At 41.6% G+C, this 72089-nt stretch overlaps 4 protein-coding genes and 1 pseudogene across 5 annotated transcripts; 4 read left to right on the top strand and 1 right to left on the bottom strand.

The window, feature by feature from the left end:
* Window positions 1-3099: 3099 nt before the first annotated feature.
* On the top strand, window positions 3100-8841 carry LOC308101371 (elastase-1-like; the record flags this gene model as incomplete). The annotated part of the gene is made up of 8 exons (XM_080450795.1): window positions 3100-3148; window positions 3892-4001; window positions 4379-4482; window positions 5310-5432; window positions 6239-6375; window positions 6517-6653; window positions 7009-7146; window positions 7357-8841. 8 exons carry the CDS (start codon window positions 3100-3102, stop codon window positions 7366-7368), a joined length of 810 nt encoding a protein of 269 aa, XP_080306921.1. The 3' UTR covers window positions 7369-8841.
* Window positions 8842-10451: 1610 nt separating this feature from the next.
* Window positions 10452-20199, top strand: LOC308101370 (uncharacterized protein). The gene is made up of 12 exons (XM_080450794.1): window positions 10452-10596; window positions 10847-10881; window positions 11285-11419; window positions 12519-12705; window positions 12946-13033; window positions 13371-13506; window positions 15668-15743; window positions 16725-16759; window positions 16878-17012; window positions 17131-17326; window positions 17602-17689; window positions 19560-20199. Exons 1-12 carry the CDS (start codon window positions 10524-10526, stop codon window positions 19687-19689), a joined length of 1314 nt encoding a protein of 437 aa, XP_080306920.1. The 5' UTR covers window positions 10452-10523; the 3' UTR covers window positions 19690-20199.
* Window positions 20200-27802: 7603 nt separating this feature from the next.
* On the top strand, window positions 27803-30069 carry LOC308101369 (long-chain-fatty-acid--CoA ligase ACSBG2-like; the record flags this gene model as incomplete). Its single annotated transcript, XM_080450793.1, has 1 exon — window positions 27803-30069. The coding sequence occupies one exon, from the start codon at window positions 27803-27805 to the stop codon at window positions 29873-29875; it is 2073 nt and encodes a 690-aa protein (XP_080306919.1). The 3' UTR covers window positions 29876-30069.
* A 9479-nt stretch (window positions 30070-39548) lies between these two features.
* On the bottom strand, window positions 39549-41519 carry LOC308101368 (long-chain-fatty-acid--CoA ligase ACSBG2-like; the record flags this gene model as incomplete). Its single annotated transcript, XM_080450792.1, has 1 exon — window positions 39549-41519. The coding sequence occupies one exon, from the start codon at window positions 41517-41519 to the stop codon at window positions 39549-39551; it is 1971 nt and encodes a 656-aa protein (XP_080306918.1).
* A 9200-nt stretch (window positions 41520-50719) lies between these two features.
* LOC308101367 (sphingosine kinase 1-like) lies at window positions 50720-69794 on the top strand (annotated as a pseudogene). Its single transcript has 7 exons — window positions 50720-50942; window positions 51263-51442; window positions 55542-55666; window positions 56332-56356; window positions 62848-62942; window positions 63956-64071; window positions 68899-69794. The product of its transcript is annotated as a sphingosine kinase 1-like (transcript).
* The last annotated feature ends 2295 nt before the right edge of the window (window positions 69795-72089 follow it).

The following is a 72089-nucleotide window of genomic DNA, read 5'->3' as shown; positions in this document are numbered from 1 at the left end:
CAGCCAGGCCTACATCTCCGCCATTTGAAAATAGCCGATCCACAATAGATCTGCTATTTTCAAAAGATTCTTATACATTTGGAAACTTGTGAAATGGGACATTCTGCATAATGAGTACTTTTACTTTTGGTACATTAAGTATAATTTGATACCAATACAATACTTTTGTACTTTTACTCAAGTACATATTGAATTCCGGACTTTTACTTGTAACAGAATATTTCTACATTGCAGTAATATTGATAGCCTACTTTAACTTATTAAGTAAAAAAAATAAAAAAGAGTAGCCTACTTTTTCCACTACCACTGTGTGTGACATCAGGGATCAGCAGGGATAATGTGGGTGTGGTGAGAGTAGGGCTATACCTGTGCTCTAACGTCTTTACACTGCCCTCCATCTTCACTATTTCCACCTCAGGAACTGAAGACTGAAGAGAGAGAGCGCTGCCATAGAGACTTTCTGAAGTGCGTCGATCTTGGAAGAAATTCAGAGCCAGGTGGGCTATAAATCTACTGTTCATATTTTATTAGGCTATATAGCTATATTAGATTCTAAGCCTATAAACTAAATGATTTCATTATGGGAAACCCCAAAATGTACTGTAGCCTATAGCCTAATAATAGCCTAATTAAGATTGTTGCCTATTTCAATGCTATTATTGGCCTGTGTTATTATGCTGCTACCTATTATGATAGCCTATACTTGCCTTATAGGCTACCTCTTTGCCATATGCCTAGACTGCAAATATTGGTGAGATATCTTCAAAAGTTGCAGAAATTGATATTCCAAAAATAGTCTCTACTCCCTGTGACTCAAATTGCAGGTGAAACAGCTTTCAAATTATAAAATTAAATTAAAAGAGAAACTTCATGTTGATTTTGACTATTGATTCGGTTTGTTTATGTGCTATTCTATTAATAGTCATATGTTGAAGTGTGTATATTGAAGTATCTAGGCCTATTTCGGTCTGCTTTAAGCTCTGCTGGTTTTCATTAAGTAGCCTGTATGCAAAGCTGGTTGTTTTTTTTATTGATGGAGCACTTTATTGAAAAGTAATTCAAAAGGATGTTGAAAGGTCTATTTGCGTGCAGGACCTTTACTGTACTGTGTAGACCTACAATTGATGACGTAGAACAGTGGTTTTACAACCTTTTTTCATGCCAAGGACCCCTAAATTGAAATACATTTGGCCGCGGACCCCCATCTGAAAATGTTTTGTGCCAGGGACCCCCAGAAGCGAAGATTTGATTTAAAAATGTTCGCTTTAAAAATAAATATAGGCCTACATTCAAAGATATGCACACATATTCAAGATTTTTTTCAAAAATAGCAGATCTACAAGCTCATAGAGTGCTGCCCTATGAGCTTGTAGCCAATAAAGCTAAGTGGTTAACATGATTGTGACGCTATGTTAACTAATTTGGCTGGACTGTTTTTTCCACCACTGCGCTGCGCTCCTCAGCGTTTGAACTTGTCCAGGGCATGTGCGCAATTATTCACTCAGTCAGTTCCACTATATTGCCTGTAGGGGGTGTCAGTCAGTTCTTTAGAGTTTGACAAACAATCCTCTCTGGGCTGCATGGAAGAAAAAGGCTTGTGTTTCAACTGTCCAGCCAAATGGGTTATCGGTATATAAGTGATATTACCCTAATTGTATAATAATCTGTTCATTAGGTAACTGTTTATCTCCCTAAATCATGAGGGCTGTTTGACCTTTTTAGACAAATAAATAAGTCAATGTGTCCCAAAAAATGTAGTTACTGCACATTTAGATGGAAAGTGTAAAAAAAAAAAAACTTTGTGTGACATTGCAACATGCAGCATGTTCAACATACATGATTTTAAAGAAAAACCCAGTTAATACCCTCAAAGGGTTGAATTGTGCCGATGGGTTGGTTGTCACAGTGCTTATTACAGCCAAACTAGAGGGCCCTGTTTCACCATGTTGACATCAGTCATGTAACATAACATCAGCATCATTTCTACCTGGGAATTTGTTTGAAGACATCAAAGACATTGATGTGAGATGAGATTTTGTATTTTTTAGGTGTCGGAGTAACTTTTTATGTTGGTGTTGGTTTTGTAATAATAATAGTTTGTATGATATTAGACATTTAAAAACAAATCACTTGTTGGAAAGAGGAAGTCAATAGCTTCATTTTGATGCCATGTGTCATTGGCTAGCTACAGCCATGTGACAGATAGCTTTGAAAGTGTGTCACATGGTCAGGTGGAGTTAGTTGTCTCAACTAAGTTGTCTCAACTAACCCCACGCCCTTTTCTGGGGCTGGTTGTCCCATCCTGATGTGACAACCAGCCCCATCCCATTTCAAGCCAAGACCTTAAGCTTCCTTCTAATGTAGGAGTGATTATCATCAGATGTGTTGTTGATGAGCAATTCAAGTCAGAGTAAAAAGTGTGACAACCATTCCCGGTCTCCGCTATTGAAGAGTCACATTTCTGAACATTCCATTCATGGATTAACAATGTTACATTAGGAGTTTACACGTATACTGATAACAGCATTAATAAACGCCTGCACACTGTCGCCCTCGTACTGTTTTTTTATTCTTTTATCTGTAGCGCGTCATGCTCTCTAGCCCTTCTACAAATGACAAAAGGACTCTGTGAAATCCTAAAGGTTGAGAATCAGTGATTTAACCCCTTAAAACCGGGAAAGCATCTGTGTCATTTTAGATTTTAGCTATATATATATAATATAGCACATTGGTTGGCTATTCAAAAATAGCAGATATACAAGCCCATAGCGCAACACTTTGTGCCGCGCTATGAGCTTGTAGTGCAAATCTTTGAATCTTTTTTAAAACCGAACATAATATTTAACTTAAATCTTTGCTTCTGGTGGTCCCTGGTACCAAATATTTTGAGATGGGGGGTCAGCGGCCAAATACATAATGACTTTGAGGGGTCCTTGACATGAAAAAGTTTTAGAACCACTGATATAGCAACATTAGGATTTAGAAGACATTTGTAGAATCGGCCCCATTTGTAGAATCGGTCTTAATGGGTCAATACATCTGTATTTCACCAGATCTCTGTGAGCGACTGGGATTCAAGGTCTCAAAATGTCCGTAAGCATGAATGCTGCTGACAGCAGCATTACGCTTGAACAACCCATACAGTCTGGTAAGAGATTTTACTAAACAAAAAACAACAACACACAAATCGATTTATATTTTTAGGTTCAAAGATTTTAATCTCACTTCCTTCCGTATGTGTGTGTGTGTGTGTGTGTGTGTGTGTGTGTGTGTGTGTGTGTGTGTGTGTGTGTGTGTGTGTGTGTGTGTGTGTTAGTGTGTGTGTGTGTGTGTGTGTGTGTGTGTGTGTGTGTGTGTGTGTGTGTGTAGGTCCTCGAGTCTGGTTCCGTCCTTACACTCGTAGTAAATGGACTACTTATGGTGTTCTTCTGATCATTGCTAGCCTGACTACCATCAAGCATCTTGGGTCACCAACTGGGGCAAAAGGTGAGTTTGAGAGTAATACAATTCTACTCATAAGTATGGTTTCTTATTTGATAGTAGGATGTAAGAAAATGTACATCTTAATTTTATGATAAACAGTACAGTACAGTACAGTACAGCACACACACACACACACACACACACACACACACACACACACACACACACACACACACACACACACACACACACACACACACACACACACACACACACACACAAAATCATTCAGCCACATGACAAGGGCATGTCATAATAGGCTAACAATCAGTGAAAATAGGTGAAGAGATTTCATATAGAGGGAAAAAAGGGAGGGGGTCATGTACAGACCCCCTGGGAGTCCCCTGTTTAAGAGGTTAAATAATAACAACTGGAAAACCTTTTCTCTCCCCTGTGTCTTGTTCTCAGTGCTCGGGCCTGATGGTGGCTGCGTTGGCCCCCAGTATCTGGAAGACATGTCAGTTGCAGAGAGAGTTGTAGGGGGGGAGGAGGCCCAACCCAATGCTTGGCCTTGGCAGGTAACTTTTTTGCACTTTGGCTCCATTTGTACACACTGATTAACATGCACGCACGCACGCAAGCACGCACGCATGCACATGAGCTAATCTACAAGCTCACAACGCTCCCTATTCTAACTCTATGCAGTTCACACGGTGAGCTTGTAGATCGGCTAGTATCCCTGGCACAACATATTTTCAGATGGCGGGTCCATGGCCTAATAGCTAATACATATCAATTTGGGGGTCCTTGACATGAAAATGTTTGAGATCCACTGTCATACAGCCCAGGTGGTGCCCGACAGCAAAATGTTTTGGAACTCTGCTAATGCCATGGTCATTATTTACTTAGCTTAAATGACATATCTTTTACTCAAACAATGTTGTGTTTGTGTCAGATCTCTCTTCAGCTTCTGCTCCAGGGCAGATACCGCCACTTCTGTGGAGCAACCCTGATCAACGAAAGCTGGGCCTTGACTGCGGCCCACTGTGTTGACGCCGGGTATGTCTCAACCCTTTTCATTTCAAGGACCCCCAGGCCCCATTTGATACAAATGTATTTGACATCTCTGGAACCCCAATATACTATAAAGTTCTCTGTCTCAATTTAAGTCTAATAGTTTACAAATGGAACCAAATGGACATGCAAGGGTCCATTTGGTTCCATTTGCATACCCTCAGAGTTACAGACAGAATTTAGGCCCCTGGTGGTCCCCAGACCCAACGTTGGGAAGTTGTATATTTAAAGGAGTAGTTCACCCAAAAAATTACTTATTTTCTATCAATTGCACACCCCATGAAGCCTTGAATCCATGGATTTATTTTTGTTTTGGTTGCATTCCTAAGCCAATAATTTGATTCCTGTCTCCTACCGGCTAATGTATCCGGTAGGAGACACAAAGTAGATTATTTGTGTCTCCTACCGGATACACACCCGGTCATCAAATTATTGGCTTAGGAATGCCACAAAAACAAAAATAAATCCATGAATTCAAGGCTTGATGGGGTGTGCAATTGATAGAAAATAAGTCATTTTTTGGGTGAACTCCTCCTTTAACTACCAACCTACACTTTATTGGCCTTATGAATTTGAGTTACATCTGTAAACATTCTGGAAAAGTTTGACTTAAACATGAACACGTGCATCTTCAGTCTGAGGCAGTTTAAGCATTCATGTCAGCCATCTGTCACTGCCTGGAGTATTTAATCATTTGAACTACGTGATTGCCATAATACTGTAAAATTGCCACCTTTTTGAAGGAAAAAAGTGAAAAAAAACATGGTTTGATGTTAACAATGTCTCTTTCTTTCTTTTGCAACAACACACAGGCCCTGGAAGATTCGTGCGGTTGCTGGTGAGCACCATCTCTGCAGTCTCAGCGGCAGAGAGCAGGTGGTGAACGTCAGTGATGTGCACATCCATCCCATGTGGAACGGGGATCCGTCCAAAGGGTGGGTGGACCATCACTGTTTGAGACACTTTTTTCTTTTTTTGCAACCAAGAAATGTTGATCTTCTGCAGGAACATTCTGAGTAATAATCGCAAGGTGATCTCAGTGGCTTTGCACATTGTTGCTCTTGGGTGGAAACCTTGTACTGTAGGCCTTTGTTCCAAACTGTTACTTTTCAGAAAACGGGAAAAAGAACATGTGTTCCAATGGATCCAATGTAATTATTACTCACATGCTCTTGTTAATACTTGTCAAAGGTTCAATATCTATAAAACCACAGATAGACTTATTTCACTTTCACTTAAAAAGAAAAAAATGCCAAAATAGCAGATCTGCGACACGCTGTGGGCTTGTAGATCGGGTATTTTTTCTAGTTTTGTATGACACTATATGACGAAGTAGGGCATTCATTTAGGAAAAAACAATATGGAGATACAAGGTTTCTAACCAACAGCTACGATATGCCACATCCATACGAGAAGGAAATGTTCAAAGTAAATGTTGTCACTGACGGTATATATGTGCTGGTCAGATGTGGAGGTTGCGGAAGGTGTCACAGTCTATTTGTTGCATTTTGACCATGTATTGTTTTATTTCCAACATATAATAGACAAGAAACATCTAAAGAAAGGATTGAAATGAAAGAATAGGTTCAGATTGTTAGAAATCAAAGTAAGGCTTTGTTTATATGTTTACATTTTATGTATAAATCAGGCTTAAATAGTCCAACTGGCAGCCAGTAGTCTGTTGTCTTTATCACATTCAACTAAACACCTGCTACAATGCATGCACTGTACTTGTTTTTAGAAATGACATTGCCCTAGTCCGCTTTGACTCTGACATGATCCTGAACAAGTGGGTTCAGCCTGCTGCACTGCCACCTGCTGGACAGATTCTGCCTCACACCACCACCTGCTACATGACCGGTTGGGGGGTCACTTTTGGTGAGTTGGATACAGGAGGAAAAAAAGTGTTTTATTTAAATCATATTTTATTAAAATACATAATTCGATTAAATCAATTAGTTTGAGTAACATTTGCACCCGTCGTCTATTGTCGGTGTAATACCCCTTTTCCTTTCACAGCTGATGAGAATACACTGATGCAAGCCTACCTTCCCCTCATTGACCATGAGACCTGCTCTAGCCCTGACTGGTGGGGAGAGATTGTGAAGACCAACATGATCTGTGCAGGGGGTAACGGCGCTCAGGCTGGCTGTTATGTGAGTATACTGACATAAGAAAGTCTAACTAAACTGTATCATATGATTTATGCCTTAGCAGGCTTTTCTTTTTTTTTATTATTCATCCTGCAGTCAGTTGGTTTATTTGCAAAGTGATACAGCATTCATACTAAAATCATCAGTGTCAATTTAACTAGGACATTTTGGATTACATTTTGGTTTACTTTATGGCTGCAAATTTAATCTGTGAATGATACTGGGATGCAGAAGAATATAAAATAATAAAAGTTAAGTCTTGTAATGTTTATAATCACATGCGGTTACTTATTCAGTCATTGGACCCTTGTGAATAAACAAACTTTCTCTTTCTGTCTGCCTACAAACCTACATGTAGGGAGATTCTGGCGGCCCTCTGAACTGTGAGGTGAACGGCACCTACTTCGTCCATGGTGTCACCAGCTTTGGGCCCAGGGGCTGCAATGTCCACAAGAGGCCCACTGTGTTCGCACGCGTCTCTGACTGGATTTACCAGGTAAGATCCATAACTGATAGAGTGATCTCATAAAGGAACGTTTTGAAGTGTACTCAAACCTACATGTGGACTCCAATATTCTGGGCCACTGAACATCTTTCACGCTCTCACCATTTTCTTGTAAAATGTGTTAGATTAAATTCTTATGGACTAATAAACTGGTCTATTGGATTACAGTATATAGCCTTTCTCTTGTTCTTCTGTTTCCAGACCACAAACTAAGGAGGAGAAGAATCAGCTCACAAAAACCAGCTCGACTTCTGCAACATTATTTTCAGAACTCAGTCATCACATCAACAGTCATTCAAGAACTTCAATTGGCTTCCTTCCGGGCCAAGCAAAGAATCAAAGTCAGAATACTACACCTACAAAGCCCTCAATAACCTAGCTATAACCCCCTACCTATCCCACATGCTCCTCCAGCGCGTCCCTGCCACTCACTCAGGTGCGGTGAATGCCAGCCAACCAACTGGAAATTCCAAGGACCAAACCAGAGGTGATGAGACATTTTCAGTTGCTGTTTGTGGAATGCACTCTCTAACCACATCAAAGAGGCCCCCATCCTTCAAAACTGCCCTCAAAAGCCACCTTTATTACAATTTATATTAGATGTTGCAAGAGATAAAATGAGTTTAGTATCCAGTTTAAATTTGTTTCTGTACTGCTAAGTTGCTGTTGATGTTTTGAATTGATCTGCATGACCTAATTTGTAACAGGTCATTTCAATCTTTATCTGGCAATGTCAGCTGACTTCTGGCAATGTGTAAATAACTGCCAAGCCCAATGACAATGTTTTCATTGTACAAAGATATTTAAGGCTACTTTCTCATGTAATTTGTTTCTTTATGGATAAGGATCCCATGAGTGAATTATGGTGAATGTGGCACAGTTTTAGCCGAGAGACCCTTAACTCCACCCAACACAGGTGCAAAGATCTCTTGGTACCCCACTGTACACATCGTCCACCGACCTGCCTCACTAACCACAGAACGGTCAGAAAGCTACTAGTTAGGCTCACTCTGTGACAAATTCAGTGTATTCAGTGTTATTTTCCACATGCCATTCATTCGTTCATTCGTGGTTTTGTGGCCTAACTAATATTGAACTATTCAGAGAACCCCACCATCAAGAACAATTAGGGTTATATATTAAAGGTAAATGAATACTGAAATGAAATTAATTTCCTCCCTAACATCAGTTGCCCCAACTTAATAAAAAGTATGACTAATAGGAATACCTCAGAATAAGTTGATTAGAGTCACCTACAAGCCCAACAACAACAAAGCCCCTGACTTCTGTCCCTGCCCACTCACTCAGGTCCGGTGAATGCCAGCCAACCAACTGGAAATTCACAGGACCAAGGACCAAACCTGAGGTGATAAACATTTGTTGTTGACGTTTGTGGAATGCACTCCCAAACCTCATCAAAGAGGCCCCCACCTCAAAACTGCCCTCAAAAGCCATCTTTATTACACATTCTAGCTGTTGGAAGAGTTAAATGAGTTTAGTATCCATGCACATGAACATGCTGAAGTTATGCAGACGTGCCGTGTTGTTGCAGAGCTGTGTTTTTCTGCGTTCTAATTTGTAACAGACTATTTCAATCTTTATCTGACAATGTCAGCTGACTTCGGACAGTGTGTAAATCACTGCCGACGAGTCCGAGAACCACACCATCAAGTTCAATAAGGGTTGTTGGAGGTAAATGAATAAATGAAAAATAAATGAATTTCCTCCCTTAACATCAGTTGTCAATAATGTATTTAAATTGCTTATTTTTGTTAATTGTATATTTATATATTTGTCTCCGCCAGGCCGAAAGGCATGGCGAGAGAGTATGTTTTACCCCCTGTCCGTCCGTCCGTCTGTGTGTGTGTGTGTGTCCGTCCGTCATTCTGTCATTTTGTGGACAGCTAATCTCTGGCACCGTTGGCTTGATCGCAGCGAAACTGTGCACACACACTCCCTGGATGCCAGAGCAGAACCTCTGCTCTCTCAAAAAATTGATAATAAGCCTTCAGATTTGATCCAAATTTCACGCAAAACGGTACACATGATCTCTATAGTCATGTGATCAAGACGGATCTGTTTGATTTTTCATATTCCATCCTGATTGGCTAACATTGACATGTAATGTTTGCAGGAGTGTCCCGTTTTGAACAAAATGCAGCAAATCATGAACGCAGCGTCCGATTGCGGTGAAACTTTGAATGCACATTTGCACTACGTTGAGGAACAAATGCCACCCTTTTAACATTGGCCTGTTATAGCGCCACCAGCAGGTCAAATTTAGCAAAACACATTTTTAGAACAAAATGTCTCAAATCATGCATGCAGTGTCCGATTGCCGTGCACGGCCTAGGGATAAATGGCACCCTTTTCACATTGGCCTATTATAGCGCCACCAGGAGGCCATAATAACCTACCTGACCGGGCGGAGACTTGTGCTCCGAGGAGCACTTTTTCTAGTTAAGGCTCCTCTCTCCGGACCCACGAACATCTGTTAGCTTAAATGAATTCTGTCTGAACCTTCCCTCCTCTGCCTCCCTAATGGCCTCTGTCTGGATGTTTCCTACTGACTGATTCAGTGAATAAAAATATATGAATTTATGGGAATGTAATAACCTTTCCTCAAACATATATAATTGATTTGTTGCCTAATAATGATGACTACATGAACGAGGCCCATCTCTGGACTGTATGTACCTGTATAGTATATATAGTCAGGTATTCCAGTCCCATGACTACCTCAAGCTCACATGACAGTGATGTCACTCTCGGTGCAATGTGATCCTCTCCAGTCAGCCAAAACTCCAGAACCGGTTTTCCAAGCCTCCTTCCTTCCTGTGAGGACAACAGCATTACCTCTGACCCAGTGTTGGAGAACTCCCAAGAACGGCCTGCTTAACTTGCACATAATAATTCAGAGGTCAGGTTTATATACAATAAACAAACTGTATGTCCATTATTCAAACCAAATAAGCTGATGCATGGTTTAATAACTGGAATCAGGCCTTTATTCTTTTGTAATAGCAAAATGATTTAAACCGATCATATAGAGGATTACTTATTATTTTTTATGTCATCTTACCAGCCTGTGTGCTGGGATAAAGTACATGATATTATCTAGAATATGATCTGTTAAAGTCACATGCTTTCTTATTGCCTCTTATCACTGTGGTTACAAAAGAAGGCCTGGGCTCTCAGAAAGCTGTTGGAAAGAAACTCTGGAAGTTGATCCAGAACTGGAGCCGTCTGTGTCTTGTTTATAAGGAAGTGGCTCCCTCTGGCAACAGCCATTAAGCAGTCAGTGTACTGTACTGTGTGTATGTGTGTGTGTTGCTCACTACTTGTGTGTGAGCAAGCAGTAGAAAAGCATGAGGAACTTGGTTTTGTTGTTGTTGAGCCTGCTGGCACCCATCTGTCTGGCACAGAAGCCCTATCCATGCTGTAAGTAAAATAACATTGAATGGAGGGATGGACGACTACTGTTGCTGTTACTGTTTCTACTGTTTACATTGTAAGAGTGGATGTGTTTCTTTGCATTCTTCTCATTTCACTTATCTTATCTTGGATATATTTATAAGAAGCTATTTTCACCTGGTTGGTCTTATTTATCTGGAAGCATGTTCCACAACAAATGCACAGTATGGGTCACCTTGTTGTAATAAAAAACACCATATTTCCCTGCTTCTCACAGCAAGTCCAGCTCTTCTGACTGGAGCCCTCACTGTGGTGAGTGTTACTTATGTGCAAAATGAGCAAAACTGAAACAAATTGAACACATTATTATAGATATATAACATTTCTCAGTTGAAAATAAAACTGACTCAAATAGGCTTGCAACTATTGATAATCTTAGCAATCTATCAATTACTTTTTTGATTAATTAATAACAAGAAGTTTTGGGGATAATAATAATTTATTTATCACGAATCAACACGATTTTAATTTTTTCATTTGTTATATTCTGTTATACTTTGTCATACAACAATGTAGCCCAAAAAAGAAAGAAATACCCAATGCTATTTTTTGTATTTTGATAATTGATTATTATTATTTTCTTACAAGTGATTAAATCTATTAGTTTGATTAACTGTTGCACCCCTGGACTCAAATCAAACTGTTCTTCTCCCAGACCACCCAGGATGAGAAGATGCAGTATTACGCACGATACTGGTACGATGCTCTGGGCAAGCGGATCCGCATCAAGGAGATGGGGATGTATGAGAACAAGACTTTCTCCGTCGATGCTCTCCTGCTGTACAGAGAGGTAACCACAATGATAGTGGAGCACGTGTCTCTGACAATCCCCTGTGTGTGTGTGTGTGTGTGTGTGTGTGTGTGTGTGTGTGTGTGTGTGTGTGTGTGTGTGTGTGTGTGTGTGTGTGTGTGTGTGTGTGTGTGTGTGTGTGTGTGTGTGTGTGTGTGTGTGTGTGTGTGTCTGCACTTTATAAGTAATGTAATGGAGGAATTAACTGCTTAAGTATCTATAAACGTAGCCTAGTTGATTGGAGTCCCCCAAGGCTCTATACTAGGCCCCCTCCTGTTTTCACCCTACACTTTGCCAGAAATAGCAGATCTAAAAGCTGACGTTGTGAGGTTATTTTTTATGGAATGTTCACCCCAGTATAGGGACGCTATAGGGTTCATGTGGTTCAATGTTCTTCATAAACACCCCAGTCACTAATATCCACGCAGTGTGTCGTGTGATATTGTCTGGCCACGCGAGGCTAACTGCATGTACCAAGGACTAATGTTATGACTAAATTACCCAGTACGTAACAGCAATCTAATGGTTTGGGCAGTTAATTATTAACTAATAAACAAAATATTAATCTTAATGACAGTGTAACACCTCAGTCATTCATATTGGGTTATCATGTGTGGGAGAGTTATATTCAGCTTCGGCCTTATGATCTGATAAGGCCGAAGACGCTATGATCTGAGTCATAGAGTCAAGATGCCACAGCAAGATGCCCCCTCCTATCTTTGTATATAGCTATGATCTTTTGCAAGAGAACTACTTGGCCACTGACCTGTGTATTTATCTATTTAACCACTTAAACCCCTGTAGTCTTTGAGAACTGGACTTGGGTTACAACTGTCCATATTCCCCCCAGAATATGGACACTGGGGTTCAAGTGGTTAATGTAATTCTCCCTTCATATAATGATTAAACTTCTATGTTGGAAATACGTGTCTCTGACTCCATTTGCTTCAACAAATTACGGACTCATCCAGAATTCTATACAACGTGCTACCATGACTGAAGTAGAATCGTGTATGGTGCAAATGAATGTTGCATAACTGGGAGCGTGGCCCCAAATGATCCAAATAACTGTTTGCTTCTTGTAAATCTCATCCCCCAGCATTCCGCGTTTCTGATTGATGAGCCAAACCACAAATGCACCAAAACAATACTGAAGACAGACTTCGAGCCCCTGACGGTGCCAAAGGACGCGTCTCTCATGGGCCAGGCCATAGTGGGCAGCTCCTCGGGGCCTGGCCAGGGTCTCCTAGTCAACAGCTGGTGGGGAACGCTGCCTGATAACACAGGTCAGAGTGGAAGACGTGCAATGTGTTTTCAAATGTGGCCCTGATAACGTGTGTGGTGTCAATTAGGCATAGCAGAAAAATAGAAGCCGCACGCTGGAATATGTTCCGAAGGTAATGGGTTTATTACAACCAAAAAAGTGACGTTTCAACCTGCATGTAGATCTGTCCACTGTGTGCATCTCTATGTTAGGCTAACTAACTAATATTGATCATGTTGGTTTCCCATATCTGTCCCTCCAGGCAAGTACATGATGACTGTTACAGAGTTTGGATGCATTCCAGTCTATACTGCGTATCAAACTGCCGAATATGGCTGGCTCGCAGTAAGGTACGTCTAGCACAGACATTTTGTTAAGGCCGGCATATACACTGTAGGATTCCAGAGCGCACACAACAATTCTCAATGTCTCATGTGTTATTCAGTGATTATTACATTTATTGAACCACTTGAACCCTATTTTATTTTACTGGTGTCCCCCAGAGGTCTATACTTTGTCTACAAGCTCACAAAGCGTTGCAACACGTTGTGAGCTTGTAGATCTGCTATTGTTGATTAATGTTCAACTATTTTCACCAGATGTTTGCTTATTATGGACATGCCCAAAATCTGGACGCTAGGGGGTTCATATGGTTAAATCAACACCTCTGTCGCTCTGTTCCTCTAGCTTTTTCGATAACGTCATTGGAATTACGGACCCCGGGGAGCTCAACCGTCCAGACTTCTGCCCAAAAGAGATGAGTGTCGAGGATGGAGACCAACCACCACCAGCTGACTTCTTGAGTTTGTTCCTAAAGAGGAACTGAGTGGTCAAATTGTCTGCCTTTTAGTATCCGTGCTTGTTGCTTTGGAGCTGGTATAATTGTTAAAAGCATTTTGTGATTTGGAGAACACTGCAGCTACTACTATAAATATGTGTAATGCATTGTATCGCAGCTGTGCAAAATCCACTTTTGCATCAGTAGTGTTAGACAGAGTTAGACTCTTTGATTTAACTGAAAAATGCTAAACTAAAGCAATACTCTACTTCCTAAACAGCAATTAGCCACTTGAAATGTATTAATACAAATGTGCACTGATCCATATTTACATGTACGTATGTGTGTTTGGTATTGTGAAATAAATGAATAAAAGGGAAGCTGCTGTACAGGAAGTAACACCTGACATTTTTTCCCATCATACTCTGCTGCCGGTAACATTCATGTTGTAGCTTTTAATCAAATGCTTTAATATAACAGACTGTGCTCAATTTTGAGTTGAGCTCAATTTAAATTGTCAATACCATGCTTCACTTAAAAGGATCCCTGGCTAATAAGCCAATTATGCCTAAATGCATTAAATTACCCTCTATAACTAAGATGTAAAATTAAAAACACCTTTAATATTTCATTTATTTTAGGAATAGTTCATCTTTTACTCAAGGGGTTCAAGTCCCGTCTCAAGTTGATGATGTCATTGTCCATGTGTGGTCCAGCCCTATGGAATGTTATTAGCATGTCCTAATAAAAAACAACTTAATGCTTCCTACGGTTAATATGAACATCAGAACATTTTAAATACGTTTTATTAGCACATGCATTCCACCACTCAACAAAATACTTAATTGACAGAGTTCCCCCTGGGGTCTATAACCCCCAATTGTCAAATAATATAAGAAAGAGGCAAAAAGTTTGAAAATAGCCGATCTGCTTTCACAATATCTATCAGTGGGAACTGAGTCAAACTAAATATTATGCCTCAACTCCTACAATTCCAATTCCAAGGGTCCCCAAATGATTATTTTGGGGGGTCCCCAGTTCAAACATGGAGGGGGGGGGGTCCCAAATTCAAATATGATTATTTTGGGGCGTTGCGGCCTGAAAAGGTTGAGAACCACTGCTTCCCGGAAGTGATACATTCTTAGGGGTTAGTCGGCAGGGGTGCATAAAATGACAAAACACCCCAGCAAAATGTGTTAATAAATCACAATCATTTTAACCACTTTATCCATATTTTATACTTTGGCTATTCAAAAATAGCAGATATACAAGCTCATAGCGCGGCGCTGAGTGCCGCGCTATGAGCTTGTAGATCTGCTATTTTTGAAAAATCTCGACTGTGTGCAAATCTTTTCATTTATTTATTAAAAGGCAAACATTTTGAACTCAAATCTTTGCTTCTGGGGGTCCCTGGCACAACATATTTTCAGGTGGGGGTCCGCAGCTAAATACATATCAATTTGGGGTTCAATGGCACGGAAAAGTTTGAGGAACCACTGACCTAGATTTTAAACCAAAGGGTTGTGAGTGAGATGAGGAAGTCGCATGTTCCTGTATGCTTGAACCATGGGAAGATGACTGACTCTACTTGTTGGCCTTGAAATTCCAGATGCCAGTTCTAGTCTTGTACAGGTAGAGTCTGCAAATCCCCAACAGATCACATGACAGCGCACGCACAGAGAATTCCCTTGAATCCAGCACAGGCTTTTGTTGTCTCCTTTCGACACCACAGCAGATGCTGTAGAATAGATTCTGTTCACCTTTCATTGGTTTGGGTCATAATGTATAATGTATGTAATGTATGTGTAATGTATGTAATGTATAAGGCCAAGACCAACCAGGGGTCCAAATGGACACTTAAGGGGTCTGTAACTCTGAAAGTGTACGAATGGAACTAAATTCAGTTCCATTCATACACTTTCAGAGTTAAATTAACACGGGCTATTACAGTAGATTAGGGTCCCACTCCCAGAGATAACAAATGGTATCAAATGGGAGTCTGTGGCCTAATGCATTCAAACTGGGGGTCCTTGAAATTATAATGGTTGAGAACCACTGATATATAGAAGAAAAAAGGGAAAATGTAATAGCAATGTACCATTCATCCGCTGTAGGTCACATGGCATCAAACAGGACTCTTGTATTGTCACGTAAAATCATTGCATTCTCCGTAGTGTCCTTTAACATGCCTTTTCTGTTATTTCAGTGTGAAGGGAAAGGGTTTTTTGGCTGCCGTAAAAACATGGAAGTAGATGTGAAACTGGAACCTTGTTTACGAGGAAGTAAGAAAGCTCTACAAGACTAATGCCACAGTGTGTGTGTTCATTCCTCTGCATGTGAGAGGGAGCGAGAGAAGCCATGAGAAGCCTGCTCCTGTTCTTATGCCTGGCAGTGGGCTGCATGGCCCGCACACCCCACCGATGCAGTAAGTAAACAAATGGGAGACATTACATGAGTATAATGAATGTTTAAAATCAGTGGTGGAAAAAGTACTCAAATGTTTTACTAAAGTAAAAGTATCAATCTGCAATGTAGAAATACTCTGTTATAGCATAAAGTATATAGTATAAAGTCCGGAATTCAAAATGTATTTGAGTAAAAGTACAGAAGTATTGGCATCAAAATGTACTTAAAGTACCAAAAGTAAAAGTACTCATTATGCAGAATGTCCCATTTCAAGTTTTCAAATGTGTTAAAATCTTTTGAAGATAGCAGATCTACAAGCTCACAATGTGTCGCATTGCGACGCATTGTGAGCTTGTAGATCGGCTATTTTCAAATGGACGAAATGTACATAGGGCCGAAGTGGTTAATCTATGTTTCAAAATCTACAAAGTAACTAGCAACTAAGGTTTTCAAATAACTGTAGTGGAGTAAAAGTACAACATTTGCCTCTGAGATGTAATGGAGTAGGAGTAAAAGTACTGGAAATTGGAAATACTCAAGTAAAGTACAAATACCTCAAAATTGTACTTACTGTATACAGTACTTGTTTGCATGTACTTAGTTACTTTACACCACTGAAAATCAGGATGAATTCCCTCTCAGCAGCTGAACAGTCTTGTGTCTCTGACTTCATCTGTTCATCCGCATGAAGCCAGCTATAAACATGTTAATGTTTTACTAACTGCTGTTCTGTTCATTGCTTGTATGATTACATTTGTATCCTCGTAAAGATTTGCAATACAGAACCCCTTGACAATTGAGTGGTTAACTGAGTGTTTTATTTAGAGTAAAACAACAAAATGTTTCTGTTATCACAGGATCGCCGCCTCTGATGACTGGAAGCCTTTCCGTGGTACGTTTTTAAATTCTTTAGATGTGTTGTTAAGCAGACATTGAAAGAATGTATTGTCCCTAATTTTGACAACATAGCTCTAACCCCGATTTCTTTTTTTTTATTGTCTTTCTCACAGTCCGTCCAGAGTGGGAAGTTCACAGCCTACGCCAAATACATTTATGATGCTTTGTTTAAGCGTATTCGCCTCAGAGAGATTGGATCTCATGAGAACAAGACATTCCGGGCTGATGTACTTCTACTCTATCAAGAGGTGGGGACAATTGTGCTAATCGCATGATCAATGACATACAGTACATCCAAGCAGGAAATCTAAGGAAATTGTTCCAAATAAATATACCAAAATCAATGTCACCCTCTATGTCTTCCAGGGTGTTATGTATAAGATCGACCACCATAACCACTCGTGTAGCAAGATGCGACTGAAGGCAGACTTCCATCCCTTGGCCATCCCAAAGGATGCATCTCTTCTGGGCCAGGCTGTGCTGGGTAGCTCCTCTGGACCCAGGCAGGGTCTCCTGGTCAATACCTGGTGGGGGGAACTGACGAGGAAAAGGGGGGGGAAGGGTAAGCTAAAAGTAGAAAGAAAGTCATCTTTCATACTTCTGTCTTCTTATGGCAGAAGATTTGAAAAGACCAAATAGTTCCTCTCTGCGGCTGACCACACTGCTGACTATGGAACAGTAAAATCCTGTTAATCTCAACTGTTATGTACAAATGGAAAGGTCATCCATTGTGTATACTATGTGCACTTCCTCATTCCGTTCGCACATTTCTTGTTTTGAGCGAGGTGCTACCCCAAGTTCCCATGGGAGTTACTGTACTTCTCTCTCTCTTTACAGCTAAATACATGAGCACTGTCACCGAGTTTGGATGTGTCCCCGTCAGCACTCTGTTCCACACCGATAAAAATGGATGGATGGTGACCAGGTCAGTTGTGTAAACTCCGGGCCTGTTCATATGACAGGAAATAAGTAGGGATGTCCAACATTATCGGCCTCTCGATATTATCGGCCGATATTAGCATAACAATGTAATATCGGAAAATATCGGTATCGGTTTTTGAAAAAGTGCTAGTGAAAGTTACTGGAGTTCTTACTGTATGGTGTGTGTGATATGAAATGTGAGTTTACCACAATCAAAGTAATGCTTAATCATATTCCATCATAAATTCAAGGGCTTTTGGAGAAATGAGACAGACCAGTCACTTTCAGTTTAGAGCACTGCAGAGGGTAACTGTTTGTGTCTGTGTCCAGCTGACGCTCGTTGACGCTCGTTAATGTTGCGTGCATCAAGGCAATTATACTTCTGCACTGTCAAATAGGCCTACATCTAATCTAAGATTAGTGGGACTCATTCAATTAGATTTATTATATATTTATTATATATTATATTGATATTATAGCCATTTTATTGTATTAGATGTGATGTTGTTACCTGACAATTAGTTGACTTTTGGTGAAAAAGAGCATATCGGTATCGGTTGATATCGGTATCGGAAATTAAGAGTTGGACAATATCGGAATATCAGATATCGGTAAAAAAAAGCCAATATCGGACATCCCTGGAAATAAGGCTTGCCCAAATACATTTTGAACCGATTTGAACTGATGTTATCTTTATGATTTATCATTTAATAGTGCACCATGTGTGTGGTCCAAACCAAACAACTAAACTCAAATGAGAAGAGGACAAAGTTGTTATGATAGCCTTAACTGGCACACTGAAAAATAATAACAATTGAGGCATAAGCACTGAGCAGTTGGGGTGGATCATGTCCTCAAATTAACGGCAGGTGCCATGCCCTTGATTGCCTTATACTGTAGGTTATCACCACTATTTTTAGAAGGATGCAAGCAGCATCCGAAAGCCAGTGAAGGGAGCACAGATAGAAGGGGGAGCCATTATGAAGATTTTGGGAGGTTGAACTAGCCCTAGATCAGTTGAAGGGGTTTCAGTGAGCAGCAAAGAGCGAGTTGTCAAGCACGTTCTGTCACAGTTCAGGCTTCGCCTCTCCTCCGGCCCCGTCCCCCCCCCCCCCCCCTTCTCGTCACTAACTTTGTGCCTGGTGTGAGCCTGGACCCGCAGCACGCCCGGCTGCAAGCCCTATGGGCTGATTACCTGTGTTCTCTATTTAAGTTGTTCCAGCCGGTGCTTCTGTGCTTGGTGATAATTGTGTCTTGGTGCGTTTCTGCCTGTCGAGTCGTCAGACTCCTCTGTTCTAACATTCCCTCCTGTGTGAGGTTCTCCTTTGTTTGTTGCTCGTATTAAGTAAAGTACTCATTATCACCCCCATTACCTGTGTTGTGTCCTGCTCTTGGATCCTACCAACTTGTCCGTTCGAGGGCGCATTGTGACACGTTCATAGTAATAGGGACACTTTACTGCACTGTTTCCCAAACAGTGGGTTGGGACCAATTTTTATGGGTCGCGAGGAAAATACCCCTTTATTTTTGGTTTAATACAACTTTTTGTTTTTTATTATTATTATTTTCAAAAGATTTAAAAACAAGAAGTAAAAGTTATTTTTTCAAAATAATTCCATATAAAATGGAGGAGACATAAAATTTCTCTTTTGGGTCTCAAGCTAAAAGGTTTGGGAACCACTGCTTTACTGTAAAGGGACTGTCCTCTTATTGGAAACGTACAATGTTTCAGGGCACATTTATACTTCACCGTACACACCGTGTCACTCAACAAACATCTGATATTTTCTCTGAGCAACATGTACGTGCGACAAAATAGACATTAGCCTTCAAAACGCTTGGTTTTCTGATTGCAATCGTTTTTCTGCCACCAGCTTCTTCAACAACGTCCGCGGGATCATGGATCCTCAGATGTTAATCCCTCCACCATTCTGTAAGGACGCTCAGCTTCAAGACGACGATGGAGAAGAACCAGAGGACTTTTATAGCTTGTTTTCTGAGTAAAGGTCCTTGCACACTGGGGGCTTTAGCTGTTATTTATGGCATCAGTACATCCACACCGAACATGCATAATGCAGCAATAAAGCAATGCCATTTTTGTTGAACTGCAATAAAGACAGCAACCTGTATGAATGAGGCATCCCCTATTTTGAAGCATAATACAATTTTTGTATTGTTTATTTGCCAAGCCTCCGGTAGGCAGGCTAAAGACCGTAACACAGATGATTCCTGTCACATTGAATCTTAGCCCCAGACAGTACTTTCCCTTTATTACAACAATGTGGTAATTGGGGATGTTGTGCCAAGATGATGAGTATAGTGTACAAGTTTTTTCCACTGTTATAGTGAACTTGCTCTAATGGTACTGAGTGGCATCATGCCGTGCGGAGGCATTCGTGTGATTCCATGTGAATGCATTTTATTGTTACTCCATGTTTCGGTTTAGCAATGATAACATGATGCAATATCTCTTCAATAAAATTATATTTCTGTTTTAAGAATGGATCAGAGCTACAGTGTGTAATATAACAACTTTATTTCAAATGTGTCACCAGTAAAGTATTTCATTGCTTAAAGTGAAATGGAGCTTTGGTAGTCAAACAGGGTTTTGATACCGTTAAATATTTGTGGGTGGGGCCCTATTTCTAACAATAAAAAGGCATATATCATTAACGAAAGATCCAATCATACCCAAATTGGTATCACATGTTGAGGGGCCCCTGTAAAAATCACTTAAGTTAAGATTTAAATCATAATTTTGGGCTCTAAGAAATTGAGCTGAAAATAAAGCTGCACTATGTAACTTTCCTCTTCTACCCCGGATTTGAACCCGGTTTCCTGTGCAAGTGCAGTCATTTTTACCATTGGAGCAGTCTAATTCATCATTAACCTTATTTCTAGAGGAACAGGATACTTTGTATATCATAATATATCATTTTGTTATAAATATCCACAGGTTGACAAAGTAGACATAGCTAATGTTCTGGACACTTTATTTTATATTGTAAAAACATCCATAGACATTTTACTCGGAAATACCTGTTTCTTTACAAACATTCAAACATTCTGATCTGGTCTATTATGTGACGCTATTAATTAGCTCTTCAACTACAGAAATAATTTCATAAATCTGAGATGGTGGGCGCTTGATTTGCCATCAAAGAACTCTGTGTATCGCTGTCTTTTATACCTGTGTGACTGGTACATGGTCCAATGCCTTCAAAGAGGAAGGAACCTGCACAATCATTTTATATTATTAATATTCTTTAAAGCAGGGGTCTTCAACGTTTTTCAGGCCAAGGACCCCCTAGCTGAGAGAGAGATGAAACAGGGAGCCCCTCTATATTGTATAAAATTGTGTTCCAGATTAAACTTTTTTTTTGTATTGTCTGCTCTTTTTTTCCTCTACACCAAACCTCTTTGCCAAAAATAGCCGATCTACAAGCTCTTGGCTAAAGTTCTCCTCAGAAAAGGGATGCTATGGGGTTCAAGTGGTTAAAATCATATTACACAAAGATTTGGCGGCCCCCCTGTAGTAACTCTGAGGACCCCCTAGGGGTCCCGGGCCCCTTAAGACCCCTGCTTTAAAGGTTTTCGTCATTATAAATATTGAGGCTGTTTGGGATTATTTGTAAGCGGGAACATACACTGAAGTTAATTGCTGATTTAATTCCCTCAGTGCTTATAGTCTTCACCTGTTGCTTTTGCTTTTGTGTTATTATTTACATAATTCATGAGTGCCAAATCTGGAATCTCCAAAGCAGAAGTGAAAAAGCGAAAACACTCAAAAAAAGTGTTTTCACGAAAACACTCAAAAAAATGCATTGATGTGGAGAAGTTGACCAGGAGAAGCCAAATGTCAATGTGATATTCATACATATATAATATGTATGAAGTTGTTTCAGCATTTTGGCATGTCATACCAGCAGTGCAGGGCTGCCAACCCATTCTGCAGTCTCCTTGATTTCAACCACATCTCCTTGAGGACTCCTTGATTGTCATTTTTCCTGGATTTCTACTTGATTTGGTATTAACAGAACACAGGAAATTACATGTTCAAAAGTTTCTAGGGGAGGACCCCAAGACCCCCGCTTGGGGGGTGTGGTCAGTGCATGCAATCATACAGAGATATTCACTTTTAAGTAATGAATGGTTATTATTAAAGATGGATCTTACATTGCTTCAGTCATCAAATACATTTCTGTAGGCCTACTTTTTTGCGTTTTAATCGATGAAATTGTACCCATCATTTTCCAAAGCTATAGCAAGCCTATTACAAAAGTATCACACTTACAAAATTCCCCAGAACACAGGAAATTAAATCTACTCCGTTAAAAGGTTTCGGGGGGAGGACCCCCAGAACCCCCGCTTGGGGAGTCCCCCCCCCCCCAAAAAAAAACCAAAACCCTCCTTGATTCACACAGTCGGATGTTGGCAGGCTCATCCGCTGTAGGTCACATAGCATCTAATCTCTCAAGAACAGATTCAGAGCTGCAGGTAAAAAACAGCAGAGGGCGCTGTTTTTCCTTTTTTTTGACGATGGGTTCCCAGATTGCATAGCATCAAACAGTACTCTTATATTGTCATGTAAAATCATTACATTCCCCATAGTGTCCTTTAACATGCCTTTTCTGTTATTTCAGTGTGAAGGGAAAGTTTTTTTTTTGGCTGCTGTAAAAACATGGAAGTAGATGTGAAACTGGAACCTTGTTTACGAGAAAGTAAGAAAGCTCTAATGCCACAGTGTGTGTGTTCATTCCTCTGCATGTGAGAGGGAGCGAGGAGGTTTCATGACAGGCCGCTGACAGCAGAGTCATGCTCCGTTGAATAACAGTGGCTCTCAAACTTTCTAATTTCAAGGACCCCCCATAACTCTGAGGCCCCTTTTCCAGCCGGTTCGGCTCTTTTTTCCCACCTAATTTTGAACCAGTTCAGAGTGTTTCCACTGAAAATGAATTGGTTCAGAACCCTAAAAGTTGCTTCGGAACTGGAACCAAAATTGGTAGGCTACTTCTACAGGTTGGAAGATGCAGATGCGATATATACAATAAAGCAAGCGAAAAATCATCATCATTTAAAAAACGGAAAACTGTAACTGCCATTGTATTTGCCCCGAAATGGAACCTGGGGCAATTGTGGACTCCTGCTCCACAGGCGGGCTCTCTAACCATTCAACTATGTCGCCTAAAACTGGTGCCAGTAGCTGCCCGCAGCCCTCCTCTTCCAGTGGTGCACCTATGTTTTCATTCCCACTAACAATATTTCTCCACGGAACATGGTTATAAGCCCACTTGTTTCTATGATGGAAGAACAAGTTAAAATGTTACAAACTTTTCGTGGTTTTGTCGGCTCCGAGGACGCTGTTGTTAAATGAGTTTGGGTTTGTTTCTAGGGTATCAAGAAGACTCACTCCAAAACCAACTCACCCCATTGCTAGGAAAACTCACTCCGGAAAACTCACCCCACAGGGTAGGAAAACTCACCCCCAAGATTTTCGGGGGTAGGAAAACTCACCCCAGGACCTGAGAAAACTCACTCCGGAAAACTCACCCCAATGGTTTTTAACTTTGTGAGCTTTCCATTTTCACAGAATGCTTGGGGTAAAACTTTTTCAGTCATCCGCGGACTTCTTTATTTCGCCGATAAAGTATAGTTTTGGACCATGACGGAGGCGCGCCGACTCAGCAGACCTTGAGGCTGAGGAGTTGCGCCCGAGCGCCTCCAGGCGCGAGTGCCCGCAACGACCAGCCGATGGTCTGCTAGTCGAATCAGCGCCGTCCGAGTTATGTACCGATAGGGACAGAATAGTAAATATTTTTGGTGGGGACTGCGTTTGCCCCACTGACTGCGTTTGCCCCACTGACTGCGTTTGCCCCAACTGCCACTCAAAGTGACTACTGGCCAATCACAGTGCGTCTCCCCCGGGGTGAGTTTTCCTACCCCCGGGGTGAGTTTTCCTACCCCCGGGGTGAGTGTTCCGGAGTGAGTTTTCTCAGGTCCTGGGGTGAGTTTACCCACCCCCCGGGGTGAGTGTTCCTAGCTCCGGGGTGAGTTTTCCTTTTTGAGTTGGTTTTGGAGTGAGTCTTCTTGTATTCGTTTCTAGTGGGAAGCGAACACACAGATGTAAATCCCACCCACTACATTTGATTGGGTAAAGCGCGGCCTGCTTTCTGATCTGAAGGCACGCCCACTACGCTAATGTTGACACGTTCGGAACGGGGCTACCGACAGATTCAGTAGCGCAGCTCTGAATCTGTTCTTGAGAGATTAAGCTGAGCTTGGTTCAGTAAGGCTGTGAAGTCTATTTGTATTATCTATAAGCCAAAATGGCTAATAGTAATTAAACATTTGGCACTTACTATCTCTTTGTAGTCACTCGCGGTAATGTATTCCATTACCTTGCCACCCCATTCACGTTAATATTTCCGTCATTTTCGTGCCATGTACATCCCAAAGAAAACATTATTAACTACGTTATCGTCTTTATAAACAACAGTTCCATGTGACCAAAAGAAAACAGCTGAGATTTATTTTGTTAAGCATGCGTCGGTCTGGGCAGAAACACAGTGCACTAAAAAGTAGTTCCGCCCCAATGTAGCAGGTGTAAGAACCAAACTTTTAAGCGTGCGTCTGTAATAAACGTCCAGGCACAGATTACAGCAGCCTACAATGAATGTCTGAATGATAGAACAACATCATCTGGCCAAATGAATCAAAATATAAGCTACTCACTGGTATGTCATATGGTGACATAATTATATGTCGGGATCGAGCGTGTCCATGCATCTGTTATGCAACTTTGGGAAAGTTGAATAAGCTTTAGTGGTGATCATGTAAGTCTCCATCTCCTCATAAAGAACTTCAATTCAAGTGATAATGTTTGTTTACGGGTTGGGACTGTGCGTGGATTCCATAATTCCTGGCTTAACCTGCACACTACGCGACCTTACGCTGAAATGGACAGCTGTTGTTTCTGATGCTTCATCTTCAAATGCGTGTGCATTGTTCTTGATTTGTGGTTAGACAACTTTGTGTATTCATGTAATTTTCATATATATATATATATATATATATATATATATATATATATATATATATATATATATATATATATATATATATATACATACATACATACACACACACACACACACACACACACACACACACACACACACACACACACACACACACACACACACACACACACACACACACACACCAGGTCAACTAAAATAGTTCACCAAAAATGTTCTTCCTACAGGTTTCTCTCCATGGTTTATTCCATTACATAGTTCCCTTGAGAATCCCCGCATTCTGCCCAGACCCTACTTCGTCAACTTGAAGGGTATATAGGTAATTGCGCAGATTTTTTTTTTATCACCAGATGACATGTTTACCATAAATAAATAAACTGTCCTTTGGATGTCATACATTATAATATATGTGTCTGCTACCCAACTGAAAGATTTCATTGCATAGCTGGTAGAGCATGGCACTAACATGGTAAGCGTTAGGGTTGTAAATTCCTACTGAACCCGCCTATGCTACAGTATACATGCAGTTATGGTACTTTATGCTTTGGCTAAATTGTTCAAAAGTGACAATTGGCATATTTATGTCAATTTTCAGCCAACATTTTTTGTCATAGTTTTAGTCGACAAAATGAACACCAATGACACCAATCTTATGCGTCATACACGCATAAGGTTGGTGTCTTCAAACAGGCTGACCAGGTCTCATGTAGAGCAGGGCCACGCATAGTCATTTGGGAGGCCAGGTGCTCAACTGTGTAAAAATAAATAGAATAACCAAATCTAAAAAATGAATTACAGACTGAATAAAATGAGAATTTTGCCTAGGTGCCCGGGCCAAAAAGGTCTGATCACCCTAGTAAACAAGTGTTTACAATTGACATCTTACAATAAATGTGTGAAATCTCTGTCGGTGGTTGTCCAGAAGTAATTTGCCCAAAACTGCTGATAGGAGAGAAGATTAAGCACAGGCCAAACTAAGGAAGTTGTTTGCATAAAATGGAAAAGTCAGGACAAACCTGCACAATTTTTGTGTTATGTGTGACATCAGATCACTGCTATATAAGGGTTTCACATTCTACTCACAATAGAAATGCATGATAAGAAAGAGAGATAAAACATAGTGTTGTATAGAGAAGAGATACCTGCAAGCAGAAAATAACCAAAGTACCAAGAAGTGTAGTAGATTGAAATATTATTGATTTATGCAAAACGGTCTTATTTGTGGTCAAAAGTATTTTTATTTAAATGTCTTTATTTTGGTCCAGCTATTTTGAGTGATTTCCTTATTTTGAGTAACATGGTGGGTTCGTGTTGTACACGTTTAACACGATTATATTGCTTTACAGCATTATATTGATCTATCATTCTGTGATTGACTAGTGTGTGTTGGTGAGTCTGCAATCAATTGCTTTGGTTTCTGCCACAGTGGATTGGGCGCGCTGTGCCTTCCTGCTCAATCTGGAAAACCAAAGGAAAAACAGCGCCCTCTGCTGTTTTTTTTTACCTTTGATTTAGCAGCTCTGAATCTGTTCTTGAGAGATTACTCTGTGCTTGAGAAGAGAGAGACAGCGTCGAAATTCGAAAATCTTCCATATCGTGTGCACCTTCCACAGGTAAAAACTGTCTCTAGCCAAACAAAGGGTGAATAATATATATTGGGAAATGTGCATCATAATGTGAACTGTGATACCGTTTTGTAAACTTACTTTTAAGAGGTTAATTTAGACCAAATAATAGTAACTAGTGGATTGTGGTTTTAGAACCAGCAGCCTGCAGCAACACTGGTTTACAGTGCTGCGCGTCGTAGCCTATTATTGCTGTTTGCTCTTTGTGAGACATGATTAGTTTGTGTAACAGCAAATTCTTTGGTAACAGTTAAAAACATGATGTATTGATGATGCATTTGTTACAGTTAAAACCAGGGATAATTCATGAAGGTAATTACATAAAGATAATAACTTAAGGTTAAAAAGAGTTAAAGAGAGTTTGATGTCAAGCAATTCATTTATATAATTTTGGTTAAAAATGGGACAAATGTGAATGTATATGTTTAACTTTTGATGCACTTGTGCTGGGCTAGTATGGTAACATTTATATGCTTACCAGGTGCCTTTTCTATTAATGTGATATTGTGCATTAATTTTGATGAATGTCCTTTTGGAGGAATTCATGGTCAAACATGTTTATTGCAGTAGTGTTTTTGATTGATTGATTGATGTAGTTTATTTAGAAAGACATGAGAATAGTACATGACAGTACATAACAGTACATGGAAGTACAAATTCACAATACAAGGTCTACTAAACTGGAAACCCTCATTAAGCATTACGCTTGTTTAAGATGAGGACCCCATGCACACAAATCATGATGAAATAAGTCGTGGGCAAATAAGTCGTGGTCGTGGGCATACTGTAATGCTGCTACATATATATGAATATTCTGAAAGAATGCCATTGTATATAATTGTTTTGCACTGCTGAACCTTTGATATAAATATAATAGACAGGACAAAAGCTACAACCTGATTAAAGGGTGTATCAAACTTTTCTCAATTGATCCTTATGTCCTTTTTTTTACGTAGAATCCATTTCTGCTTGGGACATTTTTGTATTGCGCATGGTTAATGAGACAATTTGCATATTTGATTAAACTAGCATAAATAACGAGTAGAGGTCATCCAACTTGTGTTTTGGTGGTTTATCTCATTCAGGTGTAAGGACCTTTACAGTGTAACTATTGGGCATGTTTATGGTAGCTAATTAGCATATATGATGCATATGTAACGACTCAACGCAAACGCATGGTCATTTTCTGTTCAGTCTTATTCCAAGTAGTTTAATCAAATATACAAATTATCTCATTAACTATATGCAATACAAAAATGTCCCAAGCAGAAATGGATTCTACGTAAAAAAATACATAAGGATCAACTGAGAAAAGTTTGATACACCTTTTAATCAGGTTGTTATAGCTTTTGCCCTGATCTATAACACTGTGCTTGAGAAGAGAGACACAGCGTTGTGTGATTAATTCATACACACTTTTCCTCTTTCACAGGGGCGTTGCAGAAGCAGTCAAAGATGCGGAAAGCTCTCATTCAAATGTGTGCCAGTTTGAGCCCAGTGCCCATGACTAAACAGGCACTACCACCCTTACCTACACGGAATATCAAACGCCCAGTCTACATGTCAATAATAGCAGATAAACCTTGTCTATGGACATCCAAGGGCAATGAGGAAGTGACACTGAGAATGGCGAAGTCTGGCGTGGCCGCTAAACCCCCACTAACGGTCCATCAGATGTTTACCTCAGCTGTGGAGCGATTCGGCACTTTCACTGCTCTCGGCTGGAAGGAGGGCCAGCAGCAGAAGGTTCTCAACTACAGAGACTACTACCAGGACTGTCGGACGGCAGCCAAGAGCTTCCTCAAGCTTGGCCTGGAGCGGTACCATGGTGTGGGTATCCTGGGCTTCAACTCCCCTGAGTGGGTAATTTCAGACATTGCTGCCATCTTGGCAGGCGGGTTCTCCGTAGGCATCCACACCACCAATTCTCCTGAGGAGTGCCAGTATGTAGCACATAACTGCAAGGCCAATGTGATTGTTGTGGAGAACCACAAACAGCTTCAGAAGATCCTTCAGGTTCAAGACCAGCTGCCCTACTTGAAAGCCATTATACAGTATAAAGATACTATAAAAGAGGAGAGACCAAATCTTTACACATGGGCAAAGTTTATGGAGCTGGGCCGAGCCGAGCCAGATGCTCCCCTTGATGACATCATTGCCAGTCAGAAGCCCAATCAATGCTGCACGCTCATCTACACCTCAGGGACCACAGGTCCGCCAAAAGGAGTCATGTTAAGCCACGACAATCTGACATGGTCAGCTTTGGCTCAGAAATGCCACCTGCCTCTGCCAGACGCCACCGAGGCCCAGGTGATAGTGGTCAGTTACCTACCCCTCAGCCACATTGCCGCTCAGATGGTTGACATCTGGGTTACCATGAACATTGGAGGGGCCACCCACTTTGCACAGCCAGATGCCCTCCAGGGCTCCCTGGGAATCACTCTAAAGGAGGTGCGTCCAACATTCTTTATGGGCGTACCCCGTGTGTGGGAGAAGATGCAGGAAAAGATGAAATCTGCCGGTGCCCAGTCGTCCACCCTTCGCAGGAAGGTGGCCATATGGGCCAAGAACGTGGGGCTACACACCAACCTCAACAAAATTAACCAAAATGGAGCAGTTGGTCGTGAGTCGCTCAACTACCGCATTGCCAAGATGCTGGTGTTCAAGAAGGTGCGCAAGGCACTGGGCCTGGACCACTGTTACAAGTGCTTCACAGGTGCTGCCCCCATCACGAAAGACACCCTGGAGTTCTTCCTCAGCCTGGACATACCCTTGTACGGCGTGTATGGTATGAGTGAGGTCACAGGACCTCACTCCTTCTCCACTCCCAATGCCTTCAGACTCACCAGCTGTGGGAAGGTGATGCCAGGGTGCAAGACAAAGATTCACCACCCAGATGAGGAGGGCATCGGTGACATATGCTTCTGGGGTCGACACGTCTTCATGGGCTACCTTAACATGCCTGAAATGACGAAGGAGGCCATTGATGCAGAAGGCTGGCTACACTCTGGTGACCTTGGTAAACACGATGAGGACGGATACCTTTTCATAACCGGACGCATCAAAGAGCTGATCATCACAGCAGGCGGAGAGAACATAGCTCCTGTTCCCATCGAGGACGCTGTAAAGAAGGCCATACCGCTCATCAGTAACGCCATGTTGATCGGAGACTACAGGAAGTTCCTGTCCATGCTGCTCACCATCAAGTGCCAGGTGAACGGTGAGACGGGCACCCCAGAGGATGACTTGACACCCGAGGCCGTAGAGCTGTGCAAGAAGCTGGGCAGCGAATCCATGCGTGTCTCTGAGATTGCTGGTGGCAGGGACTGCGCTGTTCATGCTGCCATCCAGGAGGGAATCCACCAGGTCAACGAGAATGCCACCTCCAACGCCCAGCGCATTCAGAAGTGGATCGTCCTGGACCATGACTTCTCCATCATCGGGGGAGAGCTTGGTCCTACCATGAAGCTGAAGAGATCGGTGGTTATGAATATGTACGAGGATCAGATTGAGAACTTTTACAAATAGGTGGCCACTCCCAACAACCACCTTGCCTCCCAAGTAGAACTGTGTACTAGGGATGTAACAATATTGTTGTTATAATGATATCGCAATAACAAAATCTATCAATATTATTGTGGCAATGCAGGTTCGACTCCCGATCCCGACGACCTTGCTGTGTGTCAATCCCCCATCTCCCTCCCTGTTTCCTGTCAGCCTACTGTCCTGTCAAATAAAGCCCCAAAAGACATCTTTAAAAAAAAAATCTCAATGTTATCGTAGGCCTCAATATTATTGACAGTTACACCAACATTGTTTACGTATCGAGGCCAGTTTCTCTGCGGAATTTCAGACAAAGTTTGCCACAACTTCCATCATACATGTAGGCTTTGTTCTGTCTACTTTTAATTGTTCACTGTATATTTGGCTCGTTGAGCCATATTTATTTTCTTTCAGCAATATCGGCTCAGTACGAACCACACCGGAAGGGGACGGCGTTAGCGAGAGTTAGCCAGAATGGCTAATAGTAATTAAACATTTGACATTGCAGTGACTTTGCAGTCACTGCAATGTCGGCAATGTCCACCAGTCACGTTAATATTTCTGAAATTTTCGTGTCATGTACATCCCAAAGAAAACATTATTAACCACGTTATCATCTTTATAAACAACAGTTCCGTTCAGTTCCGTTTTTCTTTTTTTAAGTGTGCGGAAACACAGTGCACCAAAAAGTAGTTCCGCCCCAATGTTGCAGCAGCTGGGTATAAACTGTGCCCACAGCTATGAGCCCAGTGTCGGAAAAGTACTCAAATGTGTTACTTAAGTAAAATTATCAATACTGCAATGTAGAAATACTCTGTTACAAGTAAAAGTCCGGAATTCTAAATTTACTTGAGTAGAAGCACAAAAGTATTGGTATCAAAATGTACCAAAAGTAAAAGTACTACAATGTTTGAAAATAGTAGATCTACAAGCTCTCAACGCGTCGCGATTGTGAGCTTGTAGATTGGCTATTTTCAAATAGCCTAGGTATAAAATAGGGCTAATGTGTTTAATGTATGTTTTATCATGTAATTTATATCTGCAAAGGAACTAGTAACTAAAGTTTTCAAATAATTGTAGTGGAGTAAAAGTACAATATCTGCCTCTGAGATGTAGTGGAGTAGAAGTAAAAGTATAGACAATTGGAAATACTCCAGTAAAGTAAAAGTACCTCAAAATTGTACTTAAGTACAGTACTTGAGTAAATGTACTTAGTTACTTTACACCGTGGGTCTCAAACCTTTCCATGTCAAGGACCCCCAAAATGATGGCTTTTTTTGTCTGCGGATCCCCTGTCTCAAAAAATATTTTTGTGCCAGGACTTTTCAAAAATAGCTGATCAACAAGCTCATAGCGTGGCACTCGATGCCGCGCTATGAGCTTGTAGATCTGCTATTTTTGAATAGCCAAAGTATAAAATATGGTTAAAGCGGTTAAAATGATTGTGACGCCATATTAACTAGTTTTGCTGGGGACCCCCTGGTACCCCCCCAAGGACCCCTGGGGGGGTACCAGGACCCCACTTTGAGAACCAATGCTTTACACCTCTGTATGAGCCATTGTACAATTGTGCTGTAGTCTACTGTACTAAACTAGTTTACAAAAGGAACTATAGGTTCAATAGATTGTTAGAGAGAAGTCCTCATTTAGGCATAGATATGCAGTTTGCTATAGTATATCAACATTTGTTTGACCTTTTGTGTGTACATCATTCACACCCTATTAAGCAGCAAAATGGTTCTCAATTAAGGTAATCTGGACAGCAGTTCCATTTGCAGTGGCACTAGGGTGGTCCTCCTGGTCATCTTCTCTGTCGTCATGGGGACCCTCTTCAGCCTCTTCTGGCAGCTCATCTCCATATCTCTTCCCAAAGTTGTACAACACTGCCACTGCAACAATGACTGTCATTGTTGTCTCTAACTTTGTTCGAAGCCCATCCTTCAAGCAGGGAAACCTCCATTTCCAAACTCCAAACGCTCTCTCCACAAGACCTCTTGCTGCAATGTGGCTGGTATTGTACCGTCGCTCTCCGTTTGATCCACCAGGGTTTTGAATGGGGATGTGAGTACAGTCAATTTCTCCTAGCACTCCTGGAAAACCAGATCTTCTGTAAAAACCAGCAGATGTTTCTCTTGTTGGAGCAAATCTTACATACTGTTTTTTCAAAGACGCAATTGCTTGTGATACCCTTGCAACAATCATACTCACTGTTGAATTATGTACTCCAAAAAGGTCCCCATCCACCAGCTGGAAACATCCGGTTGCATAAAAGCGCAAGGCTATGCAGTAGCTGGAGCAAGGGTGGTATAGCTGCATTCCTGTCACTGCCATGTTCAATTGCAGGCCCGATTTTATCAAGTATTTTCATTACAGACTCTTTGCTGAATCTGTACCGCCTTATAAATTCATCTTAATCATAAAATTCGACTGGGTTTAGACGGTCCCTTATTTTTCATTGAGGTACTCTTTCTTTTTCATGAAGCCTGATGAGGGTTCTCATCTTAAACAAGCTTAGTGCTTAATGAGGGTTTCCAGTTTAGTAGACCTTGTATTGTGAATTTGTACTTCCATGTACTGTTATGTACTGCCATGTACTATTCTCATGTCTTTCTAAATAAACTACATCAATCAATCAAAGCCATCTGATATATGCTGCCATGTTTACATTTAAACCACCTCTACTGCTAGTTTAAAATGAATCCCTTACTGATATTTAAATTGAAGTTTAAAGTAGTGGTGCAACAGGATTACCATTAATCCAGGTTTACAGTGAAAATGAAAACCAAGATTAAAAGGATGGTTTAAAACTAAACCTGATTAGTGGAAACTAGGTTTAAAGTTTGGTGCAACTGGATTGATAGATAAACCTTGATTTAAAAGGTTAAAGCTTAATCCCTCTTGGTGCAACCGGCCCCGAATGTCTGAATGATAGAACAGCAGCATAAAAACAAATAGATTATCTATCTATCTGTAGGTAAATGTAGAGGTCGCGCTAGGATTTAAACTCCCGGTCACAGTGTCCGGAATTAATAACATTTACCGGACACCTGATAAAAATAACGTACATAATAATTCTTTATGCATGAATGACAAGCAGGTGCACAAACCTAGCCAATAACAACAATTAAAGCATTATATTTGGGCCTGAAAGCTAATTGAATGTAAAGGAGTGGTAGGCTATACAAAAATGTACAGCTTCATCTTGCTTAAGGGAATTAATTATTGGGCTACCATCGCGCAGGTTGTGTCCATGGCTGGCTGTGTGCGTAATGATTTCTCAACATTGCTTCATTAGTTTCATGCCAACACATGTTCTTCAGAATAACGAGCAACAGTCTAAAAGTTGCGTCTGCGCAAATGTTTCATAAGGTTGATAGATTCATCTGGCCAAATTAATCAAAATATAAGCTACTCACTGGTATGGTCATATGGTGACATAATTATGTCAGGATCGAGTGTGTCCATGCAGCTGTTATGCAACTTTGGGAAAGTTGAATAAGCTTTAGTGGTGATCATGTGCAGTCTCCATCTCCTCATAAAGAACTTCAATTCAAGTGGTAATGTTTGTTTACGGGTTGGGACCGTGCATGCATTCCATCATTCCTGGCTTAACCTGCACGCTACGGGACCTGACGCTGAAATGGACAGCTGTTGTTTCTGATGCTTCATCTTCAAACGTGTGTGCATTGTTCTTGATTTGTGGTTAGACAACTTCATATATTCATTAACTTTTCCGTTATATATATATATATATATATATATATATATATATATATATATATATATATATATATATATATATATATATATATATACATATACGTATACATATACATATACATATACATATACATATACATATACATATACATATACACATACGTGTATGTGTATGTGTATAGTGTATAGCGTATAGTTCGTGATTCTGCCTCCAAAAAATCATGATATGATATTTTTGCCATATTGCCCACCCCTATGAATAGTCATATCAGCATGCCCATATATGGGCAATTGTCATATACTGATGACATCAGGGATCTTCATATATGGGAATAAAAGGGACAAGCAGTGACAAATACAGAGATCTCCATATATGGCCATAAGAGGGACATATCAGTCACATCGGCGGTGGCACGTAGGTGCCGAACTCTAGACGTGACAGCCGCATAGCGGCCCGAACTTCTAGTAGACATACAGTGTCAGGCTAAAATACAAAAGATTAGGACTCAGTAGCTTCAATAAAAAAATTAAGTTACGCACTGATCAGATTAGCTTCGGACATACAGACACATAGACACCAACCCTCTTATTGACACTCCTGCAGAGTCACACCGTAAAAAGTGTCATCATGGTTGAATACAAATTTAAAGAGTTAATTTTCCTCAGAAAGAATAGCTGTTTTTAAAAAGGCTTCTGCATTAGGCTCAAAACTGAGTTTCCTGTCAATGACTGAGACAAGATATTTGTAACTGCCCTCCAATATGTCAGAACCCTTTACTACAATCAAAGTGGGACTGGGAATTGCCAGTCTAAAATCAACCATCATATCCTTACTAGCCACATTCAGGTGAAGGAATGACTGATTGCCCCACCACCACACAAAGTCATCAAACTCGGGGTCTATGATCTTGTTCCTGCCCATGAAGAAGGCTGTCAATCACAGAATCAACAGCAAATGTCAGGGTGTGCCCATTTTCATGAGTGATCTGACATTTGTTGGTATACAAAATATACAGCTGATGCGAGATTGTGGACTAGCCAACACCAACTCTGGACTCCTGAATCGCTGCCCTCCACACCCTCCTGTCTAGCATCAAAGTTATTATTATCAGGGTCTTGAGCTCTGCAGTGTTGTTAGCACCGCTGTCGCGCCACAGTGTGTCTACAGTACGTGACCTAAAACACAGTTTCGTCCCCATAGGAAAGAAAATTATTGTGTTCAGCAGAAAGCCAATATACTAGAATAACACTGGCTCCACTTTAGTTTTCTCACCCCAAAACCCTTATCTTTGTTCGCAATACAACACAGCTCATGGCCATTTTGCAGCGTGATTGTATTACTGGGAGTCATAATTTAGTCTAACGGTTACCCATGGGGAAGCCAAATGGCACTGGTGAAAAAGGACCAGATTCTTCTCCTAAATCATTATCATTAATGTTTTAAATGAAAGTGGGCAGCCAGCAGACTAGGAGAATTGACAGATCGACCATCGAAATCCAGTATTTTATCAGCATGTTGGGGGTTGTTGTGGAATATCGAGCACTGTTCAAGTTGCAGAAGTTTGACAATATTATGGAGCCATTATGATTGTGGTCTCCTCAGCAATGCATATCAGTGGCTAGTAAACGTTTCAGCTAAAGATACATTTGGTGTCACCCTGGGACCAGAACTCTTTATGAATTAACCACTTAACAAATAGTTAAAATAGCCGATCTACAAGCCTACAATATGTCGCAATGCGATGCATTGTGAGGTTGTAGATCTGCTATGTTCACTATTTCTTACAAAAAAAAAATGGAATAGTTTAGATTTTTCCCCCTGAAATTCTTTTGAAAATTGATGTTTAATGTTTGCATTTTTGAAAATATTTTGAAATTAATTATAATAATTACGGGGCCAGAGCTCAGCTCTGGACCTGTTTTAAGATTGGCAGTATTCTTCTGTTTCTGCCACTTTTCGCAGTTCTGGCTGAACCGTGCTGTCGCTTTTTACGAAACTCGGCCATATGGTAGATGGTCATGAAAAACTATCAATAAATAAATCTCACAATCTTTCGTCAAAAGGTGGCGCTATAGCACTCAATTGAAAATGCCAACTTTGAACAGGTACAACTCATGCCCTGTTTGACCTACATCCATAAAACTTCAATACACACATGCGTCTTCTCATGATGAACAACTTTTACCCTCTGACTTTTGACCTCTGACCTTTAGATCTCCCACCATTTTGAATTATATAAAAAATCTCCTCCTGGGATTTTTGAGTAATCTGCACGAAACGTTTTACACATGAACTTTGGACCTATGCCGACAAACAAGCAGCAAAGATTTTCCATAAGTGAAAAAATGAAGCTTTAATGAGCCAATGAATATTGCAGTTTTATGACAATTATTCATCTGCCCCTAACACATACATGCAGACTCACATTTCTTTGAAACTTTGCGGTAATGTTGAGGGTCATTCCAAATATCACTGAAACCAATCTTACTCCAATTGGTCAAAGGGGGGCGCTATAGCGATTTTTGGAAAATGCAAACTTTAAACAGGCAAAAGTCATGCCTCGTTTGGCCGACAGCCATTAAACCTGCTTACACAGTGCCTTGACTCATGAGGAACACATGTATCATGTTGACCAGTAAGCTCCGCCCTTAGATTGTCCGCAATTTTGAGCAGTTTGTAAAACACTTAAACCCAGGATTTTTCAGCTATTTGTTTGAAACTGTATCATCTGTGTGATCTCCTTTTTCACAGGTTCTTGTCTGTTGGTCCAATGGCTTCTCCCTTAAGCGAGTGCCTCACGACCGCAAGGTTGCCGGTTCATTTAAGTTGAATTGCAAAAAACATGACTGTATCAATGAATACATGTGCAAACGGTAAAGATAACATGAAATGCTTATTTGAGAGTATGTTTTTTCAATGTATGACGTACTTCATTGTGAAAATAGCCGATCTACAATCTCACAACTTTTCAGATAGCAACGTTTTGTGAGCTTGTAGATCGGCTGCTTTCACTGGTTTCGGTTTCGAGGAGACATACAATTTCTCTATTGGTAAATGGTTTGTGAACGAGTGATCTTAGTGTTAGTGTTAGTGTGAATTCTTTTTTCACTGGTTCTGGTCTGTTGGTCCAATGGCGTCTCGCTTCAGCATCAACCTCTGGATCCAAGGTCGCCAGTTCAAGCCTCAACTCTTGCTGGCTACTTTTCAATTGTATCGCACAAAACATGACTGTATCAATTAATGCATGCGCAACTGTTAAAGGTAACATGAAATGCTTCTTGGAGAGATTATTTTTTGCAATATATGACAAAATTGTGAAAATAGCCGATCTACAATCTCACAACTTTTCAGATAGCAACGTGTTTCTGAGCTTGTAGATCGGCTGCAGTGTTATCTCTTTTTTCACAGGTCTTGTCTGTTGGTCCAATGGCTTCTCCCTTAAGTGAGTGCCTCATGACTGCAAGGTTGCCGGTTCAAGCCTCACTTTATGCAGACTCATTTAAGTTGAATTGCAAAAAACATGAATGTATCAATGAATACATGTGCAAAGGGTAAAGATAACATGAAATGCTTATTTGAGAGGGTATGTTTTTGCAATGTATGACATACTTCATTCTGAAAATAGCCGATCTACAATCTCAAAACTTTTCAGATAGCAACGTGTTTCTGAGCTTGTAGATCGGCTGCTTTCACTGGTTCACTTTTATCTTCAACAGACAACCACAGCCTGGACAAAGCTATAGCACTATAGGTAGTGTTGCAGCCTGTCAATCCGAAGGTTGAGGGTTTGATTCCTGTTAATGGCAATAGGTTGAGACGTCCAATCAATCCATTCTGCTTCCATCTCTCTCTCTCTTCAATCTATTCCGTTTCCATGTCTCTCTCTCTCTCTCTCTCTCATTCACTGGCCCCGTATTATCGCTGCTTGCAGCTATATTTATTATTGTTTTTGTAGGGAACATTAAAAAAAAACATTGTTTGGGAACAACTGATCTATACTTGTACTGCCAGAGGCTCTATGAGCCAAATACTAATAGATGGACTTCCTATATACACATATTATTCAATATATTTGGACATTCTTCATTCTTCTGTCCTGGTCTATATTTCCAACTACAGATGTAACAAAGATCTAGTAGTAGTGTTTATTAAATCTACTTGAGAGTAAATGGTCTCAAATGTGTCCAAGTGCTTACTGCACAGGTTAACAGGCAGCATAGCATCACACTCTGTCCCTGGACACATTACGACTGCAACTATTGATTATTTTCTTTTTTCATTTGTTCCTATTTTTTTTTATCCCACGATTTTGTAACACATTTTTCACCCAGTGCCAATTGTCTAAGTAATCCTGGGCGCTACACTCCCTCTGCCAGCCTAGGGAGAGCCTAGCCCATGTGTCCTTCAATGCATGAGAGCTAGCAAGCCACTACTTATCACCTGACAGGGGGGAGGTTACCTGGTTAGACGTAGCGCGTGGCAAGGAAATTAGAAAAGAAGGTAGGGTCAGCCTAGGGGGCGGGCAGACACCATTGCTTGCATGGCAGACGCCATTGATGCGCATGGGAGCCAAAACTGGAACCGGATGTTTGGCGAAATACATTGAAGTGATGGTAGCCAGCTGGACCAGCTTGTGAACAAACATTATTTCTAAACATATATTGTATAATTATGTATACAATTGTGTTTCATAAACATACATGTTATTGTCCATCAATACTAAGCTATTAAAAATAAGACAGATTAATATATCCATGCTTTTATTTTAAACATACATGTAAAAGGTACAGTGAGTAGGGTGGCCGTACTGCCATTTATAAACATACCTTATTAACTATTAAACTATGGCTCTGCATAAACTCAGGTTTATGGCATTATTACATAATATTTTATTAGCTTTGAAATAAGGCTAAACATTAACATGTCCGACGTTGTATGAATGATCTAGATGATTAAGGTTATTTAAAAGAAACGCACTCTCCTCCTGGGTTCCCCCACCGTTCCCCCGTCTTGGAGAACTCAGCCCTTCCCCTCTGGAGGGAACGTCAGAAACCCTTTTCTCAATAATGTTGCATATTTCTGTGAATTTAGAAAAGCCTAGTAAGCATTTTATAATGAATCCTGTATGTTTTAACTTAATTCTTGTCAGTCTGCTGGTTGAGGGAGCAGCTGTCTTACCGTCAACAGGCACTCTTGCATAATATTAGAATGGGCTCCGTGGGAACAAAGAGCTCGGCCGGGTGCAGTGTTTAGATTCACACCTATAACAATAGACGAGATACTTAGAAGTGTTATCTTGATTAACTCCACTGTAGCAGACAACCACAGCTGAAATCCCCCAAATAGCAACCTTTTGTGTCTTATTACATGAAACATTTGAACAGTTCCTGGGTTTATAATGTATTAATATAATATTTACTGCGGCCTTCAGTCTTGAATACACCACATGCAAAAGAAAAAAAAAATGTCATCGCAACCTCCCGTTCGCTTTTATACGCCTTTGAAAATAGCATGTCTCAGCCAAAAATACATAGTAAAAAAAAGTACACAGGAGATACAGAATTTTTAAGTAATAAGTTAACCAAGAAGTGAATGGAGCAGCAAATCTTCGGACCACAATATCTTGGGTTCTGTGTGAGAAAAACGAATAACGCCCTGGAGGGCATCTGGCTGTGCAAAGTGGGTGGCCCCTTCAACCTTCATGGCAACCCAGATGTCAACCATCTGAGCAGCGATGTGGCTGGGGGGTAGGTAACTGACCACTATCTCCTTTGGCGTCTGGGAGATGCAGATGGCATTTCTGAGCCAAAGCTGACCATGTCAGATTGTCGCGGCTTAACATGACTCCTTTGGGCGGCCCTGTGGTCCCTGAGGTGTAGATGAGCGTGCAGCACTGATTGGGCATCATCAAGGGGAGCGGTTGTTGGGAGTGGCCACCTATTTGTAAAAGTTCTCAATCTGATCCTTGTACATCTTCATGACCACCGATCTCTTCAGCTTCATGGTAGGACCAAGCTCTCCCCCGATGATCGAGAAGTCATGGTCCAGGACGATCCACTTCTGGATGCGCTGGGTGTTGGAGGTGGCATTCTTGTTGACCTGGTTGATTCCCTCCTGGATGGCAGAATGAACAACGCAGTCCCTGCCACCAGCAATCTCAGAGACACGAATGGATTCGCTACCCAGCTTCTTGCACAGCTCTACGGCCTCGGGTGTCAAGTCATCCTCTGGGGTGCCCGTCTCACCATTCACCTGGCACTTGATGGTGAGCAGCATGGACAGGAACTTCCTGTAGTCTCCGATCAACATGGCATTACTGATGAGCGGTATGGCCTTCTTTACAGCGTCCTCGATGGGAACAGGAGGTATGTTCTCTCCGCCTGCTGTGATGATCAGCTCTTTGACGCGTCCGGTTATGAAAAGGTATCCGTCCTCATCGTGTTTACCAAGGTCACCAGAGTGTAGCCAGCCCTCTGCATCAATGGCCTCCTTCGTCATTTCAGGCATGTTAAGGTAGCCCATGAAGATGTGTCGACCCCAGAAGCAGATGTCACCGATGCCCTCCTCATCTGGTAAGTGAATCTTTGTCTTGCACCCTGGCATCACCTTCCCACAGCTGGTGAGTCTGAAGGCGTTGGGAGTGGAGAAGGAGTGAGGTCCTGTGACCTCACTCATACCATACACGCCGTACAAGGGTATGTCCAGGCTGAGGAAGAACTCCAGGGTGTCTTTCGTGATGGGGGCAGCACCTGTGAAGCACTTGTAACAGTGGTCCAGGCCCAGTGCCTTGCGCACCTTCTTGAACACCAGCGTCTTGGCAATGCGGTAGTTGAGCGACTCACGACCAACTGCTCCATTTTGGTTAATTTTGTTGAGGTTGGTGTATAGCCCCACGTTCTTGGCCCATATGGCCACCTTCCTGCGAACGGTGGACGACTGGGCACTGGCAGATTTCATCTTTTCCTGCATCTTCTCCCACACACGGGGTACGCCCATAAAGAATGTTGGACGCACCTCCTTTAGAGTGATTCCCAGGGAGCCCTGGAGGGCATCTGGCTGTGCAAAGTGGGTGGCCCCTCCAATATTCATGATAACCCAGATGTCAACCATCTGAGCTGCGATGTGGCTGAGGGGTAGGTAACTGACCACTATCTCCTGGGCCTCGGTGGCGTCTGGCAGATGCAGGTGGCGTTTTTGAGCCAAAGCTGACCATGTCAGATTGTCGTGGCTTAACATGACTCCTTTTGGCGGACCTGTGGTCCCTGAGGTGTAGATGAGCGTGCAGCATTGATTGGGCTTCTGACTGGCAATGATGTCATCAAGGGGAGCATCTGGCTCGGCTCGGCCCAGCTCCATAAATTTTGCCCATGTGTAAAGATTTGGTCTCTCCTCTTTTATATTATCTTTATACTGTATAATGGCTTTCAAGTAGGGCAGCTGGTCTTGGACTTGGAGGATCTTCTGAAGCTGTTTGTGGTTCTCCACAACAATCACATTGGCCTTGCAGTTATCTGCTACATACTGGCACGCCTCAGGAGAATTGGTGGCGTAGATGCCTACGGAGAACCCTCCTGCCAAGATGGCAGCAATGTCTGAAATTACCCACTCAGGGGAGTTGAAGCCCAGGATACCCACACCATGGTACCGCTCCAGGCCAAGCTTGAGGAAGCTCTTGGCTGCCGTCCGACAGTCCTGGTAGTAGTCTCTGTAGTTGAGAAGCTTCTGCTGCTCGCCCTCCTTCCAGCCGAGAGCAGTGAAAGTGCCGAATCGCTCCACAGCTGAGGTGAACATCTGGTGGACCGTTAGTGGGGGTTCAGCGGCCACGCCAGACTTCGCCATTCTCAGTGTCACTTCCTCATTGCCCTTGGATGTCCATAGAAGAGGTTTATCTGCTATTGGTATTGACATGTAGACTGGGCGATCAGTAACAATGGGCACTGGGATCAAATTGGCACACTTCTTGGACTGCTTCTTGGTACTTTGGCTATTTTCTGCTTGCATTTGCTTGCATTTATCTCTTCCCTTATCACACTTTTCTAACGTGTTGCTATCGTGATCAGAATGTGAAAGTCACCAAAGTCAACCCTTATATAGCAGTGGTCTGATGTCACACATAACACAAAACATTGCGTAACAATGCCGATTTGTGCAAGTTTGTCCTGAATTTTCAATGTTATGCCTACAACTTCCTTAGTTTGGCCTGGGCTTAATCTTCTCTCCTATCAGCAGTTTTGGGCAAATTCCGGGCACATACTCCCTTGAATGACCATGGGCATAGTGGTCGGATTGGCAGACAACCGGATCTCCGTATATGACTACGGGCGTATCGGTTGGATCTTGACAACCGCCTATCCGACCGACTTACGCCAGGCAAGGCATTCTGTTGGGTCGTCAGCGACGAGTTTGAAGTCGGTCGGTTGAACGGTTCTCGATACATGTGAACTACAGACGGATGGACAGAGATTTCACGCATTTATTGTTAGATATCAAATGTAAGCACTTGTTTACTTGGGTGATCAGACCTTTGTGGCCCGGGCACCTAGGCAAAAGTCTTCTTTTATTCAGTCTGTAATTCTTTTTTTTAGGTTTGGTTTTTCTAGTCTTTATTTTTTTTGTTACACAGTTGAGCACCTGCCCTGAAATGTCTATGCATGGCCCTACTCTCCAGGAGAGCTGGTCTGCCTGTTTGAAGACACCAACCTTATGCATCACACACGCCAAGAGTCAGTGTTAATTTCGTCGACTAAAACTATGACAAAAAATGTTGGGCTGAAAGTTGACATATGCCAATTGTCACTTTTGAACAATTTAGCCAAAGCATCAAGTACCATAACATGTACAGCATGCATGTAGCATGGGCTGGTTCAGTAGGGATTTACAACCCTGATGCTTCATTCACACCAAACAAAGCTGAAAAATGTATCACCTTTTAGTTTCAATGTTATCTCTATGCAAATCAGCTTTATCATTTTTTAATGAGATTTTAAAAGCTCAAATAGAAACGCATGCTTTTTTTCTCCCTGACCTCATTCTTGAAGCTGCTTTTTTTCGAGCCGTCAGCTTTTTCAAAATCAATTCTAGCCAATCAGAGCACAGCATGATCTGAATAGGCGGGGACTAGCTCATTCAGCCAAGAAATATGTCAACCCCGCAGCAGACACGGAGATGGGGTTTCTGGGGATTTTTTTTTTTTTTTTTTAATAATGGCTGTTATGTAATATTAATGGTGAAAAAGGATATACAACCAACAAGTCGTGGAAGCGGTGAAAACTGGTTGTGTTCCGTGACGGCCTCTCACCGCAACTCTGCTGGGGGAGAGGAGAGCGGGCTGGGGGAGGACTGCACGGTCCGCCGTGCCTGGTTCTCATCGGGCGGAGCGGGGCATTGCAGCATATGTGACCATTGAACGCTAGCCTGGTTCCAAACCATAGACCCCGCCCACTCTCTGAGTGGACTGCTCCTCTTGGTCTGGTGTTCAAATGTGAGCCTATGGATCCTCACGGTAGAAAAAAAAACGTACAATCAGAGTCGGAGGTGGGGGTGGGTCTAACGACTATCTGCTAAAACAAGCTGCGCGATGACGTCAGATGTAGGCGGATCCGTGGATCTCTTGTGATTGGTTTAGGGAAATATAAATCCCCTCCCCCTCGTAATCACCCGACACTACAGCCAATGTCAGACTGAAGCTTCACGCAGCTTCAGGCTGATAATCAGGCTAATTGAACGCCGGAGGCCGAACACACTCCCACAAAAACGAATATTAAAGTTACATAATACCAGGGCCGGCTGGTATCAATGGGCTAGTGGGGCTAAGCCCCCCCTATCTTATGGAATAAAGATGAGACATTATTATTAAGATGTTTTAGAAGAGATTATTTTATATGCTGGTGGAACCTGGAGCAGCAACAGCATCAAATAGTTACAAGAACAACACACAATTCAGCTTCCATTGGCTTTCATTGAGTTGAGTGATTGACAGCTGACATGACACGCCTGCTTGATTTACTCACCATTGGGGCTAATATATTTTAGCCCCCAAGCTCCGCCCTCACTGGCTTTTGACCAATGACATTTCCTTTCTGTGCTTTGTTCTGGGAAAGTGAAGGAGGATTAACAGGCAGGTGCCAGTATTCAAATGGATTGTAGATTATTTACTTTCTAATCAGTTTTCAGAAAGGTATTGTGGATTTGCTTCATTTATCTGTTAAGAAACATGATTGCTGCTCTAATCACATTGGAAGTGGCTCAAGCTGTTTGGGGAAAGTTAACATCGCTAGCTGTGTGTGTGTGTGTGTGTGTGTGTGTGTGTGTGTGTGTGTGTGTGTGTGTGTGTGTGTGTGTGTGTGTGTGTGTGTGTGACTGTGTCACAGTCAGGGGTCATCACCATGGCAGCTTGTGATGGACATTTTCATTAATATTTCATTTTTGCCACAGACATGCAAAATAATCATCTTATCACAAGTAAGACGCGCGAACGCGGTAAGCGAACGCAAAAAAAGAATGAAAAAAAATATTTAAAAAAAAGTAACCAATAAAAAAATTTTATTTAAAAAAAAAAAAAATCTGCGTTAAAAGGAGCATCTTAGAAAAATACAAATTCACAAAAAAAAAACTTGGAATGTTTTTGAACAATTCAACAAAGTGTTTGAAGTGCCTGTTTCACCCACTTCCGGGGGGCGGAGCCAAAATCCGAGCCCGATGTATTTGTTCGTAGACCCCCACTTAGGGGGGGTAGAAAAAGTTTGGGAGCGATTCGGGCACTTTTCATTTAACATGGGGTTTCAATGGGGAGTTTTTAGGAGCCTTCTCCGGGGCGTGGCTTCCGGGGGAAGGGGCGGGCTTAAACGCAACCTTGACAGGTGTGTTCAGTTTTCAAAGACCTTTCATTTGATGTATGGTACGTCTAAATTGGACATTTACTTATCTCAGAGGAGCTGCACACAGGCAGTGCACACAGGCAGTGCACACGGAGACACAGAGACACAGAGACACAACCCAAGCAGGGTTACATAGTAAGCTCCACTTGGTCGCCGCGCCTCCTCCCGCGTTCGCAAAAAACACAGTGGCCTAGCCCTAAATGTATACTAATGGACTCCTAATGTGTCATAGGGTCTATTCCAATGTGCTGCACATTTTAAAACAATAGTATGTCTGCATTAACTACTGAGCCACTTAACGACCAACAAATTCAATCCTAATTATTTTGGATAATAATAATTGAGTCTCATCAGTACAGACAGTGCTTCAACCTCAAAAGGGCCACTTTAGCTGCAAAGGTGAGTGGGTGCCTAATATTATATACATATGGCTAATATAGAGATTGCTGGCTTTTCAAAAGACAGAGTTACTTGAGGACAGAAGGAGATCAAGTTCTACCAGCTAAACCACTTGGTTTGGTTTGGCAAAGTATGGTAGCTAGTGGATTCCATTAACGTGATCAGGTATTCTCTGTTGATGAGAAAGTTTAAGGCATGCACATGTAACAACGGAAAAAGACACACCCTACACGCTACACTTGATTTGTTTTTGATTTATTAGACATAATAATTACATGTTAAATGCTTCTCACGGAAGGATAAAATGCCAATGGAACAAGGAAACTTGAGAGAAACTTGAGAGACAAAAAAGATAATGTACATGATGAGTGATTAATGAAGGGCATGCCAGGATTTTAATTGATTGCAGTGTCACAATAGTTTAATGTGAAGGCACCTAACTTTGATCAGTGAGTTAACTTTTAGGTTGGAGGAGATCCTGACCTAGGCTGTGGATGGAGGGTTTCCATGGATTATGATTGTGGAGTGTTATTATAGTTGTCAATTATTGAAATCCCAAACATGGAATATACTTGGACCATTTAATGCCTGTCTCAGGACTGCCACCTGCCAGTATACAGTGGATAACTTCCCAGTCTCCAGGTTTTCGAAAGTATAGCTACCACTTTAAAGGTTCTATGACATTCATTTTTGCTTTTTTTATTTTTTATGTTTTTTGGGGGGTTTTATGACCTCAATTACACCCAACTTTGAACATTCAGTGGATTTTCTGTGGTCTGGGGTTTTCTGAATAATTAGGCTGAAAAGTTATCTGTGATTGGCCCTTGGACAGTCAAGTCACAGGCCATTAATCCCGCCCACTCTCCTCCTCGCCCCTCCCCTCCCCTATCCTTTCCTTTGGAGGGGGGGGGGGGGGGCCCAAAGGTGATGATTGACAGGCAAAATCCCTCAACAGCGACACCTGCAGGCAAATATTTCTTTTTTCATTGCAGTTGAAAAGGCTTTAGAAATGTGAGAGAAAAACACCTGCAATGGCTCACTTTTTATACACGTTTGAAGGACCATGACAAAGACTTTTAATGTGTTGTAAAACTGAATGTCATGAAAGCTTTAACCCTGACATCCTAATTTTGGGCATGTCATTATAGGCTAAAAATATAAGAAAATTACTGATCTACAAGCTCACACATGCTGTGATGTGTTGTGATTGATTGATTTGGATAATAATAATCCAGCTTTTCCCTTCCAAATAATATTTGTATTTATTTGATAAGTGGCTTGTTTTAAAATGTGTAGCGCTGTGGAATAGAGTAGACCATATGGCACATCAGGAGTCCATTATTATATATTTAGGGCTAGGCCTATGTGATTCTGGTAATATTACCTTTTTTTTAAAGCACATTTTGCTATTTTCACAGAATTGAGGCAGTTATTAGCAATCTTTTCGTTTAGCTTAGTCTTGTTGTCTTCACCTGATGCAATTGTGTGTACAGGTACCATGTGCACTAGGCCTACTAAAAATCTCCTGCAACTCATGAAATGAGCATGTTACTTTACGAGTCACCAAAGTTATTCAAGGCATTTCTATAAGTTTCTACATTATAATGAAGAAAATATATAGGCTATATCTAGATTTTGACACAGACATGTTTGTCTGTGTACGGACATGTTGATGACCCCTGGTCACACTGTGTGTGAGAGAGAGAGACTAGTCTCTCACCCTCGAAAATCGGCAAAAGTGGCCGTTTTCAAGATGTTTTGGCCATTATCTCTGGAACGGAAGGTCAAATCTGCTCAGTTCAAAGCTTGTTAGATGCGTGACTTTGAAAGGCACCTTTATGGGGTTTTCGGGTTTTTGGGCCTAAATATATGGTAATTGTTCGGGCCGGCCCAGTAGGGCCCAGTTAGGGCCGGGCCTTAATTTTCAGGCCTGTTTAGAACTCTTAGACAGACAGACTGTGTGTGTGTGTGTGTGTGTGTGTGTGTGTGTGTGTGTGTGTGTGTGTGTGTGTGTGTGTGTGTGTGTGTGTGTGTGTGTGTGTGTGTGTGTGTGTGAGAGAGACAGACAGACAGGGAGAGGCTGTGTGTGTGTGTGTGTGTGTGTGTGTGTGTGTGTGTGTGTGTGTGTAGCTTTAAAAGCAGTGATAAGGACCATGGGAAGAGGTCTACTGTAGGAGGAGATGAGTTTCAGTTTATACATACCACTTTCTAATCTAACCTTGTAATTAATTGTCTGGTTCTGGTCTTATTTTGTTTATAAAGTGTGCTATTCTTGTGTGACCCTCAACACAGGATTTGATCATTCCAGGCTCAAATTATTAGTATTGCCACCACCACCAATAATCATGATATAAGAGCAGCTATCTGCACATACAAACAACGTTCACTGGAGCAGTGGAAGCTCTGCTTTGTTGTGGGTACTTGTGTTGTTGTGGAGCATTTCCTATAACAAAGTATAGATAGCCTACAGTAGTGTCATTGCTGTAACTTGCGATCTGGAATGTGATGCTGTTGCTGCAGGGTGAACTATGAGTAGCATTATAGTATAATGGATGTCTTATAGCCCCCCACCCAAAATCACCACCAGCCGCTACATACTGTCATTAAATTAATGATTAATTAATTATAACCTTTATCACCGACACACCAGTGTGTGATGATGATCACTCTGGCCTGCACTGAAACGACATGTGTCTCTCTCCCCGCAGTAGCACGTCTTCTGTGTGTGTGTGGCGGGTGTGTGTGTGTCAGTGGTGGGAAGAGTACTCACATGTTCTACTTAAGTAAAAGTATCAAAACTGCAATGTAGATATGCTCTGTTACAGGTATAAATCCCGTATTAAAAATGTACTTAAAAAGTACAAAAGTATCTGCATCAAAATATATTTAAAGTACCAAAAGTAGAAAATACTCATTATGCAGAAAGTCCCATTTCACAAGTTTTCAAATGTGTAAAATGAATACAAATCTTTTGAAAATAGCAGATCTACAAGCTCACAATGCGTCGCATCGCCAGGCATTGTCAGCTTGTAGATCTGCTATTTTTTCGAACGGCCAAAATATATATACTGTTGACTATGGCTGTAGTGTTAATTAGTGTTTTGTAATAATGATCAAAACCGACAAAGTAATAGTAACTAAAGTTTTCATATAATTGTAGTGGAGTAAAAGTAGGCTACAATATTATTTTCTGAGATATAGTGGAGTAGAAGTAAAAGTATTGAAAATTGTAAATACTGAGAAAGTAAAAATACCTCAAGCACTTATAAGTTACTTTACACCACTGCTGAGCACAGAGGACTAAAATAAATCGGTGGGAATGCACATTGTCTCACATTGTATTGTTTGCACGTATATATAGACCTAGATTGTTATTATTATTATTATTATCATTACCCTTATTATTATTATTATTATTATTATTGTTGTTGTTGTTGCGAACTGGTGGTCGCGATGCGGTCGTGAGGAGATGCCTGTTTCCCTCAGTGGTGTAAAGTAACTAAGTACATTTACTCAAGTACTGTACTTAAGTACAATGTTGAGGTACTGTTGAGGAAGTGACACTTTACTACAATTATTTGACAACTTTAGTTACTTTGTAGATTTTGATTATTATTACAAAACATACATTAACCACTTCAGCCCTATATACATTTCAGCCATTTGAAAATAGCAGATCTACAAGCTCACAACGCGTTGCATAGCGAGTTGTGAGCTTGTAGATCTGCAATTTTCAACAACTTGTGAAATAGGACATTCTGCATAATTTGTACTTTCTACTTTTGGTACTTTAAATACATTTTGATACCAATACTTTTGTACTTTTACTAGGGCAAATTCCGGACTTTTACTTGTAACAGAGTATTTCTACATTGCGGTATTAATACTTTTGCTTAAGTAAAAACATTTGAATACTTTTTCCACCACTGGTGGTGACTTGTGAGGTGACCGTGATGAGAAGCCTGGTTCCCTGGTGCTTTTTCCACACAGCATTCGCAAATGTATATGAATGTTTTTAATTTGCAGCTGTGCATGTTAAAGTATTGAAGATTGTGAAACTTGGGCAATTATATACTTTAATTAATTAATGAATAACCTTTAACACACACCGAGTGTGTGTGATCACTCTAGTCTGGGAGCTCTAAAACCGGCATGTAGATGCCGGTCCTACGACCCCTATCAGAGGACCTCAGAGGACCACAGCACCGACAGGAGGTCTCGGTGCTGCGTGTGTGTGTGTGTGTGTGTGTGTGTGTGTGTGTGTGTGTGTGTGTGTGTGTGTGTGTGTGTGTGTGTGTGTCTTTTTACTAAATAATCAGTGTATATATAATAATGTCGCTTTAATAGCGAAGCATCAAACCATGAAATAAACTATCTGTCTGTTTACAGGCTCCGGCCGTAGACAGACAGACACGCCCAGTTTGATAAAAAAAAAAAAAGCTAATCCAAATGGATTTCTGCTTTTTTTTGTGTTCAGCTTAATTTGGTGTGAACAAAGCTTGTCTCTTACCATGTTAGAGCCATGCTCTACCAGCTACCTGCAAATGACACTTTCAGGTAGCTGGTACCCGTAAGGGTCCATTTGGTTCCATTTGTACCAGTTCCAGTTGCACACCCGTAAGGGGCCATTTGGAAACCCCTGAAGGAACCATGAGGGTCCCTGGACCCAAATTTTAGACCCACTGGTGTGGCCTCTTTCAGTTTGGTAGCAGACACATATAGTATAATGTATGACATCCAACGGACAGTTTATTTAGGGTAAACATAATGTCATCTGGTGATAAAAATTCAGTGCAATTACCTATACCCTTCAAGTTGTCGAAGGTAGGGTCAGGGTAGAGGTTTAGTCAAGCGATGCAGTAGCTCACGAAGAACAAGCTTCAAAAAGGTTCAGCTGGGCGGAATGGAGTTCTCAAGGGAACTATGTAATGGAATAAACCATGGAGAGAAACCTGTCGGAAGAAGATTGTTGGTGAACTATTTTAGTTGACCTGGTAGTTGGTTAACAGACCAGCTCAATGGTGATGCTATTATTTTAGTTTTTGTAAGGAAATAAACACTGGGATCGATACCGGGTCTCCCACATGGGAAACCAAACACCCACTGCTCATCCAAAGCAGGGACTCTGTCAGTCCTTGGCCCAGTATATGCCCAGAATGTTAATTCTGCATTTGTTATGTTTCTCCACTCACTCAGGTTTATCCTTTAATTTGTCACCTGTATATAAATAGCACATGTCACAAAAGTATTAATTTTATCTTTATTTTTAAAAGTATTTTAATGTGTTTTGATCTTTGTCTCTCTACACATACCGACCCACTGATTGGTGAGAAGGGAGGAGTAGTTATCATGAAGTGATTCAAATCAGGTGAGCATGGGAGATGGGAGGAGTTATCATCAATGACCATGACAGACAGGTCAATTAGGGGAGGAGTTATCAGGTGTGATTGATAGAGGAGAAAGGAGGTTAGTCATGCCAAATTGTTGCTATCAAGTGATATAGAATCAGGTGAGTAAGGGAATAGAGTGTCAGCATGGATGTTATTCCATTTGATTGTTCCTCCTGTCTATCCGACTATAAATCAAAATCATTTAAGTATATTTAGCTTGCTGCTTAGCAGAAATGGAAATTAAAAAAGAAAATGTAAAGATATTTTAAAATATATTTTCGTGAACGGAAGTGCCAGTTTCCTCAATCGGATTTCGGGAGTTGTCGTCCCAGACTCTATATAGCATTCGGAGATTGTGGAATAATTGTCTGGCTATGTGAGACTATACACTCGCAGTCTGGCACCTGCGAAGAGTTTGCTCTCGTCCTGTGCACGGTTCAATATGGATCCAGAGAAAGCCGAACAGGACTCGTCCTGCCGCAACGGCTCTAGCACCCAGGTCGTGTTATACGGAGAATTCACAGGCATGCCCCGAAAAGTCAGATATGCATTAACCTTGAGCGAAACACATCTCAGTGTTCAAAGATCCGAGAAAAAGGTGGTCTTCAGCCTAATGGACTGTGTGGGTTGTCGGGCGCACGGCGGGGATGACACCGCAGACACAGGTATACTGTCACGATTACAAATTTAAGTTGACGATTAATTGTCACACAAATAATTGTGTTTTTTTTAATTGAACAAATAATTATGAATAAAAACGGCATTTCCGTTTGCCTTTTAGGCTTCGTAATCACAAATTGCACAGGGCAGAAATACTGACATAATTAATCATTTTAAACTATTAAAAATAGTGGTAATAGCTGATCTACAAGCTTACTTATAAGCTTGAGATTATCTCAAATAATTGCGATTTGACGATTATGTAATAATTGTGATAGGCCTACACACAGGAGCGTACTTCTCAGCCTACTTCTACCCACTGAAGAAACGATGGATGATGAGCTCCAGAGAGTGGAGCTGTGCTACCGGGTCTCAGGGGTCCGCGGGCCCTCGGCCTCAGGGGTCCAGGAGGACCAGGAGGATCCGTGCGCTAATCTTGCGGAAGCAGAGAAGTGGGCTCTTGTGATCCGAGAGCACGCCGCCCGCCAGCAGCACCCGAGAAAAGGTGAGAAATTATCATTTTATCTATAGGCAAACTTCCTTTAATGGTTGTAAATTGTAGGCCTTGTTGCGCTGGTGCCCACTATCAAATCAAACTTGTATTATCTGCAATCTTTGATCAGTGTCTTTATATTGGATTATTAGTCTGGGAAAATGTGTTTGCATCCTGTCTGTGTCACGGATGCAGAGTGATTTGAACCCAAATGCAGAGCCACAACAAACAAGAGTAGATTTCAAAGTATTTAATGAATTAGGCAAACCTTACAGCATAGAAGCAGGCAGGAAACAAACAGAAGACAATGGCGGTTGGCAACACAGTCCAATGGAACGAACAGCAATACGTAACACCAAGGCATGAACATCAAGACAACAAACTATGATCTGACAATGGCTGCATGCAATGAGTCCATTTTTATAGGGAGCAGGGTGATTGGGGAAGTGTCAGGTGTGTAATGGGCATGGCACTGCTGAGCTGATGAGGGAGTGGGGACAGGTGTGTAACTGCGACTGAAGTGTGGTGGAATAGAATGTGGGCGTGGCCAGGGCAGAGAGACAGAAGAACAGAAAGAGAGAAATAGACAGGCAGAGAGCCAGACCGTGACAGTCTGTCCTACCAGTCTCCCAGTCCCTGTCCCTGGACTGGTGTCTGGGTCTAGGTGATGAGACTGAGAAATCAGTAGCCTACTAGTTAATCACAAGGAAAAACGAAAGTTTTTTTTTTAGCCTTCAGCAGTAACCTATACCTACAGTGGTCTAGGCCATTGGTTCTCAAAGTGGGGTCCGGGGACCCCCAGGGGTCCTTGGGGGGGTACCAGGGGGTCCCCAGCAAAATGTGTTAATATAGCGTCACAATAATTTTAACCTTTTATACTTTGGCTATTCAAAAATAGCAGATCTACAAGCTCATAGCGCGGCACTCGTAGATCAGCTATTTTTTTTAAATCTTGAACATTAATTTTGTGCAAACCTTTGAATATATATATTTATAAGCGAACATTCGTAACTCAAATCTTTGCTTCCGGGGGTCCCTGGAACAAAATATTTGAGATGGGGGTCCGTGGCCAAATACATATCATTGTGGGGGTCCTTGACATGAAAAAGTTTGAGAACCACTGGTCTAGGCTAATCAATAGGCTAATTGTAAAAAAAAAAAAGTTGATTGTGATTGTGACGGATGCTAAGATTTTGGCAAAAGTAATAGTGTCTCCTGTTACCACTTGCCACAGTCCAAAACTATGGAGTGTAACCATGGCAACCATTACTAATTGGGAGTCTTTTGAGGAGCAGAATCCTTAATTTCGTGTCACCTATTATTGTCTCTGCAAGGCTGGACGGCTGTGTGTGTGTGTGTGTGTGTGTGTGTGTGTGTGTGTGTGTGTGTGTGTGTGTGTGTGTGTGTGTGTGTGTGTGTGTCCGGCACGGTTGGCCCGATCGGCGCAAAACTAGCACGCACACTCCCATTGAGCCACATTTTTTTGAATAAGCCTCATGATGGCACTATAATAGCCCACTTCACGTTTTAGCCTTTAACTCTTGAACCAGGCATAGGTCATACAATCGGAATTCTTCCCCCCTGCATTCCTTGGATCATGATGCAACTCCACATACAGGCCCCAGCCAATAGGCTCTATGCACAGCAGCTATAGTATCACTTCAACAGGTGTTACCAATGATACTAATGAAGGCTCTGTTACATTTAGTGTAGCACTGTGGTTCTCAGATTTTTCAATTTCCACGACCCCCATAACTCTGAGAGTGTACGGGTCCATTTGGTTCCATTTGTACCAGTTCCAGTTGCACACCCGTAAGGGGCCATTTGGAAACCCCTGAAGGAACCATGAGGGTCCCTGGACCCAAATTTTAGACCCACTGGTGTGGCCTGTAAAAATAATTATGGTAACCAACTGCCATCTTTACAGCCAAGAAAGCGGGGTGGCAGTGGCTCAGGGATAGAGTGGCCGGTAGAGTGGCCGGATGGAAGCCAAGAGGTTTCCAGTTCGATCCCGGGCTCCCCCAGAAGAGTTAGTGTCGAAGTGTCCTTGAGCAAGATGCTGAACCCCTAATTGCTCCCGATGAGCAGGTTGGTGCCTTGCATGGTTTCCGCCGCCATCGGTGTGTGAATGTGTGTGAATGGGTGAATGTAATGCACAATCTATGTAAAGCGCCTTGGATAAAAGCTATATAAAATGCACCATTTACCAAGAAAGCACCAGCATGGCACCATTTTCACTCCGTGGATACAGTTTTCTACCAAACTCTACCAGGTTCCATGTTTACAATTTGACCTGACCTGATGCTAAACTAGATCACGTCGTTACGTCACCAGTGCAGTCTGGGCTGCAGCAATGAAACATTGTGAAACACTGTGATTTCCTGATTAGTAAGTGTGTGCGATGAAATAGCGTTCATGAATTTACTTTTTTTTTGACTAATGTAGCCTACTTTTTTCAGTTCTTCTTTTACCATTCCGGCGTGAGTTCAAGGAAAGTAAGAAGAGACACAATTTGTCATTTGCCATTACTAATCTATTAGCAATGGCACCTTTAAGACCGTAGCACTGTGAGGCCCCTACTGTAGTTACTCTATTTCTCACTTTGGTTTTTTTAGACAAAGAACTCTTTCTTTGTCCACATTCTTGTATTAAGTTATAATTATTTTTATTACTTTTGTATTGCATGTGTTATTTAGTAACAATGAATTCTGACTACAGACTGTTTGTGCCTTTTTCACCGCGGCCAAGGCCACCTGATGATTCAGACTCAGGAAGATGATAAGAGAAAGCTCTCCTGAAAACATGCCCCCTCCCTTTTGATTCTCGAGTTTGACTTTCCAACCTCTCCTCCCTAATTTGAACCGACGGTCTAAAATATCCATATGGGACACATACCATTCCAGAAAAAGAGAGCTCATGAACCTTCACAACAAATACGGTAGATGCTGGTGAATCCGTGCACTGTCAAACGGCTAGGACAACACCTCAATGCAACACCTCAACTTTAACTACTTAAGCCCCATAGGCTACACTTAGTTGTCGAATGACGAATAGCAAAAATAGCAGGTCTACACACTCACAATGTGTTGCGATGCAACCCGTCATGAGCTTGTAGAGCTGTTATTTTTTGGGTCCTTTTTTTAGAAAATGCCCAACATGCCAAAAATAGAAATGTCAGAAGTGGGTGCAAGTGAAATATATTTATTTATAACTAAACTAAACATCATGTTTTCTTAAATGCTCTTTAAAACTGCATCCTCCCACATCCACTCTATAAAGACCGCTTTCTAATTTTTGCAAATTATTATACAGTACCTAGTTTTACGAGATTTACATGAATTCTACAAGGGTATTTTTAGTATAACTTGTCCCAGGAGGACTTGAACCTTAAAGGACGACTTCACCCATTTTTAAACTATAGTATCTTCCTATAATTGGTCCTCACTAATACTCATGATTATATGGTAGAATTGTTTTCTACGTGGTCTGTCTCTCGGAGGAGGGCTGTGGACAGTTCAGAAACCTGCCTGCCAGTGACATCATCATTTGAAAAACCCAAAGCGCCTCCTTTTTCAGCACAGTATATCTTAGAATAACACTGCAGGTGCATGATATCTGAGCAAGGCTGACCACAGCACTGTGTGACAAAACTCAGCAAAGTCTCAGCTACAATTTCACAGATTAACCCATTAAGACCTGGAACGCATCTGTGTCATTTTTTTATTTGGGCTAAAAAGCATTATTTTACACTTTGGCTATTCAATAATAGCAGATCTACAAGCTCATAGCGCAGCACCGAGTGCCGCGCTACGAGCTTGTAGATCTGCTATTTTTGAAAAATCGTGAAAATGTGTGGCAAATCTTTGAATATACATATTATTTTAAAGCGAACATTTTTAACTCAAATCTTTGCTGCTTGGGGTCCTGGAACAAATTATTTTGGGGGTCCTTAACATGAAAAGGTTTGAGCACCACTGATATAGAAACATACGTTTTTCAGAATACTTTTGGGATTTAGAAGACATTTGTAGAATGGGCTTCAGTTTAAAGGGAGAATGGTGTGTACCAATTTCAGCACCACAAAACAGTGTTTGCTCTTGTTTCTTTGCAGGGCCGACGTCCAGCGAGCTGCGGCGGCCCTGCAGGGTGATGGTGCTGGTCAACCCAAAGAGTGGCAAAGGGCAGGCACTAACTCTTTACAACAGCCATGTGCAGCGGATGCTTCATGAGGCGGGGGTCCCTTAGCCTGGTAAACCCTCCCTCCGGAAATCTAATTTCTATTTGATTCCTGGAGTGAGTCTGGCATGAACCGCCTCTCTGCAATATTGGCTGTGTATGCCAAACGGACGCGCCTATCAGCGTCGTCGCACATCGTTCTGTGATTGACAGCGACAGTTGGCCAATCAGGTGGCGAGTTCGAGTGAGCCCAAAACACGAACGGCAGCCATCTTTTTCTGTGGGCAGTTTTCTCCGCTATTTTTTTACTTCAAAAAGCTCTCTAACTTCTATTTTGAGGCACGGAATTTACTTATAAGATATCGTTTGGATAGAATTGAGTTGTTTAACTTCATATATGTGGTCAATTAATCATGACAAAGCCTATTTAAAAAAAAATAATTAGAGAACCGGTAGGGGCGGGCAGTGACACCATTGTACCCGAAAAAGGCAACCCATTTTGGGTATGGCTGTCTCAAAAGTCCCGTCGCGTCACATTAAGACTGGTGAACTGCTGATTGGCTGAAGGGGAAAAATTATCATTGGCTGAAGGGGTTGTCAGTCAACGGTATTACTCCCGCCCAACTCCAGCACAGCCAATATTGCAGACAGGCGGATCAGGCCAGACTCACTCCTGAAATGAAATGGAATTGAGATTTCCGGAGGGAGGGTTTACCAGGCTAGGGGTCCCTCACACATTGGTCATCACTGGTGAGTAGCAGCACACACAAATAGGGGTGCTGCAGCTATCCATTGATCGACTTTAATAACGAATCAATCATTTAATACAACAATAATCAATCCCCATTTTGGGGCATGTTTTTATAGGCAAAATGTTTCCAAAAATGTCAAAAAATAGTGAGTGAAAGTTTATTTTTTTTATTAAAAAAAAAAAAAAAATGTTAATCAATGTGGTGATATATAAAATATAAATTAAAGATGTATTAAAAACAGTTTTTTTTTTAACTCTTTGAAAAAGTGATCGATATAATGATTGCTACAAATATTATGGGTAGTTGCAGCCCTATGCAAGCACATGCATGCCCCCCCACACACACACACACACACACACACACACACACACACACACACACACACACACACACACACACACACACACACACACACACACACACACACACACATAAACACAGACATTACACACACACACACACACACACACACACACACACACACACACACACACACACACACACACACACACACACACACACACTGTTTTGTACTATGGTTTTATCCCTAATAATAATATAATTACATCTATCTACTACATATTATCTAATCCCTGCCCATAGTATCAACACACACACAAACGCATACAAACACATGCACGCACACGCGCGCGCACGCACACACGCACACACACACACACACACACACACACACACACACACACACACACACACACACACACACACACACACACACACACACACACACACACACAAACCATAGCATTTGGCTAACATGACCGATCTGGGGTCATGTTGGAGTATGCTCAACGGTTCCTTTCTCTGCCTCTTTTTCAACTCATTTTCTCTCTCCCTCCCTCCTCCATCCTCAACATGGTGTTTGCTGCTGTCACAGTTATACACACCCATCAATTGCAGTTGACCCGCATGCATGCAGAGCTCTTCTTATGCAATATATTGCAAGTGTACAAAGACACACTCATAATACGCAAATTGCTTGCCGTGCAAATAAGTACACACAAGTGCATCGTCACTCACACTGACACGCATGTGTGCGTGCACACACATGCACATAAATAAATCCTTTGTCCATGATTTGATTTGATGTAATCATATTGATGTAGGCATAATCATCATCATCATCATCTAAACTGATGATGATCAGTTTGTGAGCTTGTAGATCTGCTATTTTCAAACATTTTAGTACTTTTACTTTTGGTACTTTAAGTACATTCTGATACCAGTACTTTTGTACTTTTACTCAAGTATTTTTTTAATTCCGGACTTTTACTTTTAACAGAGTACTTCTACATTGCAGTATTGATACTTTTACTTAAGTAAAACATTTAAGTACTTTTTCCACCACTGCTAATGCGTCTGTCACTTTGAACCTTTTCCCTCATAAATCACCACAGTGTCAGACACACAGACTTTCATCACAGAGGGAGGGAGATGGTAGACAGATATGTGTGTGTATGTGTATAACAAAGATGAATACAAATCTCAGAACTTATCATAACTGTGCTTTTCAGAAAAGTAATGTGGCAAAGAGCGTGCCCATTCAGCTACTTCCCAGTGGATGGACAATTTGTAGCCTTCTGAGAAAATCCCTTCACTTCAATGCCACACTTTGTGATTCCTTAGTACAAGAACATTAACCCATTCAATCCGGGAACGCATCTGTCGTCATCTTAGATTTGAGCTATAACCATTATTTTATACTTTGGGCTATTCAAAAATAGCAGATATACAAGCTCATAGCACGGCACAGAGTGCAGCGCTACAAGCTTGTAGATCTGCTATTTTTTTAAAATCTTTAGCATTTGTGCAAATCTTTGAATATATATATATTTTTTAAACAAAATGTTGAACTCAAATCTTTGCTTCTGGAGGTCCCTGGTACAAAATATTTGACAAATAGCCAAAGTATAAAATAATGGTTAAAGTGGTTAAAATCTAAAATGACAGATGCTTCTGATGAGGAGACTAGAGCCTCCTGATAATCCACAAACACTCGGACTCCAGTGTTAGCAGCTCATTAGCCATGTTTGGGGCTGATTTCCCCTTTCCTGTTGGACTCTCTGCCATTTAACAACTTTCAACCTGATGTCCCTATTTTGGGCAAAATATGCAAACATTTTCAAAAATAGCTAATCAACAACATTTTAACACAGGCACATACTGTACTGTAGACTAGAGAGAATGTCTCTGCGTTGGCTGGGAGAACCGTCTTTCTGTCTCCATAACTCACTCGTTTTCTATCCTTGGATAAGATGAGATAAGGATTTTCTGTACCGGCTTCCAGAGGTACAGTACATCCTGTGCATATATATTGCAGGTGTTTTACCTCCTGAATCTTCACTTGTCTCTCTGCTGAACTTGTATATACACTTTTTCTCTTGAGAAAAAAAAACCCAGTGCCATTAGTCAAATTTGCCAGCACTTTCAAATCAAGTTATTTTCTTAGTATTTTGGCTAGACTACTTAAATCAGACCATAATGGCCTGCTGCTTCCGTTATACTGGAACATTTGTCTCGCCATTGAGTTAAAAGAGATGCTGTTAGATTTACTGTACTTGGCCCCTCCCAGCTTATTGGTACACTCTGAACTGCAGTTTTTTAGGATGGTTCATATTAATGTTGCTGGTTGAAAGAAACAACCACTCAATTCAGGGTTTAATATGGGGTGCATGGGGTCAGCGGGTCAACAGTATGGGAGAAAGGTACCGTAACACACATGTGCAGCAGGAGGGGCCTTTCTCATGCTAATTTGCTCACATAAATGTAACTCATTCTCATTATAAGACAACATTTTCACATAATTTTGACGCATCATGATACATTATGCTATTTTTGTGCAACACGTGTAAAGTGTAAAAAGGGGCTTAAGTGGTTAAGTTCACAACGTGCCCTAAAGTTCGTCTCGAACCCATTCACAATATCAGTACAGTAAACAGGTGGCTTCCAACAGCGAACCACCTTTTGATTGAGACAAAGCCAATCACCATGTCATTAGCATAGTGTGTGTGTGTGTGTGTGTGTGTGTGTGTGTGTGTGTGTGTGTGTGTGTGTGTGTGTGTGTGTGTGTGTGTGTGTGTGTGTGTGTGTGTGCGCGTGCGCGTGCGTGTGTGCGTGTTACATTTACACAGCAAAATCCTAACTGAGAATGTAATTTGGACCCCTCTCAGAGTTAAAATAACACTGAGGATTGTATTGTGAGTACTGCACATCTATGTGTGAGATCAGATGTATGACACAGTCCTCCAGTCCTCCTCTCCTCTCCATCCTAGAAGATGCTTGTTAGACAGTATGATATGCATGTCCCCTGGCTCCTAATCGGCTTTGTACAATTTAGAATTACTTATGAGAAAACAGATACTTGCAAGTAATTACTATTACTTTATGTTGACATATTGTGATATAAAGCTCTCTCATGGTTTTACCAACATAATAACACATGGAACCTCCACTCATAATGTTAATTGCTTCTACATTTCGGAGAGCTGTTTCTCCTGTGTGGCACTAGCATCAATGTATTGTAGCCTGTTTAAATGTATTTTATCTGTTGATATATTCTATCATCAGTAACATGAGCTCCAAGAAACATTTCTTTAACGTCTCACACCATTTCTTTCAAAAGTGACAGTTTTTTCTACAAAATATAACGTAACTACAATGTGTAACGCTTTGTTTAAGGCTTTGTGCTGAAATATGTACATTGATTGTTGCCCATACCCATTACATAAAGTACATGAAGGCCCTTTCCTTGAGTGTTGGCAGTTCCACTGACTCTAAAAGACAGATTCTTACTATTACACATTCTCTAGAATGGTTCTTTCTTTCTTTCTTTCTTTCTTTCTTTCTTTCTTTCTTTCTTTCTTTCTTTCTTTCTTTCTTTCTTTCTTTCTTTCACAGTGTCATTTTCCTATACAAATCCCTCACATCCTTGGCTAAAGTAACATAGTTGCCATCTGGATTCAATGTTGGTTCATGTGGACATGGTGATATTTATGATGATCATAGTTTTGAGCAGTTGTGGGTGTGGTGAACAGCAAATGCTGGCGAGTATGGGTTAGTGTCAGAGCTGTCCCACGTATCACTACTGCTACCCCCACACACACACACACACACACACACACACGCACGCACGCACGCACGCACGCACGCACGCACGCACGCACGCACGCACGCACGCACACACACACACACACACACACACACACACACACACACACACACACACACACGTGTTGTCCAACCACTCAAAGGCTGGAAGTAATTTAACCGCTTTGGCATAATTACTGTGCTAATAAGTGTTGGGATTGGAATCCTCTGTTGTTCCTTGATTCCTTGTTCATCCATCACTTGATGAAGATCATGGCGTGTCAGTTTGTTGAGTTTTGATGAGTGCGCAGATGGCCTAACAGACAAATTTGAGCCCGGAATACTCTGTGGCACACTGGAGAGGTCAGAGCGGATTCAGCCACAATGTCTTTCTTGGCATATTTGCGCTGCTGCCTCTTCAACATAGTAGCACAGGAGCGTTTCATGACCATTCCAAGGCTCTTCATGGAGTATCCTTGTAGCACTTTTGGGGCCACCTTATGCTTGTTTACCATTTTTCAGTTCACCACAGAAAACTTGTTTTGGCAATCTTGTGCAGGGCATTCTGGTCACATGACCAGTTCATCTCAGTAGTGTCTTTGTAAGCAGGGTGGGTATGCAGGGCAAGTTGGCCTTGCTGAGGACTTCAGTGTCGGGAATTCTGGGATCCTCTGCAGTTTCCTCAGACAGTTCAGGTGGAGATGGTTCAGTTTTCTTTCCTGCCATGACGCTGGTACACTGTCCAGGTTTCACACCCATACAGAAGGACAATACAGAACAATACGTCAGTAGTAAGTACAGTACAAAAACTATGCTAAAAGGATAACACAAAAAGCCCGGAGGGTGGGGGCTTGTTTCCATTGCACTCAATTCATCATCATTTACAGAAAGAAGTGTGGGGGGGGGGGCATAGGATGTCACTTACACAGGGCTCCCTCCGTGGAGTTCGCTGAGGTTTGCATCTCTGGGGGCAAGCTAGTAGGGGATCAAATTTTATTTAGAGTAGCCAATTATTCCCCCCCCCCCCCCTTTCCCCCCAGTTTAGTCGTTATGCCAATTAATTCCTCCCCCCACGCATTTCTGTGTTGTCGCTGCTGTTGTATCCTACTGACTCACCTGCCAGTGAGGATCCCCCACTGGGGGGACGTATAGGGCCTTCTGACTGACGATCATATCATTTCCATTTCCTCTGTTGCAATCCTAAAAGCTCTCTTCTATTTGAGATGGTGACACAGAATAACACAGGATCTAAATGTCTCAATAGAAGAGCAGGGAAACCAAGGTATATTGTATTAACATACTCTATACAGATTGGACAAAAATAACGTATGTATTCACACAAAAACATTACATAGCACAGCTTTTATTAATTTGAATTACTCATCTGTAAGCAAGCATGAGCTTTGAGAACAAGATGACACCAAGGCAGCACCACACGACGTGCTCAAAGGTTTATTACAGTTAACACACACACACAAACACACACACACACACACACACACACACACAGAATATGTACATTTGCATTAGCCACATTACATTAGATATGCGAGTCATTACTGATACAGTCAGAAGTATGCAAGACGGAACAGAGACAGACAGACAATGGGATTTTGGTCAAGCCTTGTGAATATTACAGCAATATGATTCTTAGCAACGCGTGTGTGTGTGTGTGTGTGTGTGTGTGTGTGTGTGTGTGTGTGTGTGTGTGTGTGTGTGTGTGTGTGTGTGTGTGTGTGTGTGTGTCTATACCTGCACCCAGTGATCTTGGTACATAGAAATTGATCTATTGAAGATTCTGACTTTCAAATGTACACATTTTTTGTTTTGATTGTATTGCTGTATTGTTGTATTGTGCTTTCTGCTTTGGCAATGTAAACGTATGTTTTCTCAATACTTTTACTTCTACTCCATCTCAGAGGCAAATATTGTACTTTTACTCCACTACAATTATTTGAAAACTTTAGTTACTAGTTACTTTTCAGATATAAATTATGATATTATGAAACATACATTAACCACTTTAGCCCTATTTTATACCTAGGCTATTTGAAAATAGCCGATCTACAAGCTCACAACGCGTCGCATCGCGACGAGTTGTGAGCGCTAGGTATGGAACTACATCTGGTGTATTAGCAGAGAGATGTGCAAAGATTTCAAGATTTCAGAGTTGAAACATGGAAAGTTTGACACAGGACACACACTCTCTATGTTTCTCTCTGGGATTGATTCTAATTCATCAACTTGTTTTCTTGTTTACACCGATATTTCTTTACTTGGGGAAATACATTGTTCAGTTTTCATACACTTGACTATACTATAAAAGCACATGCCATGCAAAACACACACAATGCCTCTAAAGATGGAATCTATGTTGTTTTACAGAGCGGCAAAATCATGCCAGAGAGCTGGCCAGGGAGGCAGACCTGTCACAGTGGGACGCTCTGGTCATCATGTCTGGAGATGGACTACTGTTTGAAGTAATCACACAAACATGTAATCATTTATTTATGTCCACATAAGAGATACAATACAAGAACACAAATATTACAAGGTGCTGTAAAAAATGTACAGTCAGCTAATCATGGACAAATACCCCCACACCCTTCAGGGGTACAAATAACAGCGTCTTCGCCATATTTGGCGGCTACCGATAGTAGAAGAGATTCCACTGAATTTTGCAAGCCGTTTAGCTGCTTTTTTGGCATCCCAAGTTGTTGGAAGCCTCTTACAACCATGTACATGTCCTAGGCTGCCAAAGATAAACACAAGTAGATTGCACCCATAGCCTAGCTCTGTGATAGTATGGAACTACATCTGGTGTATTAGCAGAGAGATGTGCAAAGATTTCAGCATTTCAGAGTTGAAACATGGAAAGTTTGACACAGGAATGTTTGTACATTCTCACTGACGGTGTAAAATGTTTAGATACGTCCTTAGTTATGAGATCAACTATTCTGTCGTGGCGTGCTATGTAAAGCCCTTTATAGGCATAGCAGCCATTCAGAATGTGTGACATGGTTTCTGTAACAAGCCCTGTGGTGTGATGCAAACAATGAGGTACATGGGTGGAGGGAAACCGGAGGAAAAGATTGAGTCTGGTGGGAAGGATCTGTAACCTGGCTTTTACTGTAAAGGTGATAATGTCCTCATCGAGAGCAGTGTTCCTTAGAAATATTTTAAGTCAGTCGGTCACATTTATGGGTATGACCATATGTATACTGTATATTAATGATATCAAATATTAACTTTATTTGCATGATGCATCTCTAAACCGATTATTCCATTGCTAAAACGTTTATTTGATTAATTTTTCATTTAATTTAATACATTTAATGCACCAATTTATCATTTCAACCCTAGCTCACGACACATTATTGTATTTTCTTATATTTTAAGTATAAAAGGTAATAACTAAGGACAGCCACAGCCAATTCTAGTCCTTCTCCATTAGCATCTACTTCATTCAAGCTGTCTTGTCTTTGTCTGGCAGGTAATAAATGGCCTACTGGAGAGAACAGACTGGGAGGAGGCCATTCGCACTCCACTGGGCATCCTGCCTGGGGGGTCAGGCAATGCCTTGGCTGCCTCCATACATCACTACTCTGGGTGGGTCGCACGCACGCACGCACGCACACACGCACGCACACACGCACGCACGCACACGCACACGCACACGCACACACGGACACGGGGAGTATGCCATTAAAATAGAGTTAAAACCGTGGTCAGCTATGTAGGTCGATGAGCTAAATTCCAAATAGATTGGCATTCTAGAAGAAAAATAATCTGCACGCTTCAGGAAACATAAGAACATGTCCAAACTGAGGCTTTTGTGATGTGAAGAACAGAAACATAAACCATCAAGTCACAGAAAAGGTCATGGATTTATTCTCATGTATATACGTGTTATTTTGAACACTACTTTGAAGAATACATTTCAGACAATACATAGTACGTTACTACGTTAGGCCATTGTTATACAAACCACCATACCCTAGACTAGAGAGGGCCTTGGTAGGGTATGAGATTAATGTGTACTTCAGCGATTCTGATGCAAATATACGTAGCCACACAACTCTCATAATCACAGGAGGAGTGTCTTCTCTGGTATAATTAATATACAATTATTTGGCTGTCATCCTTAATTATATTTAGTGTGTTCGATCTCAAGAAAGTTCCAAGTCTCTGCAAGTTTACTTTTCACTGAAATTAATTGGATCTAATGGCTTCCTCGTAAATTAAACAAACCACGGCATGCTTTGGAAAACTATAAAGTATACCGTAAGTCGTAGTCAATGGACTCAACATGCCAGATCACTGGTTTTGGCCTTTAAGTGTTCTAGCAAAGCAGCTCAGCTGGCAACTGTAGAACCTTATGGTTGTACTGTCCAGACCCCTGGGGACAAGAATGAAGATGAAGCAGGGTGATGCTAAAAAAAAAGATATTGTGCTCAGCTAAATGTCCTACCACAAGTAAAAAAGGTTAAATATATATGCGTATCGTCTCTGTCGGGTGGAAACCTTGCATGTCCAAAACTTTTCAGGATTCAAATACTAAAACGGCAAAAGTAGCAGTAGTAGTTTGGAGCTTGCGGATCTGCTACTTTTGATGCTTTTGTGTGACGCTGTCAGGAATTGATCTACGAAAAAAAAAGTGTAAAATATGGAGATAAGAGGTTTCTGCCTGACAGAGACGATAAACATGCATTTTTTTTATTATTAAAGAATTCACCTCCCACTGCTGGTGGTTTCCACAGAACATCATTCATTCAGTGCTGGTACAGAAATGACCCATCAGCCACACATGTAATGGTCGTCTAACAGCAACAACGACCAGAAGAGAGCAGTCTCTACATTGTTCTCACCCCCTCTATCTCTCTCTCTCTCATTCTGTCTCTCGTTCTTTCACCCCATCTTTGTCTTTCTCCCCCTCTATCTGTCTCTCCCCATTTCTCCCCCTATATGTCTCTCCCTCCCACGGACCAGCAGCATCCAGAATATCTACAGGCAGTGGTTGGCGCAGGTTGTCTCGCAGTGGCCCTAGCTAGAATGTTATCTGTTATTATCAGCTGAATGTAGGGGTTCACTGAGAAGTGTGGATCCAATGAGAAGTTAGAAAAGTGTGTCTGGTATTATATGCACTGCAGAATTTAAAGACTCAGTGAGTTCCTGGACACAGCTCTGCAGAGTGGTGTGGTACTGGAACATGTCCTTAGTGGAGATGCCTCCCCTGAGAGTCTCCCTCTCCTGGTCATTTACAGTCACTGCTATAATGATGATCACTGTCCTAAAGTATTGGAGATGGGTAAAGCTATTTTCAGTAGAGATGAGCACTAGCCATTACAAAACTATGTGCTTGATAAAAGGCCACTATATTTGATAATAAGTATATATTAACACAAGTAGAATTCCTTTGGTCCTGACATGAGGTGACTTTGTCCTCTTGTCCCAGTTTTCTGGGACTGTAAAGATTTCTTTACATGCCCAAGTGTGCAAACCCACAGTATTGTCAAGCAGTCTATAGTATGTGACTGTACATGAAAGTTATGTTATGGTTTCTTCATTAGTATCCTCATCTGCTAAATAATAAGTGTCAACTTAAAAATGTCATCTAATTTAGGATTGTTACGCTTGATGTTCTGCCATTAGTTACCTTTGTGCTCAACTCAACTGTATAATACTGTAGCTGTGTTGTAGCTACTGTGTCTATGAAACACTTGTAGCTGTGCTAAAAACTTGGTTGCAGGGAGCAAAATAATCTGAAATGCTCAACGTGTACACCCCATTAATGTATGCAACATTTGATTGACAAATAATGGTCTGATTCAGAACAGACCTGAATGGCATGCACAGAACCATTTGCAGGCAAGCTTTCCAAAAACAATAACGTTGATTTGGTTTCCACCAAAATAGACGTGACGTTTCGAGCCTCACCGGCTCAATACAGCACGTCCATTTTGGTGGAAACCAAATAACCTTTTTAACTATGGAGCACGATCCAGTGTGCAGACTTTATTTTTTTTTGGATTCTCTACCCGGCACCTGGTACTTTAGTTAGCGGATGTGCGTGCTTTATTGTTTATTTACAGGCACGCTTTCCTCCAGCTAACCACAAAGCCCTATGTGTGTACACTAGATATGATAATGCTTGTTTCCGTAGGCATTATTCAAAGGACCCTTTTATCAGCAGTGTTGGGCTATATTACTTAGGAGAGTAATATGTTACTTATTACTTATTACTCCTTTGAAAAGTAATAATATTATATTACTTATTACTTGGAATCAAGAGTAATATATTACGTATTACTTTATATTACTTTCCCCGCGCCCCCCGCAAAAGAAAAGACGTGTACAGTTTTTAGCCTTTTAGAACTGTATCCAATTTAATGGAACAATAGAAAACAGTCAACAGTCTTTATCCTTTTAAGTATTTTGCTGCTGCAAATTCCATATTTGGAATTGGAACAATAATTATCCTTACAGGAACAACATCAATCTGAACTGCACACACTGGCTGCAGCCTCTCAAAAACTGAAACAATAAAGTAAACTTTTTGAAAATGTCTTAACCTTTTCAACATATCTTACAGCAGTCAATATTAATTAGCCAAAGTGCAAGGGGGGATGAGAGAGGAGAGGAGATATAGAGCAGTGGTTCTCAAACATTTTCATGTCAAGGACCCCCAAATTGACACTTATTAGCCCGCGGATCCCCATTTCAAGATATGCCGGGGACACCCATAAGAGAAGTTTTTTTACGGCTTTAGCAGTGATTCTCAACCATTTTAATTTCAAGGACCCCCAGTTTGACATGCATTAGGCTACAGACCCCCATTTAATCATTTAATGGCATTTCTATCACTTGGACCGCAATTGATATTGTAAAATCTAGATGTCAATTTAACTCTGTAACTCTGAGAGTGTACAAATGGAACCAAATGGACCCATTAGGATCCATTTTGTTCCATTTGTACACTCTCAGAGTTACAGACCCATAAGGGTCCATTTGGTGCCTCATCTATCATTTAGCTGGGGACCCCCTGGAACTCCCTCAAGGACCCCTGGGGGTCCCCGGACTCCACTTTGAGAACCAATGATATAGAGGAGAGAAGAGGAGAGGAACACTGTTTCCTGACCTCTCCTCATCAGCAGTTCATTTCCGCGACCACCAGACAAGTGACGCAGGGGGACTTCTGAAAGGGCCATGCCGAAAATAGGTTACTTTATTCGGATACAATGCGTGTCACAGCCTGCCCCTGCCGGTTCTCAGATTTTTTTTTTAAATAGGCTCTGTCATGATTAATTGACCATATATATGAAGTTAAACAACTAAATTCTATCCGAACGATATCTTATAAGTAAATTCCGTGCCTCAAAATAGAAGTTTGAGAGCTTTTTGAAGTTAAAAACCGGCGGAGAAAGACACGGCGCTACGGTCGCATACGAGTCATGCGCTACGTCATAACTGTGCGCAGGCTGCGTGCTGAAAATAAGTGATCTGCAAGCTAAAAAGCATCTCTGTTGACGTAGGTTGATAGCTTGTAGATCTACTCTATTTTTGCATGATGCGACAACTTGCCTCTATGAGAGACGGAGAGAGAGTAAATGAATGAATGAGCATAAAAAAGACGCTCGTCATCAGTAACGAGTAACGAGGCCTTTTTTGACCGAGTAATATGGTATTATATTACTGTTTTGGCAGAATAATACCTTACTTTACTCGTTACTGGGAAAAGTAATAATATTACAGTAATCTATTATTTTTAATTCGTTACTACCCAACACTGTTTATCAGTAGACATTTTGATCTGTAAATGCACAAACACACACACACTGCACGCACGCACGCACGCACGCACGCACGCACGCACGCACGCACGCACGCACGCACGCACGCACGCACGCACGCACGCACACACACACACACACACACACACACACACACACACACACACACACACACACACACACACACTCACTCCAGCCAATGATGATGGCAATAGCCTCTCAGAGGCCTCAAGGTCATTAGTGATCATTAGTGCATTTCAGCTGTGTTGTTTACGTCTTAAACCATGGCCCCATGTCAAGTGAGGAGGAGCTACTGATCAGTTTGATCCTGCTCTACAGTATAAAAGACTAGTGGACATTATGTACAAGTTTCCCCAACACTGTTTTTTTTTCTTCATATTTACATAATGGTGTAACTAATCCATTGTGTTTAATGTTGATATGTACAGTTACCATGTGCTGTGTTCATAATGATGATGTTGGTCCCATAATTCCTCCTGCGCTTGGATGTGTGGTCATCAAATTAATTAGAATGATATCAGTCCTTAGACTCTGACCTCTGTCCATCCCCGCAACACTTGTCTCCCGGTGCTTTCTGACTCTTCTCGACCCACTAATACTCTCCCCTCCCTCCCTGGTTCTCCAGAGCTGTGCAGGTGTTCGGCGAGGAGCTGTTGGTGAGCTGCGGCTTCATTCTCTGCAAGGGCCTGGTGTCTCCCATGGACCTGGTGTCCGTCCACCTGTCCTCCAGCCCGCGCGTTTTCTCCTTCCTGTCGCTGGCCATGGGGCTTTGTGGCGGATGTGGACGTGGAGAGCGAGAAGTACCGGCACGTTGGATCTGCCCGTTTCACCGTCTGTGCCCTGGTGAGGTTGGCCTCACTTCGCATCTACCAGGGCAGGCTGGCATACCTACCTGCTGCCGACAAGGAGTGCAAGGAGGAGGAGGAGGAAGGGGGACTTTTGGGCAAGCACACAATACCAAATAAGCTTTCGTCTTTCTGCCCAGCCTCCCTTGGTCGCCAGCCCTCCCAGGACTCTCCCAACCACACGTTTCACAACTCCTGCAACTCCAACAACTCCCCCTATGTGAGGAGGACAGACGGCATGCCATCTCGCAACGCCACTAAGGCCCTCAATGGTCCTCACGACTCCCTGCTGTCACCCCTGGATCAGCCGGTGCCCAGCGACTGGGTGGTGGTGCAGGAGGAGAGTTTCGTCCTCATGCTGGCCATGTACCAGTCCCACGTGGCGGAGGACCAAATGGCGGCACCAGGCGCGGTGCCAGACGAAGGTGTCATCCACCTCTTCTATGTCAGAGAGGGAATATCTCGCACTGCGCTGCTGAGACTGTTCCTGGCCATGGAGAAGGGCGCGCATTTGACAAGCAACTGCCAGCATCTGACTTACGTCAGAACGCGGGCGCTGCGGCTGGAGCCCCACTCAACCAAAGGAGTCATAACGGTGGACGGGGAGGTGGTGGAATACGGGCCAGTGCAAGCACAGATACACAGGGGGATGGCAAAATTGATGGGGTCCCACTGAGGTTATGCTAGACCAGTCTATTCTAGTGGCATCCATCTCTGCTGCTCTCTTATGTTGAGGCATACATTTATCAGATATGATGAATGATATGATATTTTACTCCTTTGTAAAGGTATTAAAATGTAAATTTCAAATTAAGAAGGTTACATTTGCACCAATGATATATGTTTTATTTTTAGATTAGTTGTTCATGCTGCAACACGGTGAGAATATTGCCACTCTTTGTACTTCCGGCTCGTTTTACACTGGCACACAATGCTTGGGAATATTGCATTGACATTCATTCCATATCCTAATGTATCCCTATCTATGTCAAACACGCACATATTACACACACACACACTACATCTCTACTATCCCAAAACCTCCTGCAAGTAGGCATTGTTTACGAATATTGAAATGCAGTGCAGTAGCTGCTGTTATGCAATAGTTCAGATGCATGCCTTGACGACTCCTCTGCACTAGAGTGTCACAGACACAATGCACATGTGTGATACAGTAGCCAGGAGCTAGCAGCGACATTATTATCATGACATTCTCTTTGCCCTTGTTTGAACAGAACTTAAGAAGCTTTGTGAGTGTTCATTGTGAAATCAAGCCCTAAGTGTGGCTAACAGACATGTGTCAATACTGTAGTTCAAAAGCTCTAGCCCTAGAGTAATGGACTGATACACCTTGTTATGCAATGGAGTGAATGCAGGTGGGCTTCCACAATAAGGCTTGGATGACTAAATTAATTCATCAACCAAATGAATAGGTCAAATTACTACATTATTACATTTTCTTTTTTTAATACTTCTGTTTTATCTAGGTTTTTTATTTATCAAAACTCATTACTTAACTAAGTGCTTTAGTTTGGAACAGCCCACTACTATCCACCCATAATCGATCTGGATTAATGATGTAGGCCTCTCCAAGCATTTCCTCTCAGGGGTGGAACAGCAGCAGTAATGAAGCAAATGTGTAAAAACAAATATTGTTGTGATTTGACAGTGGTTCCATACGTCAGTGTGGCCCGGTCTGCTTTGTCTTCCAAAGGAAAGCTGCTTGTGCTTTTCCAGGTTGGATGATTGATGTCTCATGGTGCCTCGATGAGCCATATCCCTCCCACCTTCCTCCACGACCATACCCTTCCTCCTTCCGGGGGGGGGGGGGGGGGGGGGGGGGGAGGGGGGTTGGTTCACACTCGGCTGATCAAGAGGGTGATCACCTTGATTCAGGGGTATTGCCGGAAAAGGGGAGGCTTGGGGGACGGCATATGCTGATGGAGGCGAGAGAAGTAGAAAGATGTACAGTAAGTGACGATAGGGATGGGAGGGTGGAGAGAAAGAAGGGATGACGAGTAGCATAGATTCTAAGTTGTGGTATTGACTTGTTAAATGTTGCATGAGGTGGGTGGCATTGTGTTCCTTAACCAGGCGCCCTCCTTTCTTCACCCCGACCGCGAGTGATTGTTTGGTTGCATCATTAACCACGTGGTCCTGTGAAAACAGAGCAATACTATGTGTCATGTATTCCACCTGAAGGCTGACACTAAGGGTGTAACTAGGGGTGATGTCCCTGCCAGCAGACAGGATGAAATATGAACAAGTCCTTCACTGATGATATTGCTGGGTGTTTACGAAAGAGAGAATGATCCTGGAGTGTAGGCCATTGATGTGTACTGTATGCACCACGTTAATGACATTTATTTAAAATAAAAAGATTAACATGTTGATTTCTTACCATTTAGGAAATTCCTATTGTGTGTAATTTTCTAATTGGCTGAACAGATGGATACTTATAACAAGCATTGTATTAACTCGGCCTCTTTAACTGAACATTTATTTGGCACATAGTAATGCTGCAATGATACTGACGTCTAGGCATGTCAATCTGCATCGGTTGCACATTTTTCAAAGGCAAAGAAATTAAAACTGTTGATGGGGTCTCTAAATCACATCCGATATGTGGGATGACATTTCGGTTCTTGTCAGCAAGTGACACATTGTACTACAGAGTATAAATTAAGCTATAAACCCTGCTTTTAGTAGCCTACAGTACGTGAAGGTGGATTACAATAATGTCAATTCCAGTCACACGCTCAGCCCCCAAAGATACTTGATATTGATTTTTTTGTCTTTTACTGCTGCTTCTGAAATATTATCTCATGTGTCTAAATGTTTGTGATGTGTGTGGGTGTGTGGGGTTATCTTGACTGAAAGACTGTTTTTCTGTACTTTTTATATAATTATATAGAGACATTTTTTCTTTTTCCACTTGACAAATGACTTTTTTATGGTGGGAAACACAAAT

Source organism: Gymnoscopelus braueri (assembly GCF_963280865.1).
Source record: "Gymnoscopelus braueri genome assembly, chromosome: 15".
NCBI lineage: Eukaryota > Metazoa > Chordata > Actinopteri > Myctophiformes > Myctophidae > Gymnoscopelus > Gymnoscopelus braueri.
The sequence above is the reverse complement of the archived record's forward strand: the minus strand, read 5'-3'. Positions and strand labels throughout refer to the sequence as shown.

Excerpts from the sequence above, each read along its gene's own strand:
- LOC308101370 (XM_080450794.1), top strand. The coding sequence starts at position 10,524 with ATGAGGAACTTGGTTTTGTTGTTGTTGAGCCTGCTGGCACCCATCTGT. Across the intron at positions 10,882-11,284 it reads TGACTGGAGCCCTCACTGTG|ACCACCCAGGATGAGAAGAT; the intron begins GTGAGTGTTACT and ends TTCTTCTCCCAG. Across the intron at positions 17,013-17,130 it reads TACTTCTACTCTATCAAGAG|GGTGTTATGTATAAGATCGA; the intron begins GTGGGGACAATT and ends TATGTCTTCCAG.